The sequence below is a fragment of the Bidens hawaiensis genome, unplaced genomic scaffold (assembly GCF_021521415.1).
Source record: "Bidens hawaiensis isolate Kalapana, Puna unplaced genomic scaffold, B.hawaiensis_p1.1 tig00016287_1, whole genome shotgun sequence".
NCBI classification, from domain to species: domain Eukaryota; kingdom Viridiplantae; phylum Streptophyta; class Magnoliopsida; order Asterales; family Asteraceae; genus Bidens; species Bidens hawaiensis.
The window spans coordinates 410,451-482,539 of NW_027492493.1; the positions used below are offsets into that span (position 1 = coordinate 410,451).

The 72,089-nt window shown below is 39.7% G+C and overlaps 1 protein-coding gene across 1 annotated transcript; it reads right to left on the bottom strand.

Annotated features, from left to right (window-relative positions):
- Nucleotides 1-11,011: 11,011 nt before the first annotated feature.
- On the bottom strand, nt 11,012-45,611 carry LOC143551273 (protein TIC236, chloroplastic-like). The gene is given in 27 exon segments (XM_077041741.1): nt 11,012-11,271; nt 11,340-11,612; nt 17,931-18,122; nt 18,204-18,451; nt 18,551-18,798; nt 18,875-19,155; nt 20,267-21,073; nt 22,114-22,245; nt 22,351-22,416; nt 22,498-22,750; nt 27,003-27,124; nt 27,255-27,314; nt 30,117-30,338; nt 30,341-30,737; nt 30,817-30,974; nt 36,719-36,802; nt 36,878-37,114; nt 37,229-37,291; nt 37,485-37,625; nt 37,702-37,806; nt 37,894-37,953; nt 38,055-38,083; nt 38,086-38,252; nt 38,329-38,425; nt 38,428-38,589; nt 38,666-39,609; nt 45,607-45,611. Coding segments are annotated over 27 exon segments (5,700 nt in total). The 3' UTR covers nt 11,012-11,124.
- Nucleotides 45,612-72,089: the final 26,478 nt, after the last annotated feature.

Consider the following 72,089-nt stretch of genomic DNA (forward strand, 5'->3'; position numbering starts at 1 on the left):
TTGCACGGGAGTGAGTTATCCTAGGTCCCTCAGATTATTGTGATACAAGTTGTGTTCAAGTTAATTAAAAATACCCCCTTTATATTAATATATATTGTATCTGAAGAGGCCGGGAGGTGATTTGGGTTTTGGGGTACCATAGTATTATTAGGTAAGGTGAGACTGGGGGTGATCCAACCCTTTAACAATTGAGCTTCACATGTCATTAGAGTTCTAGGGTGTCGTTGGTGAGGCAGGGAGGCGATCTAGCGTATTTTAGTGGTCTTTAGTGTCATATTTTTTTAAGATATTGTTTTTCAACCAAGTCAAGTTCGTTAGCTATTAAGTTTAACTAGTAGGATTCCATTACCTAGGTAGTCGTTTCTCATGTTTGTTTCCAACCCGATTTTTATAAAGTTTTATTTTTAGTTAATTAATTAGTTAAGTTTTATTAGTTTAATTAATATAAAAGAATTCTAAAAAAATCAAAAGAAAGTCTAGATTAGTAATATTTTAGGTTTAATAGTTAGAGTTTACCCATAGTGTCCTAGGTTCGATATCCATTCTTACTTGCTAACTACATTGCGACCGGTACACTTGCCGATTATGTGTTTTTTAGGTGAATTCGGTAAAACTTGGTTTTTAATATTATATACGTTTTTCACACATCATTTCTTCACTAGCCTCTCATCTACCAACACTTCTGATTGCATTTTGGTAATTTCTTCAAATAGGCTTGAATTCATGATCAACTGGTAAGACTTTACTATTGCAAGGACTTCCTCATTCTTACGGCTTAGCGCGTCGGCAACCAAATTAGCTTTACCAGGGTAGTACTTAATATCGCAATCGTAATCCTTAATCAGCTCCAGCCATCTCCTCTGTCTCATGTTCAATTCCTTCTGCTTGAAGAAATACTTTAAACTTATGATCTGTGTAGATGGTACACTTAGTACCGTACAGATAATGTCTCCATATCTTAAGAGCATGCACTACAGCTGCTAGTTCTAAGTCATGCGTCGGATAAGTACTCTCGTGAACTTTCAACTGTCTAGACGCGTAAGCTATCACTTTTCCATGCTGCATCAGCACGCAACCTAACCCACGATGCGAAGCATCAGTACAAACAACCAAATCCTCGTCACCATCGGGTAAAGCAAGGATTGGAGCTTGCGTTAGTCTCTTCTTTAACTCCTGAAAAGCATCTTCTTGAAACTTACCCCAACTGAATACTATCGAATTTCGGGTCATACCAATCAGCGATGCGGCTATCTTGGAGAAACCTTCGATGAATCTCCTATAGTAGCCGGCTAACCCTAAGAAGCTTCGTATATCGGTCGGATTCTGTGGAGTCTTCCAGTTCGTTATCGCCTCAATCTTAGCTGGGTCCACGGTAATCCCTTCAGGATTTATCACGTGACCTAAGAATTGCACTTCTCGTAACCAGAATGCACATTTTGAAAACTTAGCGTACAACTTCTCTTTCTTCAGAATCTCCAATACCTCTCTCGGATGCTCAGCATGATCAGACTTTGGAATAAATCAATATATCATCGATGAAGAAGATAACTGACTTATCCAACATTGGCCGACACACCCTATTCAACATGTCCATAAATGCTACGGGAGCATTCGTTAGACCAAATGACATTACGAGCACTCGTAGTGTCCATACCACGTCCGAAATGCTGTTTTAGGGATGTCTGCCTCTTTCACCTTCAACTGATGATAGCCTGATCTGAGATCTATTCGTGAGAACCAACTTGAACCTCGCAGTTGGTCAAACAGATCATCAATCCTTGGCAAAGGATATCTATTCTTTACCGTAAGCTTGTTCAACTCGCGATAGTCTATGCACATTCTCATGCTTCCATCCTTCTTCTTTACGAACAACACTGGTGCGCCCCACGGGGAAACACTTGGTCTTATGAAACCTTTGTCGAGGAGTTCTTGCAGTTGGGACATCAGTTCTTTCATCTCGGACGGCGCTAGACAGTAAGTTGCTTTCGCGACGGGCTGAGCTCCTGGTACTAAATCTATCTGGAATTCTATCTCGCGCTCCGGTGGCAACCCCGGAAGATCCTCTAGGAATACTTCTGGGTAGTCGCACACGATAGAAACATTATTTCATTTATTTTGTCTCGGTCGTAGCGTTGATAACATACGCCAGGTAGGCAACGCACCCTCGCCTTAACAAACCCTCGGCTTTTATCATCGAAATGACATTAAGCCCATAACTTTCCTTATCACCATAAACCGTCACCGCACTACCATCCAAGGACTTTAACCTTATTATCCTACTCTTACACACTATCTGAGCTTCATACTCAGACAGCCAATCCATTCCCAAGACTACGTCGAACCCTCCTAAGGTAATAACACACAAGGTAACAGGGAACTCGTGTCCCTCTAACTGTATCTTAGCGTCCTTAACCATTTTCATTATTTTAATCGAAGTGTCACTAGCGGTTTCTACTATAAAAGTTTCAGACACTCGACAACTCTTCATTTTAGCTAATTTAGTAAATGGCGTGGCTACGAAACTTTTGTTCACACCTGAATCAAACAATACTGAAGCGGATATACCGTTTACTAGAAACGTACATGTGACAACATCTGGAATCTTCTTGGCTTGTTCCTGAGTCAGCATGTAGGCCCTGGTTCTTGGCCTAGCTTGTTCAGTATCCTTCTTCCCACTTCCTCCAGCTTCACCCTCAGTACATTCCTTTGCAAAGTGACCCGTCTTACCGCATTTGTAACATGCGGATTTTGCAGTGCAATCGGGAGCGTAATGCCCCACTTTTCCGCACTTGTAGCATGCATTCGTACCAAACTTGCATTCACCAGCATGACTCTTCCCACACTTATAACAAACATCCGAACCCTTACCCCACCTGCACTCACCACTGTGTGCTTTGCCACAAGTCTTGCACGACTTGTTCCCCAAAACTCTAGGCTGCTTGTTCTTAGGGTTCCACATTTGGGTACCGGGTCGTTTAACAGGAGCGACCCATTTCTTCTCTTTCTTCTCGTCTTCCACCACTACATCATCCGCAACCAGGTCTGCATAAACCATCTCTGCGAGTTCAACAGTAGAGTCAAAGGTAGCAGGTTTACTTGCCCGGACCAGTATGCGGACTTTCTGTGGCAACCCCCTCACATAGCACTTGATTCTCTTAGCTTCGGTGTTAACCATATCAGGTACCAACCTAGACATTCGATTGAACTTAGTGGTATACTCACGATGTGTCATCGTTCCAGCTTTCAAGTTCAGGAACTTCATCTTCGCCCTCTCAACTTCTGCGTCAGCATAGAACCTCTTTATAACCAGTTCATTCAGGTCCTCCCACCTCATAGCCTTGATTTCCTCTTGACTCCTTCTCTGCTCAATCGATTCCCACCAATACATCGCCTCATCTTCAAACGATTGGGTGGCGTAACCGACAGCTTGGTCAGGACGACACTCGTTGATTCGGATAATTTTATCCATGGCGGTTATCCATTGAAGAGTAGCGATTGCGTCACCCAACCCAGTCAGCTTCGGTGGGTCACACCCTTTGAAGGACTTATAGTTACACCCGCCTCGGCCTCTCTTCCTGCTATCAACCTTCACAAATCGAACTTCGCTCGAGTCACCCTTCTCTTCTTCATCATCCTTCTTACTCTTTTCTCCTGAATTCTCAGCAGACTTATCAGGATTCAGGTTCTTCACAGCAGTGGCTACAGCTTGAACAATAGTTGCTTGAATTGCGGGATCCATTTGAAACCCTTCGTTGTTGTTCGGGTCTCTTACAGTCGCGCTCCCTTCATATCCGGTGTTCGAAGCTGTTTCAACCGAAGGTTGTTGGTCACGACTAGGCCTGCCACGACGTCTAGTGGGGCCTTCAGTCCTCGCAATTACTCCAGCTCCTACATTGCCTCCCATTCCAGCCATCGTATTCTAAAGGGGAAACACAAACGTCATCACTCAAGGAACTATTTAGTACAAGGATAGTAAGGCTAACAGGTAATAACAGTGGCCAGTTGTGATTAGCTGATCACGTTACTTTCTGTGTCCTATACACTTCCTCTTATGAGTCTATTTGTGCTAGTCTATTTCTAACAGTTAGACAATCAAACAGTTTATATCACCATACACTCCTATCCCTAGCAATTAAGCTAGCATTCATACATTATTCTATTTTACACGTGAAATCAATCACATGCTTTACCTTCACTTAGCTTGCTTGAGCGACACATGGCATCCTTGGACTGGCATCTTCTTTCTTTTCTTACTTAAATCCCATTCTCTGTTCTAGTCTAAGCATGTAGGATGCTTAAATCTCTCGAACTTTGCTCTGATACCAACTTGTAAGGCCCCGTCACCGGTGCCTTACGTTTGGGCGTTGGATTTACTCATAAACATAGTTCTAAATATCATAGTTAATTAAAAACATATGCGGAACATAAAAACTTTCATAAATATTACATTAATCCATAACTTGTCTTAGAATAAACACCTTGTCTTTCAAAATAACATAATATTAAACATGAAGTCTTCCAATGCCAGCCTCTTATTCGATGCCACGTGTTCCCCTCAAGCGAGCTGTCTCATTCTACTCACATGCGTGCATACTAAAAGTCAGCTACGCTGAGTGAGTTCTAGTTAATAACATATCATACTTTACATACATACATACATACTTTCATTCATACTTTCATAATTCGTTTCTATCTTACTCTATTCTATTCTACCTCAGATATTATTAGGGTCCGGTCCCTTTTTCTGCCTTGGATATTATTAGGGTCCAGTCCCTTTTCTGCCTCGGAAGTCATCAGGGTCCGGTCCCATTTCTGCCCCGAGATTATTAAAGGGCTCGGTCCCTTTTCTGCCTTGGATATTATTAGGGTCCAGTCCCTTTTCTACCTTTCCATCTCTTACATTCATTCAAAAAAATACATACGTATCATTCATAGTCCATACATAACATTCATATCCATAATTATAACTTGGAAGTACGTGCAATATCCGAAGATCGTTCACGTACCGACAAGCTATCATTCATTCATTATACATAGCACTCATATCCATAATTATAACTTGGCAGTACGTGCAATATCCGAAGATCATTTACGTACCGACAAGCAATCATTCATACCGTTCACATATATCACATAAGGCATACATTTATCACTTAGGATAAGTGTATTAACAATCATATTAAGTATGCACACAGCCCCGAAAACATAACAAGGAAATGGGGCTAGAAACTCACCTGAATGCGGTTACGTTCACCGTTAATAGTTATTCCCTTCTTGAGCTGTGCACGGCTAACTGTATAATATTTACATGCATCAATTAACTATTACTACTCATATCGTATTTCTATCTTTATATAACCCACAACAAACGGGGGTCCGGGGGCAGCGCCCCTGGCAGCGGGATTCTAGGGTCGGCAGCCCCTAGCAGGGTCCAAGGGGCAGAGCCCCTGGCTGGGGTTAAGGTGCCAGGTCAGCTTGGAAAAATTTTATTTCTATTAACTGTCTTATCACATTTTCCATTAGCATTTTGAATCATTAACTAATTTTCTACTTAAAATTCCAAGGGCTTCTTTGTAATTAAATCATTCTTTTCTAAGTCCAGGGACCATTCTGTCATTCTGTTAAACTTCTAATTCGTTACATTTCTCTTAACGAACTGGTCATAGTAACGAACTGGACCCTCTAACGAATCAGTCCATATAGCGAACCAGTCCAAGTAGCGAACTGGACCTTCTAATTCGTTATCTCTGTTAACGAATGACTTTAACTAATCAAGGGTAATTCGTTATCTTAATCCCTTAACGAATTGGATACGAACTACAACTAGTTCGTTAATCTTTCCCTAGCGAATCAGCTGGCGAATTACCTCTAATTCGCTAGTTACTCCTTAGCGAACTAGGGTTAGGTCAGGGAATGTCAGAACATTCCCTGACATTCATACCTCGTATTAACTTTTCCGACGCCGCCGCCGGAAAACCGTGGATTCGCCGGAAAAACGAGTTCTAACTCGTTTTTCACCATTTTTCGTCCCGTTCGATCCAGATCTGAGCTAGAGTGACCCCTAAGCTCATCATAGGTTCGGTTTATACCCGATTCCACCCAGATCTCGTGACTTAAACGGTTTAACGGTGTCGGCTCCTCGTTTCATGATTATATCTAACGGGTTTAAGCTCAAACAATATCATACTATCATTACCTTGGATCGGGATCGGTTTCCTTGGTGATTTCGGCTATAGAGAGAGAGAGAGAGAGAGAGAGCTTAAGTGTGTGTTTTGGGAGGTGTATGGAATGTGTTAAATGAATGATTAATGGGCATTTATGACTTATATAATTATGGATCATGGGCTTAAGCCCATGGTCATTTCCTCTTTCTTTCATAGCAAGTCCATTACCCATATCCGTTTAGCTCAACACTAGCCCGACTCAATATAACTTTTATTTTCATTTATTAACCGAAACTATAAAACGGGATGTTACACCACTCTTCTAGTGTATATATATATATAGGGGAAGGTTAACATACAAATGAAATTAACGTGCTAACGCGAGAATCAAGTAGAGTGATTATATATACAAGTAGAGTTTTTATGTAATTACATCATAGAGTAATTATGTAATTACTCTATAATTACTCTATGATGTAATTACATATAAATAATTACTCTACTTGATTCTCACGTTTAGCATGTTAATTTCATTTGTATTTGATCCAAACTCTATTTTATATATATATATATATATATATATATATATATAGAGAGAGAGAGAGAGAGCAAGGTTAAAATAAGAAGTAAAATCATCCTAAGAGGAGTTTTTTACCCTTAAAAAAATAAAACACACCGAACTAACAAAATAAAACACACCGAACAAAAAACACACTAACAATATCCACCATCAGATGATCACATCCAACTCCCGATATTTCTTCTCACACTTCTTACAAATAACTCACTTCTTATTCTAACCACATCCTATATATATATATATATATATATATATATGTGTGTGTGTGTGTGTGTGTTTTACAGTGTATACTATATTATACCCGTGTAGTAATGGGTGACTAACCTATATATTAATAAATAAAAAATTTTGTGTCACTTTAAATCTACCATATTTGTGCTACCTGGCAAGTATTTGTTGTTGAATTATTAAAATAGTATTTTGTATTATTTTTCAAAATTTTGACTTCATCAACATCATCATCATCATCATTGTACTCAGTAAATCCCACCAATAGAGAGGCTGCTTGTGGTTAGACTCCCGACTAGATAGTAGTTTTGCATCAAGCCTTGGATATAAGGCACATAACAATCAACCATTTAGACATCTTCCGATTGGTGCATGTACTATTGTCTTTAGGCTATCAACGCCACCACATGATGTTGATTAATCTTCCGCCACTTTAACGTTATTTTTGCGAGATTAGTAAAATGATGTGAAATTTTAACTTGTATCAATTAATGCATTCTTTATTTACAATTTTCCATCCATGTAAATAAGATGTGAAAGATTTTAGATAATTTTGTTGAATTTTTTACTTCCATTTGATAACATGCATTTTTAAACAAGATTTTATTCTTTTAATTTATCAAATTATATACTCTTATCCTATAATTACACATGTTTGCAAGTGTAATCTCAACATTTCATTCCACACATCCAGTTTACAACCGAATTAAAGGTAACCATTTAAAATTGAGTTGACTACCACTGTTGACCGGTGATATACACATACTAATTCATAGCTTCTAACAACATTTTTTCATGCATGCTTAGAATGCAACCGTGTTGAAAGACCTAAATATTATGTTATCGTCTCAAAAACATATTACAACTTATGTTTTCCTTTCAAATTACATGTGTTTGTTAGACGATTTCTATATTCCTACTTGTGACGTACACGGGTTAATAACCTAGTTTATCTATCCATTCAACGATCTGAGACCATATTGAAATTATTTTAATGAGGTATATTTGAGATTCCTAATCACTTGGGTTGTCTTTTTTTTAAATCACAAATAGGGTATTAGTTTTTAGTAGCAGAGATTAAGAAATTTGGCATAGGTGTGTAAGATATTGGTCAGAGGCTTTTCAGGTCAGAAACTCTTAATTTTGTTTTATAATGGCGAATAAAGTTAATTTCGTTTGATAGTGATGAATAAGGGTGAACTCACTTGATCAAATACTATTAGCACTTAATATTGAAGAATAACCTTAATACCCATTGATATTGACGAATAAGACAAGCTGCAAACATACGTTTGGTTTATTAAATTAAAGTTGTTAGCTAAGATTAAATAAAGTTGTTGCAGTTCAATGAAGGCTATCGTAGAATAAAACCTGGGTTCACCTCCTAAAAATATAAAACAAATAATTTAATGTTCCATGTGTTTAATCTAAAGTTAACTTCATAAAAATAAGCCAATACACACTAATTGAGAGAGGGATTCGTTAAGCTCTCTAATAAATGAAGCTCTTCAAAATCAAATAAAGTGCGAAATTTGATTAGGCCATGATATCTATCTATTCTAATAACGTAAAATAATTGTAGACATGTGTCAGTGTTAGTATCAGTTTGTGGTTAATCATTACAATTTTTTCCCTTAAAAACTAATATATATCATATATCAGTAGTTATTCACTTTCCTTTTACACTCCATTTATATAATATCTATTACATGATTAAATTATTTACTTTTTTTAAACTCTATATATATTATATCTATACACTTTTTTAAAATTAAATATTTACATACTATACTACTATACATTGTTAGAATATATATTTCACAGCATACTTAGTGAAATCCAAAAATCAACAAAACGTGTTTGTTAAATATTGAAAAGAATATAATTTTATATGTTTTTAAATGTTATTATTAACATGTTATACTATGTATAATATTGAAGATTGTAAATGAAAAAACAAAAAAAACTCTAATATGCTTTCAATTTATGAAGTAGTTTTCTGAAAAATAAATTATAAATATATGTTTAAAAGTGTCTTGGATTTTTTTTAATCAAAGATTGCTTCTGGTTTTTGTGGAACTTAAATTTGATTGTTACAGGTTAAAAGTTGGCAAATAGATCGTTTGGTCCAGATTAACTATATTTGGCTCAAATTTGTTACATGAAAAAAAAAATAGGTAATCTGAATATTTTTAAAAGTTTGAGAATGCAAATTGAGTATTTTTCCCATGACTATTTAAATTTAAGAAAAAATGACAACACACTTCCGACATACCACCTCCAAACCTATCAATGTTTCTAACTTAAAAATTATCAAAATGTTGTATATAAAACATGTCGTACAAAATTATGCTCAAGTAAAGCAAAACATTCACAAGATTAAACGGGTTAACCTGCTATTTTTTTTATTTTTTTATTTTTTGTCAATTGGCATAGTCGAGAAGCCCCTCAAACTTATTAAAAAAATTATGGTGTAGCTCAAAACTATTATTATATGAGAAGTATTCTCCAAATTTGTTCATAATCAAATTTCTTTCAAATATACATATATGATACTGAGAATAAATTTTCAATAGATGGAGTGTTATTGGGGTATGTTTTTGCACGTGCATTTTTTTATTATGTTCATATCTTTTTTTTTGAAAAAAATATTCATTTTGTAATATAAATAAAATTAATTTATGTATAATGGATACAAGCATAAATGTAATACATTTTTCTATATACATTATGTATTGTTTTATTTGTAACTTAATTATAATTATTTAAACACCAAATTTATTTGACATTATACGACCAAAAAAGTTACCCCACGTCACCATTTATGCACGCATGGGAATAGCTTTTCATCAAACTTTAAGGTGGTGCGTACGGTTTATAATAGCTTTGAATAACAAGTTATTTTCTTAAATGATGAAGTGCGTACAGTTTAATAGCTTTGAATTTAATTTATTAATATAAAGAAAAAAATCTTAATAAAAATGAGTTAGATACCTTATTTAGATTCTATATAGATTGAAATATATTGAAGGGTTTGTTAGAATCACACTGATCAACACCTATCCAATTTTATAGTGCGACAGTTGGTTCACGGCCTAGTTTGCAACTCGAAAGTGGACGAACACTCAGCCCAGCGAGTGAACATGTCAGTCTCCAAACACCATCATATTTCAAAATAGCACGATCTAATTCTAAATCTTTTACATACAGCACGATCCATGAACAAACCAAAATCACAACAGACCCTTATTTTGCTTTTTGAAAGCATCAAGTAATCTCAATTTTGTTGTCTGACTTTACATTACAGGACCACCATACAAACACACCTCTGGCAATCACACACTCATGGTTTAAAAAGGCTTTCCGAAGCACGCCTCGAGGCTTACGCCTCGGCAGCCTTGGTGGAAAAACGCATAAGAGGCTTAGCCTCATTAGGGTTTACTGAAGCCTAAGCCTCGACCTTTGCAAGGCGGTGAGGCTTAAGCCTCACTAGAAATATGCCAAAAAAAAATTTATTTTCTGGACTTTTTTTGTTTAGCCATTTAGTTAGTACACTTAATTAGTCGGCTAGCCCAACCTTTACTGTTTGTGGACTTAGAAAACATCATCATTTCACTGTATAATGGTTAGGGTTTAATTTGTGTGACTCCTTTCACAACGACATAGACACAAACAAAAAACTACTTTATGATGTCTGTTTTGTATTAGATTAGCGATTGAACTTTTTTATGATGTTTGTTTTATTATTAAATAAGGCTTTATAATATTCATTATGTTTATTTTATGTTAAAGTGTGATTTTTATAGATTATATATATTTATTTAAAAAATTTTAATCATGTTTCGAGGCTTACGCCTTTGTCCGCCTTACGCCTCGAGAGTCTGACGGAAAACGCTTCGAGGCTCGTTTCCACCTTTTTAAACCTTGCACACACTTGGTGAGCATACATACCATAAGCAGAGAATCACAAAAATTCCTGGTTGTTCAAAGCATGCATATGTATTTGACTAGCATGAAAACCCTGTTTTTTCTAGTTAACCACGTTCTAACGACTAAAAACTACGACCTCCAACAGTCAAAACCAAAGAATAATCACATATGTACATAATAAACATGTGTTGGAGGAACAAAATAATGAAGGAAGTCTGTCGGTCAGTCTTGTGAGGTGGTGGAATATTCAAAAAGCATACGCTTGGATGGAGCCGACTGTAAAAGAAGGCGTAATCTGCTCGTAAGCTGGTAGATTAATGTCCACTGCATGGCCATCTCTGAATCCTTCATCTGTCTCACAACAGACGCCTGCAACAAACAAACACCAAATCAAATAATGCCTATTTTTTTAATAAAATAATATATCCTTAGCAAACCTGAAGACGTTTCCCCAACTGGACTTCAACTTCTGTACCAAATGAAATATTGCTGGCTAATGATTTAAGTGGATCAACGGTTGGATCAACCGAAAGCAGGCTAGGTATCTGTGGTGCATACACAAGCCTCCATCTAGCATGTCCAAATTCACCTTTCCCTTCTATTCTTGGCATTAGTGTCTCAAGTGTTGCGGTTGCAAGCTTTTTAAACGCCAGTTGACCGTCACCTTCTAATATAGATTCCGCCAATTGACTTTCAAATACCCTAGCGGCCTTCCAACCAAAAACAATTAATGTTCACATTTCCAACCAACATATCATATATACTCAACCAAAAGTAAAATACCATACATATATATAGGATTAGGATCATGTGAGAACCATTTTAAAATTGAAAACTTTGAAAACCATTTTGGACCACAAAAAAAAAACGCGAAAATAAAAAAACCAAAAATTTTTATTTTTCATTCCGTTTTCATAAAAAAAGTAAAAAAAAAATTAAAAAAATATCGGTTTAACAAAATTATACACATATGTATAATACTTATTCTATTAATTTTATACATGTTTTTTTATACACATATGTACAATTAAGATAAATGATAATATACATATGTGTGTGTACATTATGTAAATCGAGATCAAAGACAATGATACATATGTGTATAATTAGGGGGTTTTTTTATGAAATCGAGATGAAAAATAATTTTTTTTGGTTTTTTTTACTTTTTAAAATTTTTCATTTTTTTTCGTTTTATACTTTTTTTTATAATTTATAAGGTTTAAGGGGTTTTTTGTGGCCCAAAATGTTCCTCAAAGCAAAAAGTTTTCTTAGGTACCTCACCCTATATATATATATAGGAGAAGGTTAACGTAAAAATAAAATTAACGTGCTAAACGTAAGAATCAAGTAGAGTAATTATATATATGCAAGTAGAGTAATTATGTGATTATATCAGATTATATCATAGAGTAATTACATAATTATGTGATTAACATAATTACTCTATGATGTAATTACATAATTACTCTACTTGCATATATATAATTACTCTACTTGATTCTCACGTTTAGCACGTTAATTTCATTTGTATTTGATCCGAACCCTATATATATATTTTCTACCCCTTTACATTATGTGGTTTGTTTATACCCTAATCTATGTTATAGACGGAAATTGTTTTATTTGTATATAATGCATGTATGCTAAAACTAAAAGCAAGAAAGTTAATATAATATTTTGAGAAAACTATTTGTCCATGAGTAATAATAAAAAATTAAGACAAACTTGGTAAACGTATTTTGTATATTGTATGTCAATAACTGATTACAATAGGGATATAAATACTAAATACATTAATATAATACATGCATATAATAAACTTAATTGTCTAATATTCCCCCACAAGCTAAGGTCGGGGAGCGACCAATAGCTTGGACCGTAATAAGAGAAACCGTTGTGAAGATAGCGGCTTGGTGAACACATCTTCTATCTGATCATTAGTAGAGATAAACTGAACTAAAAGCTTCCGTTGGGCAACCTTCTCTCTGACAAAGTGAAGATCAACTTCTACATGTTTTGTAGGTGCATGAAATACATGATTCGCAGAAAGACACGAAGCACCTAGATTATCACATCATAAAGTACGACTTAATCGGAATTCAAAGCTCTTGTAGAAATATTTGAAGCCAGGTTAGCTCAGCAATCGTATCAGCCAAGGCCTCGCATTCCGACTCAGTGGACGACCGAGAGAGTCCTTTGTTTTCGTGCATACCATGAAACTAGGTTGGAACCTAGATAAGTAGCATATCCCTCGGTGGATCGACGATCGTCCGAACAACCAGCCCAATCAGCATCAGAGAAAGCACCTAGAGAATTAAAAGCTGACTCGGTATAGGCATGAAGGAGTGTGCCAGAAGCATGTCCGAGCTGTAAGCCATAATCAGCAGTGCCTTGCAGGCAGCGAAAAATTCTTTTAACTACGGACCACTGATTATCAGTGAGAGAGTGTATAAATTGGCAGACTTTGTTAACTGCAAAAGCGATATCTGAATGGGACCAGGTAACATACTGAAGGGCACCCACTATCTGACGATATTCGACCAGATTGTCGAATGATGGACTATCATCAAGGGTGAGATTAGCATTAGTGGCCATAGGTGACGAAACCGGCTTAGCATTAGAAAGACCTGCCCGTTGAAGAAGTTTAAGAATGTATTTCTTTTGTAATAGAATCACGTCATGACCATGGTGAATAATTTCAATTCCCAGAAAATATGACATGTTGCCCATGTCCTGGACTGCAAAGGCATGTCTAAAACTATTAACTACTAAATCAATAGCATTATGGTTGTTACCTGTCAATATTATGTCATCAACATAGACCAGCATGTATAATAATGTGCCCTTGTTTGAATAAATGAACAATGAGGGATCTGTTTTAGAGCCCTAAAGTCCAAGAGCATAAGAGCATGAAGGGCCTTGAATAATCGATAATCGATGTAACCAGGCTCTAGGAGCCTGCTTCAATCCATATAAAGATTTGTGAAGAAGGCAAACGTGATCTGATTTTGTCGAGTCAACAAAACCCGGTAGTTGTTGCAGACCACTGGACGATATTCGACCAGATTGTCGAATGATGGACTATCATCAAGGGTGAGATTAGCATTAGTGGCCATAGGTGACGAAACCGGCTTAGCATTAGAAAGACCTGCCCGTTGAAGAAGTTTAAGAATGTATTTCTTTTGTAATAGAATCACGTCATGACCATGGTGAATAATTTCAATTCCCAGAAAATATGACATGTTGCCCATGTCCTGGACTGCAAAGGCATGTCTAAAACTATTAACTACTAAATCAATAGCATTATGGTTGTTACCTGTCAATATTATGTCATCAACATAGACCAGCATGTATAATAATGTGCCCTTGTTTGAATAAATGAACAATGAGGGATCTGTTTTAGAGCCCTAAAGTCCAAGAGCATAAGAGCATGAAGGGCCTTGAATAATCGATAATCGATGTAACCAGGCTCTAGGAGCCTGCTTCAATCCATATAAAGATTTGTGAAGAAGGCAAACGTGATCTGATTTTGTCAAGTCAACAAAACCCGGTAGTTGTTGCAGATAAACAGTTTCATTTAGATCACCATGTAAGAAGGCATTATGCACATCGAGTTGCCTTAAAGGCCATTTTTGTGTTACAGCTAGTGATAGAACAACACTAATAGTCGTCACTCTTCTGATAATCAATCCCCGGTTGTTACCGAAAAACCCTCAGCAACGAGGCGTGCTTTGTAACATTTGATAGCCCCTGTTTGGTCCCTTTTTAGTTTGTAAACCCACTTGCAATCGACTACATTAGCAATGGATACTCGCAGAACCAAAGACCACGTACCATTTCTCATTAAGGCCGAATGGCTTTACGCCAAAGAGGATCTTTGTTGGCAACAGTAAAGGTGGAATGTTCAGTTTCTAAAGGAACAACAGTTGTATGAAAGGAAAATGAAGATGGGTTAAAATTTGTTTTCTTGGGGTTTTGGTGTAAATCAGGAGGTCAAGTTCTAGGTGGAATTTGGGTCGGGTTGGTTGGAAGTGAATTAGAGGTGGAGGCATATCTAGGTCGGCGTTGATAAGTTTGTAGAGGTGAGGATGATGGTTGCAGGGCTATAGGTGTTTGGGGAGGAGTATTGGATAGTGGTTCATTGTAGGTCCATTGTAGGCCATAATGGATGGTGGAGAGGTTGGGTCAACTTAGATGGTGCGGTTTGCGAAGGTGGGGGGTTAGGGTAGAATGAGACATACAAGTTAACAAACGGCGGGTTTGGAATAACTGCGGGCTAATTACGAAAGGGAAAGTATTCTTCATTGAACCGAACATGTCGGTCAATGTATATTCGTTTGGAAATTGGGTCAAAGCAACGATACCGGTGGTGCGAAATGTTATATCCAAAAAACACACAAGGTGTGGATCGGAAGTCCAATTTGTGTTTATAAGGACGGAGGTGTGGATAGACTAGCAGCCAAAAACTCGAAGGAACGAGAAATCGGGTTTGTGTTTGAATACTAGCTCAAAAGGAGATGTGTTGGAATTAGCCCGAGATGGCATACGATTGATTAAGTAAACCAATATGACAAACGCAAAGTTCCAGAACCGTTGTGGCACATTGGATTGAGATAGTAAAGTAAGACCGGTTTTGACCACATGAAGTTGACGTCTTTCAACGATACCATTTTGTTCACTTGTATGTGGGGACAAGATAAGCGATGAATGATGCCCAAGGAAGAGAAGAATGTGGATGACCAAGTCTTTGATGCCATGTAGTTGAAGAAGCGCGAGTGGTTGAGAAAGCGACTTTTGGTAATGACTGAATCTTGGGAAGACTTATGGAATAGAGTCCACCGTTACCTGGACCCGTGAGGAGGGTAATGCATGTAGAATTGTCCTTCACAGCAAAGAAAGTAGAGTAAAATTCAAAAAAAACATCATTATCAAGACAATTTTTGAACAAAAAATAGATTCTTTTTAATTTCAAGAATATGAAGAATATTTTGAAGAGAGAAGGTTTTATTTGGTGAATAAAAAAGTGTGAGGTACCAACGTGAACGTGAAGGATGGGTAAACCATTATTGTTAGATTGTCCTTACCATTGTATGGTTCATCAGTATAGAAAACTGAGAAATCTGGTGTAGCATGGTAGTTGGAACTTGTGTTAGGAAGCCATGAGGTAGACACTTGTGAGCGAGAATCAGCATAGTTGGCAGATGGTTGGTTCACCCGAAAGGTAGAGGGATCACGATTAGGACACAGTGATGGAATGTGACCAATACCACATATGTTGCACGTTCCATAAATGGTGTTTTGGTTTGAGGCCCAACTGAATTGACTTTTGTTTCCTCCTTGATTACGATTATTGTTGTAGTTACCACGTCCTCCACGACGGTTGTTTTGCCCCCGCCCACGAGTATTACTTGGCCGAGTTTAGTAAATGTTGAAGAGCTTGCATTGTTTCAGGTGGAGGAACTGTTAGACCGAAGGTAGCAGTTAAGCTATTGCTAGTTGTAACGGTTGTGAATGCTTGAACGGGTGCAATATCTGGAATATTCTTATTGACCGTGAAGTCAAGATCAAACAGTAGTCCCTGAAGTTCTAAAAAGATTGTGGGAAATTGTCTTGCAAGGATATTGGTTTTTAAACTGTTGCATTCGTCCCGAAGACCTGAGATGACAAGTATGACCAACTCTTTTCCTTTCATTGGTTCACCAATATTGGCTAGGTGCCCTAGCAAGATAGGCTGAGTTAGTCTCCTCATCACCCTTCATGGCAATCTTAAGGAGTTGTGTTTTTAGGGTAAACTCCCTTGAGGAAATGTTGGGTGCATAAGCATTCTTAAGAGAATGCCATAAAACTCAAGAAGTAGTACCTTGAGCGTGTTGAAATGAAGCTTCTGAGATGGTCGATATCAACAGTACCCGGACATGAGCATCATTTGCCACCCATCTTGTGTAGTTAGGGTTTAGTTGCGGCTCTGCAAAGGTGCCCTCCTTGGCTTTTTAAGTTATTTGCTGGATTGTTTTTGATGGACAAGGAATGGTTCCGTCTATATAGCCAAATAAATTATTTGTAACAAGAAAAGGCTAAATCATAGCCTTCCAATATCCATAGTTTGTAGGTGACAGGGTAAAACTGAATTTGTGGGAATTGTGTGAAGTTTTCTCGGTGATATTAAAGGCAGCAAGAAGAGCCATTGGATCGATTTGTGGGTGGTGGTTTGATTTCCACCAAAGAGGAGGGGTGGTGCGGCAATATTAGGGTTAGAACCTAGGAGGTTCTGATACCAAGATAAACTTGGTAAACATATTTTGTATATTGTATGTCAATAACTGATTGCAATAGGATATAGATACTGAATACATTTACACTCTAGCAGTCTAGCACCTCTAATATAATACATGCATACAATAAACTTAATTGCCTAATACAATTCTACCCCTTTACATTATGTGGTTTGTTTATACCCTAACCTATGTTATAAATGAAAATTGTTTTATTTGTATATAATGCATGTATGCTAAAACATAAAGCAAGAAAGTTAAATATAATATTTTGAGAAAACTATTGTCAATTAGTAATAATAAAAATATTAAGTTCAAAAAAATATTTAACCTAAGAGTGGGTAAATGAAAAAAAAAATCTAAGTTAAAGAAAAATAATTTTCGTCAGAACGGTCATCTATGGAACTGTTTTTAATGAATAGGGTATATATGATATTCCAATTACCATGTATAGATAAATAAATAAAAATTTTAAGTTTTGCATGGGTATACATGATAACTACCTTGTAAAGGTATATATGATCATGTTAGTTTTGCATGGGTATATGTGATATTTTTAACAACTTTGTAAGGGTATACATGATATTTTAGCTACTTTGTAAGGGTATGCGTGATGTTTTACCTACTCTGTAAGGGTATATGTGATATTTTAATTACTTAGTAAGGGTAAATATGATAATTTTAGTTTTGCATATATATGATATTTTCAATGTTTGCAAGAGTATATATGAAACTGCCCCATAATAATAATATTACCTCGGAGGGTGAAAGAACGTCCTGTTCAACTGAACGTGTCGACGTTACAACCAAACTGTCCTGCCATTTGGTTGCTCGGCTTTGAATCCTGAACTGCCACTCGGATCCAACCAAAGCTAAATCCAACATTGGATCTAAACCATTATCTGCTTCAAATTTGGCAGTATTCAAATGCTCTCGCTTCAACCTCACCTAATTAATTAACATATAACTGTATTAATTAACAAAAAGAAGCGCACATTAACTTCAAGCACAGTACAAGTAAAGTCTAACCTGTGTTGCAACAAGGTTGACATCACCATTCTCAAACATTAAAACACCTTTCGGTTTTAATAACTTGGGGTCCGCCACACCATTCAATTCAAGCTCACCACTCACAGCAAAATTGAGGATTAGAGGATAAACTATCCTCAACTCGGGACCAAGAACCAGCTTTAAGTCAGTCAGCTGTATATCTAACTTCGGTTTACTATTTACATGTCCCGTTCCCTTTTTTACAACTACCACTTCAGCCTCTTTATCTAAACAAAGAATCATTAAAGGTTTAGGTTTCTTTAGCGTTGTATTTTAACGGGTTACATAATAAAAAAGCTAAAAACATTTATGCATGGAAACAAGACCTGAAGGTTGCTGAAATGATGTGTTTGATATCGTGGGTTTCAAATTTAAGAAACGCGAAACGTATTTTGATGCAACCACTTGATTGTATCCTCCAGTTGGCATGCTTGAAGTATCCGATGCTTCTCGGTTCATAGCAGCGCCTTTTTCGTGAGGTAAATAAGCTTCTCCGTGGCTCAACTTGATGTTTCCAGATATATTAGGCTGCAATATAGAACCCGTTATCTGCAACTCGGTGTCCACTTGACCACTAAAAAACCAAGGAAATTAAGTCAATGTTAGGCATTCAACTTATTAAACAATGTGGAAAGCATATTGTTACATGCCTTAACATATTCTTTGCTCTAACTTCCAAAACTTCACATTTCAAGTCAATTTTATCAGCAAGTGATGCTTCAGTTGTCCTTAACGGTAGGTTACCTTTTACTAACAGTTTGCCTTTTCTGCTAACCCTACTTTCCAAAGATCTGATGCATAACCTATTGGAATCCATGAGTATGATGCCTCCAAAGTGTGTTAGTGGTTTCCTAAGTATAGGTGAAGATATTGTTGCCCTGTGAAAAGATGCAGATCCATCAACAATCGGTTGTTCAACCGTACCTCTCACCTGTTATTAAATATCCACAAAAACAAACAAATGCTCTCATTAAAGAATTATATTATAGATAAAACATGTAGATCAGGTCTTGAGAAATTGCACAAAATGGTCCCTATAGTTTGACCATATTGCAAGTTTGGTCCATAGTCACAGAATCGCTCAGTATGCCGTGAATTTCGTATTAGTACGAAATGTACCGGGTCGGAATTCATTATCGTTCCGATCGTCGATTCAATTCACGAACCAAGAACAGAAGTCGTTGATTCAATCAGAGTCGGTACGCCGTTCCAATTATTAATGAAATCGAGGTTTATAGAGTTTGGGTCGCTGTTCCAATTAAACCTAAATTCGATTTGGGTTTTTCTTTTGTTCCAAATTTGGCAGGCCAAAAAATTAAGCGGGATTTCTGGAAGGAGACGTTCCAATACATAGACTCTTTGATCCCATCCCTAATTAATAGCTGTCACACTAATCAATTAAGCGCATAATTAATTTCTTTGTTCTTGATTTCTAGCAATAACTTGTATAAATTGGTTTCAATGGCATATATCGAACCGGACTATGTGGTACACCGTACCGGTTCGTACCGAAATGAACTTACCCCCTCCGTACCGAATTCGTCTTGCCTAGCGAACCGCATACCCGTACCAAAGCGTACCGTGATTTATGTGACTATGGTTTGGTCCTTGGATTGTAAAAGTTACAAACTTAGTCCAAACATTAGTGAGAGGGTTGTATGTTTAGTCCTCACAGTTAGTTTTTAGCGGAAAGGTTGATGTCATGTGCCATTCCTGTGAGGATAATTGTGTCTTTACAAATTTGGAAGGTTCGGTGCATAATCGGGGGTGATGAAGTCAACATTAGGAGTTCTGGAGTTTGAAAAGGTATTTTATTAGGGTTACAAATTTGAAAAGACACAATTACCTTCACATGAATGCCACATGACAACATTTTTCTAACAAAATTCCAGCTGGGACTTACGTTGGGGACTAAATGTGCAATCCTCTCAGAAATGTTGAGAATAACTTTGCAACTTTTTAAATCTAGTGACCAAACTTGCAATATGGTCAAACCACAATCCTTTCGTGCAATTATGTTAGGTCTAAAAACAAGTAACAACCTGAAGCATAACTTCAGCACTCCCGTTGAGCCAGTTAGCATACGGAGACAAAGCGGTTAACAACATCATACCACCATCTTTAACATCAGCATCAACCCTAACTTCACCAACATCTAGCACGTTCCAGTGTAAACCTTTAAGCGACTCAGCCAACTTAGTATCCCAACCTTGTTCATTCCAAGATGCTGCTTTCTTGTCATCGTTTTTACCTTTAGCCCCCCATGGAGCCCAACTCGCTTCTTCATTTTTTTTATCATCTTTTTCAATACTTTCTTCATCTTGTACCATCAAAATATTAAGAGGCACGCTTCCTTGAACGTGCACATCACCGTTTTGTATAATGGGTTCAAACTTTGCATTAAACAGAAACCGACTAGTCGATGTCAAAGATGCAACAATTTCAGCCCGACCAAGATCAATGCCTCCAATGGCACCATCAAGGAGTCTTACTTGCACATCACATTCAGGTTTGTTAAGACTTCCTCTAAGATCACCTTCCATGTAAAGTATGCCTTTTATTGGTGCTAAAATTTGCCTCAATGAATGAACAGCGCCTTCGTTTGCAGATGATTCAAGAACCTGGACTAGAGTAGGCACTAGACTGACAGGAAAATTGAGAACCGCAAAATGCAAATTGGTTTTTGGGCCAAACAAAGTTCCATCAGCATGGATTGTAGCATTGTCTCTTAGAATGAACATTTTCTCGAGGCGTAAGCCGTCATCATTGCTGTACGCACCTGCTGCTAAGACGCGTTGAGTTTTATAAGCTCCCCACTCCCATTCCTCCCCTTGAAAATCAAATTCTGCCTGCACATTTCAAAGAAGATTATACATTTGCAGACAACCTAAAGTATATATCAGTGTTACTACTACTATAGTACTAAAGTGCTAACTGTGAGAATTAAGTAGTGTAATTATGTAAATACATAGTAGTGTAATTACACTACACTATAATTACACTATTTTGTATATAATTACACTACTTGATTCTCACAGTTAGCACGTTAATTTAATTTGTATTTGATCCAAACTCATTCTATATATAAATATACACACACACATACATATAGGGTAGAGTTATGCTATAAATCCAATTGTGACGAAAACGTGTGCCACGTACTCCAGGGGTGGGGGTAAGTGCATAAAACAAAACATGCCAGTGAAGCCACAATACTGATGCACTGCTGTTCGGACATAGTTAACCACACTTAAAAAAATAAATAAATAAATAAATAAGCACTTTATAATATTATAAGAGTACTATAGTCAGATTAAAGGTTAAAAAATGCTCGACGTATTGTAAAATTAAAAAAAAATGTCTAAGAAAATGGTGGGAAAAAATAAGTCATATTGGTGACTATCGCCCTTTTACCCATGCCAAAACTAAAGCATAGTGGTTGTCCATGTGACACTACTAATCTTGGCCATCAATTATCCTTGATTAATGGTAATCAATAAGCTTTCTAACAGAACCCAAAGCTATATTGCTGTATACACAGACACATAATAAATACAGACCAGCGGACAGCTTAAAGATATTATCTCAGTCCAACAGTTGCAAAGTATAAATTGGCAAACATTTAACTATTATGTGACTAATAATAAAAGTAAAGGAGTCTCAAGGATCAAAATCCATAATACAAATATTATATGGGAAATGCAAAATTGAAAGCATAGAAAATTGTTTTGGAACAACTGAAAAGGGTAATTGTGGCATTTGGAAGGGCAGGGTATACTATCTAGAGATAACCATGTAAGAACGAATCAATAAGCAAGAAGATATAAAAAGTTCTTTCTTGTAACATAACTAAGCATTATACATGAACATAAATACATGATATATGTACCATTGTGTCGCCATTGCCTCCACCACTTGCATCTAAAGATCCACCCCAACGACCTTTTAGCTCGGCTAACCCTGGCAGACTTAATTCTTCCAGAATAACTTCATCTGTTGGAGTTGAATGCCCACGGATTTCCTACAAGTGAAATCATATTTCATGTATTAATACTGTTCAAGAACAAAATGAATGCAATAAGAATTTGTGAATAGTAAATTACTAATTCTGGTTGCAAATAATTACCTCAAGAAGCTTCTGGAGACTTCCGGCCCCAACCCCAACTGCTTGTATGCTTTGCATAAACAGATCCTACCAATTGGTTGACAACAATAGAAGATAAATATCTAATAACAAAATATGGTTCAAATTCATTGATAAATTAGGGTTGACCCTTGATCTGTACTGAAGAGCTGGATCAGTAGTTCGAGAAACAAGCCTAGCAAGTGGAAGCATCTCAGCAATTTCAGCACGAGGGACCTCAAGCCTCATTCTCCAACAACCCATTGAAGATATCACACTCCCGAGATCACTCCCTCTTCTTCCTCTTTCTTTTTTCCCGTCTCGTGAACCAGGCAATACATATTCACCTTGAAGCTCGTATTGGCTATTGCTTTGTTTCAAAGCAGCCTTTTCAACAGTTATTTGCATAATTATCAACCAACTCAGTTTTTCATATTTCCATATACACAATTTTATCCATGAAATCAGCAACGTGGACTTTTAAGTAAGTTTCTATATGCTATTTTTATTTTCTTTATTTATATTTTTTCGTAAAGTCAGTTCTCAGAAGTTGGGCTGCTGATACATTAACCTCAGGTGATAAAAAGGGGTATTTAAAATTATCATATTTCTACCTTATTTGGGATTTCATCACCTAAATCTGGTCAACTATTATTATTCTTGTAACCACCGCAAGCACCACCACCGCAACCCTCTTGAGCTGCCGGTGCTGTCATTTGTTTTTCCGACGCGCCGCCGCCATTTTCGAAGAGCTGCAGCCACCGGAATTCATTTGTTTGCTGCTACCACTGGTGCGTGCTGCCACTCCTGTCCGCCGATCTCACAGCTTGCCGGATCTGCTGTCGCGCCGCCTCCTGCCGCTGCGTCACCACCCACGGCCGCCGTAAAAGTCGCCGGAATTGTTGGTTCACCTTGTTGGGTTGTCTAGCTCGATTCGTTATATCTCGGTGTTCTCCCGGTTGAGCTGTATCTGCCTTCATCATCTTCACGGTATACTCGTTCCTTTCTCACTATTATTATTATTATTAGTATTATTATTATTATCATTAGAACATACGTGATCCGGATCTTTAGAGTTTATTTTCATTTTAAGATCTCTTGACTATTATTGTTATTGCTACACACTATTATTATTATTATTAGTTTTTGTTACTATTATTATTATTATTATTGATTTGGTGTTCTATTGCTTGTGTTTGTGTGATTAGTTGCTACCATAGAGCGTAGGAACCATGACTATTACTTGAGACCATGTCCTGAAACGAGGGGTGTAGGAAAGAGTAAAGATAGGGAGCGTATATTGCGTTTGGCTTCTTGGAATGTAGGAACATTAAATGGTAAGTTGCTAGAATTGGTAGATGTGCTTAAAAGACGTAGGGTTCAGATAGCATGCCTCCAGGAGACTAAGTGGAAAGGACATAGAGGGGCTGAGTGTAATGGGTATAAGCTGTGGTACTCAGGGTCTGATGGAGCTAGGAATGGAGTGGGGTTTCTAGTGGCTAAGGAAATACACACTAGTGTGGTGGAGGTGATAAGACATAATAACAGGATTATGGTGTTGAAATTAGTACTAGGAGAGGAAGTAGTGGCAGTAGTCTCCGCCTACGCGCCTCATGTAGGCCTAGGGGATCAGGAAAAGAGAGAATTTTGGGATTGCCTAGACACAGTGGTAGGGGGCATACCTAGGGGGGAGAGGATTTGCATAGGAGGTGATTTTAATGGACACATTGGTAAGGCTAACGATGGTTTTCAAGCCGTTCATGGGGGTTTCGGTTTTGGTGATAGGAATGAGACCGGAACAGATCTGCTAGAGTTTGATGTGGCACATGACCTAGGTATTATAAATTCTTTTTTTACGAAACAAGATTCTCATTTAATCACTTTTAGCAGTGGCGGACGCGACACGCAAATTGACTACCTTTTGATGAGGCAAGGAGACCGACGGTGGTGGAAGGACTGCAAAGTCATACCTGGGGAGGCAGTTGTGACTCAACATCGACTACTAGTGACAGATATAGCCTTCAGAAATAAGATGACTGTTCGAGAGAAGAAAGGTACACCGAGAATTCGATGGGGAAATTTGAAGGATGAAAATCTCCTACTGTTTAAGGATAAACTCATGCTGCATACGCGGGTTCGACTAAATGGGGACTCAACTCATATATGAGAAGCTATGGAGACAAAGATCATCCAAGTAGCAAAGGAGACTCTCGGGGTCACAACAGGAAAGACAAGTGGGCATAAGGAGTCTTGGTGGTGGAATGACGCAGTGCAAGACAAGATAAGGGACAAACAAGGATGTTTTAGGGAGCTAATGAGGTGCACGAATGAGGAGGAGCGAGTGGAATTGAGGGACAACTACAAAACGGCCAAGATAGAGGCGAAGAAGGCAGTGGCGGAAGCAAAGAAGGCGGCCTTTAAACGGATGTATGAAAGTCTAGAAACAAAAGAGGGGGAACATGCTATGTTTAAGATTGCCAAAGCCAGGGAGCGTAGAAGGCAAGATCTATGACCGGTGAAGTTCATAAAGGATACAGATGGGCATGTACTGGTCAAGGAGCAGGACATCAAGCTAAGATGGCAAACCTACTTCCACAATCTTTTTAACAATGGGACAGCTTTCCAAGAAGAACATGACAACACAAACTTTCAACGACAACAATCGAATAACTGCTACTGCCGTCAGATCACACGGGAAGAGGTGAAGGATGCACTTAGGAGGATGGGAAGGTCTAAGGCGGTTGGCCCAGACAACATACCCATCGAGGTGTGGAAGTGTCTGGGGGAGGAAGGAGTCATGTGGTTAACTACTCTGTTCAATAGTATTCTCAAATCAGGTAAGATGCCAGACCAGTGGAGGAGCAGCGTTGTAGTTCCTATCTATAAGAACAAAGGAGACGCCCAATGTTGTGGTAACTACCGAGGAATCAAACTACTAAGTCATACTATGAAGCTATGGGAAAGAGTGATTGAGGGTAGACTTAGACGAGAAACTCAGGTTACGGTCAACCAATTTGGCTTCATGCCGGGGCGTTCCACCACAGAGGCAATACACCTTATAAGAAGATTAATGGAAAAGTATAGGGAGAAGAAGCGTGATCTACATATGGTGTTTATTGACCTAGAAAAGGCCTACGACAGTGTGCCACGACAGGTGCTCTGGGAGTGCTTGGAGGGTAGAAGAGTGCCCAGGAAATACATAGAGATAATTATGGATATGTATACCAGGAGTGAAACAAGTGTCCGTGCGCCAGTGGGGGATACGGATTTCTTTCCTGTAGAGGTAGGTCTTCACCAGGGGTCAGCGTTGAGCCCGTTTCTTTTTGCAGTAGTCTTGGATGAGTTGTCAAAGTCGATTCAGGGGACTCTCCCGTGGTGCATGATGTTCGCAGACGATATTGTGTTACTTGCTGAGAAAAAACAAGATCTAAACATGAGGCTTGAGGAGTGGCGAACAACCTTAGAGACAAAAGGTTTAAAGATTAGCCGATCTAAGACGGAGTACCTCCACTGTGATTTTGGTGGGATAAACGACAATGAAGACACACAGATCACAATTGAAGGGCAGGTAGTCCCGCAGGTAACGAAGTTCAAGTATTTAGGATCTTTTGTACAGAGCGATGGGGAATTAGACAGTGATGTGACCCACCGAGTTCAGGTAGGATGGTGTAGATGGAAAGCTGCCACAGGTATATTGTGCGACAAGAGTTTCCCGACTAAACTAAAGGGAAAATTCTATAGGGTGGCAGTTAGACCTGCAATGCTATATGGAACAGATTGTTGGGCCATCAAGAAGGCACAAGTGCGGAAGATGGAGGTAGCAGAAATGAGAATGCTACGTTGGATGTGTGGGCACACAAGGCTAGACCGAATAAGAAACGTTGTGTTTCGCGAGAGATTAGGGGTGGCAAACATAGCAGACAAGATAAGAGAGTGGAGATTGAGATGGTTTGGACATGTAAAGAGAAGACAGACGACGAATCCTGTTAGATCCGTAGAAAACATTACTATAGAGGGGAGGAGGGGTAGAGGACGACCGAAATTGACTTGGGATGAGAGGATTAGGCATGATTTGATAGACCTAAACCTCTCCGAGGACATGGTTGAGGATAGGAATTCGTGGAGAAGTAGAATTAAAGTTAAGGATTTTTAGAGAGAATTGAATACCTTAGGGCTTAGACTTAACTTATTTAGGCCACATACCATAATGGTATCTCCCTTACATATATTATTATTATTATTATAATTATTATTAGCTTTTATATAGCTGTTAAACTGTGATCTTATTATTAATATTATTATAATTAGTAGTAGTTTTTATATTACTGTTAAACTTTGATTTCCTTTATTTTGCTTTATTTTCCTTTATTTTGCTTCATACACATGTACTTAGAGCCGAGGGTCTCTCTGGAAGCCACCTCTTTATTCCTTTGGATAGAGGTACGGTGTGCCTACATCCCACCCTCCCCAGACCCTACCTATAGCTTTGCTGTCGGTGGGATTTTACTGGGCATGATTGATTGATTGATATTTTTTCGTATATATACGTACAGGATTGATAATATGCCCTAGTATTATTATTATATATACATATATATATACACACATGCAAGAAGTTGAAAGAATGAAAGAAATTATGAGGTTATGTACTAACAACGTCACCGCTCCATCTAGCAGCCATGTCTAGAGCTTCTCCCAACACACCGCTGAATTTTGGATGCAGAAGAGATAAGATTCCATGACCTCTTTGTTTTTGAAAATTAATTTGGATTTCTGCCTGCAACAAATACAACCATGTAAGAATTTGCTACATGCAAGTAATAAATACTTATTTTACATGTTTGTTGGTTTCCAACTATGTTAGCTAGTTTATTGAGTAAACATGAAAATGAACAAAACAAGCTTACCCTTTGTAACATTCCTCTGAGTGAAGCTAGCTCCAGTTCATCAAGTGGTAATTGCCGGACCTTATTGCAGACAAGTTATACATGTGAATGAAAACTTACATCAAAAGAATACAACAAAACCAAATTAAACTAGGCTTGTAAGTGAACCGAACGAACATGAACGGAGCCTGCTCATGTTCATTCATTTAGCTTTAACCGAACAAACGATTGAACACAAACAACTGAACAGTCATGGTTTCCTTGTTAGTGTTTGTTTATGTTAAATCGTTAGTTGTAGAAAAGAACAATTCACGAATGTAAACGAAGTAACGAACAAACATAGTACCATAGTAGATGAAAGAACATAAACGAACATAACTAAGCAAACACCAATTAGAATTATACTGAACATCTATCTACTGGGCCTAAAAAGTTGATAAAAATTTACTAAGCTGTAATGTGTGATATCTAAATTTCTTGAACTAAACTAAATTATAAAAGCTAGGTCTCTCCTAGGGCCTAGGCGCAAAGCGCAAAAAAAAACGAGGGCCTAAGAAAAAAAAGCGCACTTAAATGAAATAAATTAAAAATATCTTATGTATTAGAAAAATAATACTATTATTTATATATAAAAAGCAAAAGCTATTATTTAATACGCATAAAATTTAAAAATTAAACAATAAGTTCAATAACAAATAATTTTAAAATTAAACATTTATTTAAATTAACCTATAATTATTTATAAAAAAGTAATCTTAAGGTTACTGTAGCACACTAGCAGCAGGGCTGCAAACAGTGCACAACTACAGTCAGGGGCGGATACACAGCATTAGCAGGGTGGGCCAAGGCCCACCGTCCGTTTCTAAGTTATAGTGTAATATTTGCCTAAGTTTTATGTGTTTTACAAAATGCCCACCGTCTAATCCTAAACCAAAGCCCACCGTCCATTCCAAGGCCCAAATGATTGATTTCTGATTTTGAATTCACAATTGCATAGTGAGTCGTGAAGGGAACACCCCTTGACGCTCGACTTTCAACTTCTGTGCTTTAATCGTGTCGCCACACTGCCGCCGTTGCCCGCCGGTTGTTGCTGCCACTGACCGCTATTAGTCGCTACCTCCCCTGGCAGCTACTCCTGCTTCGAGTCATTTCAACTTCCATCCAGCAGGGCCATCCCATTCTTGAAGATTGTTCCAACTTTCATGTGCATGGTAATTAGTGAATACTTGTTTAGATTAGATAAAACCTAATTTTAATTTAATTTATAATTTATTCAAGATTAATTGTTTGCTTGTTTAGGGAATTGTTGATTTGATCGTCTATTTGTTGGTGAATTGATGATGTCTTCTTCACAAGTAAAACAAAAACAAGGTGTTTTTTTCACCCTCTTATATATAATACAGTTGTGTTTATTGTTTTGTATGTGTAAATTGACTTCATATTTGCTATTTATTTGGAACTCTTAACTAATTAGTATGATATAATTAGTCATTTTTTTGTGCTAGAGTGGCTTAACTGATCAATATAGATTTAATTAATAGCTTGATTCATGATGCCCTTCAACTATATGATGAAATGTAAATGAACTTGTTTTGGGAGTCACCTTCTTGATCGATTTATCTTGTTTGCCGATGATTTTATTGACAATTTGCGCCATCTTTATAAATAGTTTTCAAACCATATTAGTCATGATATATGTTTAACCGAGAAAACTATTCAACGAACATTAAGATATATCGAACTAATCGAAAGTAACTTAAGTTTAAGTTCATTTAGATGTAATGAGCTTATTGAAAATGCATATTATTTAAGATGAGAGATTTTGTGTGAGTATGAAGTATGCACATGATTTGTGAGAAAATAGACATAAAGTCTACAAGTTAAATTGAATTGACGGTTAGGTTTTTAAATGTATTTTTAATTAGACCAGGTCATGACTCTTGAAGCAAACATAATTAATATTGTGTGTGGATTAGGTGAATCAAACATAATTACAAGGAAAAGGGCCTTGTAATTTCATTCTGTTTTGGGCCTCTAGAAGGGTTGGATTGGCACTGCCTTTTTTGACCCGACCCATTTTTTATCCAATCTATTTTGTGCCCCCCGTAGCGAAAATTTATGGATCCGCCACTGACTACAGTACTACTTTATAATATAAAACAAAATGAACTTGTTGCAGCTTTTATATACTTTAAAGTTTAAACCCATGTACAGAAAATGAGAACACCACAAAGGCTCTCCTCCGCTTCCTTCCAGGTAATTCTCCTCCATTTCAAGCCGGAATTTCCAAATTTTAGCCGGAATCTGGCCAGAAATTTTAGATTTTAGCCGGAATCTGGCTGGAAGCGCGCCTCGACCGCCACCAGGCGCTTTACCTGCGCTGCGCCTTGAATTAGCGCCTAGGCATGCGCCCAGTGCGCTTTTAATAATTATGCTAAAAAGTAAGAGAATATATAAATAAACGTAAATGAACAAAACCAAATGCACGTTCATGAACATGTGGCTGTGTCCATGTTCGTTTATTTAACTAAATAAAGGAGAATATACAAATGAACAAACCCAAATGAACGTTCGCGAACATAAATGAACGAATGTGGCCTGTGCTCATGTTCGTTCATTTACCTAAATGAACAAAAAAGTTTACTCATGTTTGTTCATTTATGAAATAACCAAACATAAACGAACTTCCCACCAAACGGCTCACTAAATGTTCTGTTCGTTCACATGCCTATTTTAGCCATACTAATATACTTTTAATCATATTTAATATGCATGATATGTAAGGGCTATCTGTAATTTATTTCTTCAGAAATTATCAGAGGTAACTTGGAAGATAATCTAATTACCTTCATTGGTGATCTAGATATGAAAGTATGCAAGTACCTCTAGGTTGATAGACTGAAAAGGTTGATAGCAAGCATTGGCCCTTAACTGCCCCTTAAGAAGAGAAAATGACACCTTTGTCCCTATTATGTTGTCCTCAGCAATAGATTGCAGAGGTCCAATAACTTCAACTAAAAGACTTTCATCTGCTCTACCAGTTGCATCCAACTTAATGCATGCAGGTGAAATGTTGAGCTGTCCGGCTAACTGCGGAGCTAGCATAGCAACAACTGGTTTAACTTAAGGCCCATGATTGAAACATCACCAGCAAGAATCTTTGACTCCTCGGCAGCAGGATTAACAACTTTTCCTTGAAACTTGATTCTTCCAGTCGCTTTAAGGTGAATTGGACGTAATGAATCAAACGCGTACGAGGAAACCGAGTTGAAAATCTCAAAGCCGCGCATGCGTAAATTCAATTCCACCCCTTCGATAATCACTGCCAGCTCTTTTTTATCTAACCAGTTTTCATAAGGATATGAAGTTTCAACCTTTGTAAACAATTCAAAAGCAACAGATGATGAACTAATGGTGATGAAATCATGAGATATGATCATATCTCCTCGCGCATCTCCAAATGATCCTTCAGCTTTTGGTGCCGTCCACTTAATATCGAATCTCCTACAATGATGATGATAAGAACAATAATAATATAGAAATAATAACAATATTGCACAATAAAATGTTGTTGAGGCCTTACGGTTTGAGCAATGAGCCTGAGAGTTTTGTTTCTCCATTCAAATCCCCTAACTTAAAGGGTACTAGATGTTCATAACCAGGAACATACTGATCCATTATCTTATCAAAACATAAACTCCCAGAAAAATTCACATCCATAGCTGTGTCATCGACCTCGCCCTGAAAAGGCAGGAAATATCCAGGTAAGTTTCAAATTAAAAAGGTTAAATGTCCAAGTTTGGCTCTAAAATGTGTGCATTAGGAACGTATAATGTGCGATGCGCTGATGAGATTGCATCAAATAAAACAATGCGATGTGATTCCATGATGCGAGGATGATGGGCTCTAAATCGCATAATGCACAATGCGGTTTGATGCGCACATTTCTGATTTAAAGTGACTCCCTGCATAGGATACTTGTACCTTATGCATAGACTACTTGTACACGTTAAAAGACTTAATTTGGTTATACACTTATACATAAAACTTCTTTGGTGGTACTCTTAATTTTGAGTGTTTAAAAGTTAACAAGTTATAAGTATTATCTATAAATAATTTTTTAGTATATCTTTTTAATAACAAACGTGATACAATACCATTAAAAGTCTATTCAAGAAAACATAAACAGATCAAGCCAGCTGAGCATGAGATGGGTCTTAACTTTATCTTTGGAAATGTTCTAGATGACCCATTCAATCCCAAAATTAGTGGTCAATATATTTAATGGGATGGAACAATTTATGGCGGTCAAAATAATAAGTGGGGAAAGAATCAATCTGCGAGCAAGAAATCAGGAGGTCATGAATATCTTTCAGTATTATAAATAGCAGACTTTGTTTTACCATTTCATTCAGTTCAATATATGTATTTTGATTTTACCTTGGTTCTTTGTATTGGAGACTAGCCCCTCTCGAATCGGGCCAACTATCCTAGTTTCTTTAATAAATAAAAGTTTGCTTTTTCGGTTCCTATCATTTGGTTCCATTGCCGGGAATCGAATATGGTGCAGACTCGGGGGGGATCAGAAGCTGGCGGCGCTAATACCGATCCAATTGCCGCCCAATTGGCGGTGATCGCTGAAAGGTTGGAGTCTATGGAATCCATGAAGGACATTGCTACTCTCAAACGTCAACAAAACCAGAGAGAGAAATCCAGCAGTAGTGGATCCCGGCATGAGGAGGGGGACACCAGCCAGTCCCGCTTTAACCGCCGACCCTACCACAAAATTGAATTCCCAACTTACAGTGGGGAAGATCCAAGAGGCTGGGTGCTAAAGGCTGAAAAGTACTTCCGCTTCTATAATACGCTTGATGAAGAAAAAGTAGATGTAGCAGCAATGCATCTTGAAGGTGACGCCCTGGATCTTTACTCCTGGTTATCGGCAGAAACAGAAATGTTGTACTGGGAAGATCTTGTTCGAGAAATGCAGAGGCATTTTGGGCCGCCCGAATTCCAGAACCCAGATGAATGCTTGTGTAGCATCAAACAAACCGGGTCGGTCCAGGAATACCGACAAGAGTTTGCGCGGCGCTCATCCCGGGTTTCCAATTGGCCCGATCACTGTTTGCTTGGGGTTTTTTTAAATGGACTCAAGGAGGAGTTAAAGGCAGATGTTCGAATCCACAAACCCCGAACAGTTTACAAGGCGGTGAGCCTGGCTCTTGAGTTTGAATCCAAACTCAACCTTTCCCGTCCCGATAAGAAAATTACCTGGAGCTCTCAGTTAAAATCTGATTCAAAACCAGTTACCCCTTCCACCTACTCATCTGGCTCTAACATCACATCTAAATCTGATTCCAAACCCAACTATCGATTCACAGATCCTGAAAGACAGGCCCGACTCCTAAAAGGAGAATGCTTCAAGTGCGGGGACAAATATAGTCCTAGCCATCGGTGTAAAGTCGGTACTTTCAAGGTCCTTGAAGCTGTTGAAGGAATAGGTGAAGAGCCCGTAACAGAAACATACATGTTAGATGAAGTTCAGGAAGAAACAGCTGAGATCAGCCTTCATGCGATACTTGGAAAGCCACACCCCACTACTATGAAGATACTTGGTATGATCGGTTCAACTGAAATTCTTATTTTGATAGATGGGGGTCCACTCATAATTTTATCTCGGATGTGTTGGTAAATGAGTTAAAACTCACAAACCAACCCGTAGCACCATTCGGCGTCTAGATTGGGAATGGTGATGTTATTCGTTGTGGTCACATATGCAAGAACTTGACACTGCAGGTCAGTGATCTAAAAATTGTGCAGGATTTCTACCCCTTCTCAATTGGAGGGGCTGACTTGGTTTTAGGCATTCAGTGGTTAGCCACCCTGAATACTGTCCAAGCTAACTGGAAAGAGATGTTTATGATTTTTACAATCGACGATAAAAAGCAAAAAGATACAAGGTAAATCATCAGGTCCTCAAAAATCTTCCAGCTTCCAACATTTAGCCATTGAACCCACCACTGAACCTATTATCTCAGATCTCATACAAACTCTTATCACCCGTTTTACCAGCGTTTTCGAGGAACCCCAAACCTTACCACCATTTCGATCCCACATCCATTCCATTCCTTTAATTCCAAACTCCACCCCACCAAATATTCGCCTATACTGATACCCATATGCCCAAAAAACTGAAATCGAGAAACAGGTTGCTGAACTCCTAGCAAGTGGGTTCATACAACCCGGCCAACGCCCTTTTTCGAGTCCGGTCTTGCTGGTAAAAAAGAAAGACGACTCATGGCGGATGTGTGTGGATTACCGTGCCTTAAACAAGATCACCGTTGGGATAAATACCCAATTCCGAACATCGATGAGCTTTTGGATGAATTGTACGGGGCAAAGGTATTCTCTAAACTTGATTTGCGCTCAGGGTATTACCAGATCCGGGTTAATGTGCAAGACATATCAAAAACAGCCTTTCGAACCCATTCAGGGCACTACGAATTCAAGGTTATGCCTTTCGGCCTAACAAACGCCCCATCAACGTTTCAGGCTATAATGAATGACCTTTTTCGCCCCTATTTGCGTCGTTTCATTTTGGTCTTTTTTGATGACATTTTGGTTTACAGCAATAACATGGAACAACACCTTACTCATCTCGGACTCATCTCGGACAGGCCTGGAATTATCACATACTCATCAGTTTTTTGCCAAGAAATCTAAATGTTGCTTCGGGCAGTCCAGGGTGGTATTTTTAGGGCATGTGATTACCTCCGAAGGAGTTCAAGTTGAACCCGATAAAATCCAAGCCGTTCAATCCTGGCCCACACCGTCTACTGTGCGCGAAGTTCGCGGCTTTCTAGACCTAACCGGGTATTATCGACGATTTGTCAGGAACTATGAGTTGACAGTCAGACCACTTACCGCCCTTACTAAAAAAGATGGGTTTCTCTGGTCAGACGAAGCCACTAAGACTTTTGACAAGCTAAAACAGGCTCTCACCACCACTCATGTACTGCGTTTGCCAGATTTCACGAAAGCATTCACAGTAGAATGTGACGCTTCTTCCGAGGGTGTCAGTGCCATTTTGTCTCAAGACGACCATCCTGTGGCATATTTCAGCAAGGGTTTTTCCCCCTCAAATCGATTTAAGTCAGCATACGACCGTGAACTGTTGGCTTTGGTGTTGGCAGTGCAAAAATGGAGTCATTACTCATTACTGGTCGCCATTTTTTTATTCGCACCGATCACTACACCTTGAAATTCTTGCTGGAACAGAGAATCACGACTACGGAGCAGCAACGGTTATTACTTAAGCTCATGCCATACGATTTCTCAATCACCCATCGAGCTGGAAAGAAAAATTGGGGTGCTGATGCTCTTTCCCGCCGTCCACACTCCAGTGAGTTTTTTACTCTGGCTATCCCCATATTGTCCAGAAATTGTTAACATCCAAGATGGGTTGCGGTCTGATCCTTATACAGCTAATATCATAAATCTTCTGGCGTCAGAGCCCACTTCTTGCCCTGGTTAGTCAGTTGTTGTTTTATAAAAATCGGGTATTTATACCTGATGTTCCTGAGTTAAAACAAAAGATACTTTATAAGGCTCATGCAACACCCATGGCGGGTCATGGTGGATTTTTAAAAACCATGAAACGTATTTCTGCCCAATATTATCGGCCTAAGTTGAAACAAGATGTGCGTCTTTTTGTACAACAATGTCTAACGTGCCAGCAACAAAAGTATGAGACTTTGTCCCCAGCGGGATTGTTACAACCTCTGCCAATACCAACCCGAATATGGGAGGACATATCGATGGATTTTATAGTTGGGCTGCCAACTTCCAACCGATATGATACGATACTCGTGGAGGTGGATCGCTTAAGCAAGTATGGCCATTTTTACCCTTATCTCACCCGTTTACTGCCAAAGGGGTGGCCACCGTTTTCTGCCGAGAGATTATCCGTTTACATGGTCTTCCCCGATCAATTGTATCTGACCGGGATGTTATCTTTCTTAGCAACTTCTGGCAAGAGTTGTTTCATCTCTCCCACACCAAACTTAAACACAGCACCGGATATCACCCTCAAACGGATGGGCAAACTGAGGTGTTAAACCGCTGTTTGGAAGCCTATCTACGGTGTTTCGCCCATGAACAACCTACCAAATGGAGCTCTTACTTGGCTTGGGCAGAATACTTTTATAATACCGGTTACCACAGCTCCACAGACACCACCCCATTCTTTGTTGTTTATGGTCGTGAACCTCCCCCACTAGCCCCGTATGTTGCGGGGGAAACCAAAAATGCAGAATTGGAACAGCAGTTAATTGACAGGGACGATATGTTAAAGCTCATCAGAGCTAACTTGCAAAAAGCTCAAAATCGTATGCAAACTCAGGCCAATTCAAAACGTCGTGACGTATCTTTTCAGGTTGGTGACTTTGTGTTTCTCAAGATTCAACCTTATCGGCAGAAAAGCTTAGCTAAACGTCGATTTGAAAAGTTATCCCTAAGGTTTTTTGGGCCCTACCGTGTCACACGCAAAGTGGGACATGTTGCCTATGAGTTGGAATTACCACCAGAGGCCCGGATCCACCCTGTTTTCCACGTCTCTATGTTGAAACCCGCTCGTGGTTCTTTTACTTCTACTCCCATTGCTCCAATACCTCTCACTCGGGATTGGGAGCTTGATCTTCAACCACAATCTGTAGTTGGCCACCGCTGGGTCTATGAGGGAGGTCGCCAAGTCTTAGAGCTTCTGGTTTCATGGCATGGGCAACCAATGGAGGAAGCCACATGGGAGAACTATGATCTTTTAACTACCCAATTCCCCACTTTTCGCCTTGAGGACAAGGCGTTTTACCCGGCGGGTAGTAATGATACAATACCATTAAAAGTCTATTCAAGAAAACATAAACAGATCAAGCCAGCTGAGCATGAGATGGGTCTTAACTTTATCTTTGGAAATGTTCTAGATGACCCATTCAATCCCAAAATTAGTGGTCAATATATTTAATGGGATGGAACAATTTATGGTGGTCAAAATAATAAGTGGGGAAAGAATCAATCTGCGAGCAAGAAATCAGGAGGTCATGAATATCTTTCAGTATTATAAATAGCAGACTTTGTTTTACCTTTTCATTCAGTTCAATATATGTATTTTGATTTTACCTTGGTTCTTTGTATTGGAGACTAGCCCCTCTCGAATCGGGCCAACTATCCTAGTTTCTTTAATAAATTAAAGTTTGCTTTTTCGGTTCCTATCAAAACGCCTTGCATACGTGATGTGTGCGTATCATGCATTGCACTTTGGCTTTTTGGATCGAACACATCGTGTATTTTAAAACCAAGCATAATAGTGGAAATAGTAACCAAGTATAAGATAACAATGATGAAGACCCATTGATGTTACGTTTCACAAAAAGATACCATGTGATTCGTCTTTTGTTGAAATAGTAACCTCGTGAATCGAGTGTAAGTACCTCTGGACAGATCCACGCGTTCCCAGCTCCACGAATCTCGCCACCATCAACAAGAGTTGCTCTGATTCCATATAAATCTGCAATCTGAAATAAATATATGTTGTGCTAATTAAAGAATGTTTGGACTTAAACATGTATATGCAAGAGAGAGAGACTTACACAGTTATCAGTATTGAAAGTGAAATTAGCTGACACGTAAGACAAGGGAACCCTGTCAAATGCTGCCACTGCACCCGCCTCTTTATTTTTCATGATCGCCTCGTAAGCGGCTGAGGTAGGCACATCATCAGCAGAAACCCAACTAGACATTTTCCTTGACACCAACCCACTTCCCACAAACACAGGTGCATCCAAAGGTCCTTGACAGTTAAAAACAGCTGTCACACACCCTGCCAGCTGTCATGCCAACAACACACATTGTAAGTAAATCTTATTCTACTTTAACACACAAACTAGTTTAATAAATGAATTGACTAAAGTAAATAAAAAAAAGTAAAGAAAACCAAATACAGGAAACAGTAGAGGTTTCATTTTGAAAGTCTTCATGAGGTCATTCACTTCCACAGAAGGAACCTGGATACGAATGAATAGTCAGTCGCATTAGGCATAAAAGACATGTAAATACACTTATAGTCGACTTTGTACTTGTCTTATATCAACTTTCATTGCTAAATGTTATATCATTTGAGCCTAAATAGAAAACTTGACACTTAGAATCATGAACAACTAATGTTGAGTGTTTTAAGTGAAGTGAGAAGTAACTGACCTGACACATAAGGTGAAACTCTCCTTCCTCTGGTTCGATTCCAAAATCTCCAGAAGCTTCTAACGGAACCTTACCAAACCAACCACTCGCGTTGTGTAAGAATATGCGTTGAGCCTGGAAACATAAGCTAGCAGATATGTCCTACAAAGGGTGAATGATCTCCATTTGTCAAAGCTGAAAATGATTTGATAACTAAAAGTGAAGTAAAGTTACATACAGAAAACGAAGATGGTGCATCGGATATTTGAAAAGCCAAACCAGTCACATCAAGCTGCCCATGAAGATTTGGGAAAGTTTCTCCTTCTGACATGCAGATGTGCACCTGCAACATCAACACGCAACCAATTAAAAATTGAACGGAAAAGAAATGTAAAATGAACATATGGAAACAGAGTGTGAAGTGAATCACCTCACCACTAGCTCTTCCTTCAAAGAATGCAATGGGAATTTCTAAAATCCTTTCAAAAAGCTGCACATGACAAACAGAAAAACCTTAAAACTTGATTGAACTAAACATAAAAGAATTATTGCGTAATTTTCCTAGCAAGCATAAACTAATATATACCTTACCGGAACAAAGAGATTGACAACTTTAAGATCGCATGCCACTTCTGTTCCAATATGTCCACAAAAACATCTGTAGATAACCAACCACCGTCTTCAGATGTTACATCAGATCTCCACATCTTACAACCACCACTCAACTGCACATGCACACGATTGTAATTATCTTGGAACTTCACATGCCCACTTGCATTCTCCATTTCTCTGTAAATATTAGAAAAACCGCATAAACACTATAATATCATAATAAAGATTGTCATCAAACAGAAGTGAAATCAACCTTGGCTCATTGTCACCATACGCAAGTAACATCAACGTTCCACCGTTAAAAGAAACAGAATCAAGAATAACAGGACCAATTTTTTCAATTCCAACTGTTTTTCCCCGTTGGCACCTTCAGCAATGCCTTCAACTTTTGGGACAAGAAGTGACTAAATCTTTTGTATGGGACCTACTACTAAGAATGACCACAGCCTGTCGTTTGAGTAAGTTGATCCTTGCAAAGGCGGGCCCAATTGCTGCTTGGTTTCCATGTCTTCATCTACATTATAAACCAGTTCATTGCTTTTAAACATCATATAGAAGAATGTAAATAACACAAACAAGCAGTTAGTCACCTTCGAGAAAAGATTCCCCAATCTGGTTCTCATCATTTTTGTCTACTAGACTCGGATCCATAAAGTATGCAAGTGCAGCCGACGCACTGTTCACCAAAATCCTTTTTTTGGCAGTTATGTCAACACCCATCCCATTGACCGCTTTCTTTCTCTTATGCTTTAATCGTCCACCTGGCGACCAGAACTTCACATTTGCAGTAGGTATATTCACACCAAACAATTTCTCTAAATCTGCATGTTTCATATCATACTCCACACCAGCATCCATACAGTGGTGATCCTGCCAACGAAGCTTCTCATCCATCAATAAAGCATTTTTCTTCACTGCACCTTCACCTTCACCTTCACTTTGTATTATTATTTCATTACTTGAAACAACATATCCTGTTTTAGCAGCCTCTAAAGCAGTCTCGTCTCGCTCTTTATCCATCCGGACTGCGGTTTCCTCTCTAGCAATTCTTCTAATTTTTGTACGGTTGTCAATACCTTGTTCGGTTGACAAATGCTTCTGCAAAACCGCCCCATCGGTAAAGGGTATCCCCAACCAGGAATAGTTTCTTTTCTGTGCAACTAACACCATAGGGTTACACAAAACAGCATCAATTACGATCTTGCCCTTCCTCAAACTTGAAAAGGGCTGAAGGCGTAGCTTAAGGGTGGAGACCATGGCGCATGAGAGCTCTTCCTTATGAGGTCCCACCGAGCAGGAGTCTAGCGTAACGCTTAACGGTGAAATGCTTGTGACTTTACCAAAACGAATGTCGCGTTGGGCGTAAGCGCTTAGCGTCGAGCAGACGGAAGGTAAGAGGTTTGATTCCAGCAAAATCTTGGCTTTTAAGTGGCCATACCATAGCAGCAAAGAAACTGCGGATACGAGAGCACAAAAGACCGAAGACCTAAAGAGAAAGAGACCCTCGGGGGTTCTTAATCCTATCGTCTTGTTTCTGTTTCTAGGAAAGGGGCCGTTGAAGGGGGTTCTTAATCCTCCTCCTCCTCCTCCTCCTCCTATATTATTATTATTATTATTATTATTATTCCATAAAAAGGGAATCGTGTTTCTTGGCGCGTGGGAAAGATGCCTTTCTGGGTGGTGGTTTGGATTTGGATTTGGATTTGATAGCGTGTTTATGTTTGAAAGTGAACAAGGGGAATCGCCCAGCAAGAAACGGGTTGTCAAGTGTATTGCTCATGAGTTGTTAATCAATATCAATTGCAATACATTGAATAACGAACACCTGTTTGAATCAGCAACAAAATAGAATAGAATGAATATGAATAGGTTAGTTAGGTTTTCATTACAGGTGAAGGTGATGATGATGATGATGATGATGATGATGATGATGATGGTGTACGCCACCAGATAAATAATACACACTTGTTTCCTTCTTTCACAACCCACCCAAAGTCCCAAACAACGTGGGTGGGTTGGTTTTTTTATTTTGTCCCCGGTGGTGTTCTCGTATTTTTTTAATTTTTTCGATGATGTTTTTCATTCGTTCAGGTTCAGTCATATTATGACGTCTATCAATACTCTTTACTGTTACTAATGACAAGTTACGCTGTTACGAATACCATTCAATATTCATTCTCATTCTCTCTATATCATCGTCACAAAACCATGATGTTATAAGAACGGCATAAGACCACTCTTGAAGTTTATAATCTATGATATGTTATAGGCTCTGTTTTTCTGTAACGATTCCGGCAAATTCAGGTATACCCTAGCCGGAATATACTATTTACGTGTTATTCAATACTGAATATATGAATTATAATGTGTTTATACGAGTATATAAGATTCACAGTACGAATTATACTCGAATGAACAGTTAGTCGTATTAGAATTACGATTAACCGATGAACGGTTATTGAAACCCGAACGAATCGGGGATTACGTCATAGATGAAATATATGATGTTTAGTAAGGTTTACGAAGTATTAAGGCTTCGGGATAAGTGAATTATAGCACAGAAAAAGGATTTCGATTTATTAGTACGTCGGTACGATAAACGAAACCTTTAACATCAAACCAAGCAAGAGACGATCGATCAAGCCGAAAAAGATGCACAATTACCGACAATATGATGTGTTAAGTCAATAAACGTCATGGTTTAAGTTTTTAAAGTTTTTAAATCAGTTTTATATAAATTTCATTTTTAAGCCGAAAAACGACCGTTTTGGCCTCGTTTTAAGCCGAATTAAGTGTTTAACCGAAAAACGAACTGAACCAGATTATCCACAACATTATCCGGATTACACAATCCGAATGTGTGGCCAATATTTGAGATGTGGGCCCCACCCCACACCCTATCTAGGACCGATCGGTCCCCCTTGTTCCCATAAACATTTCATTTTCATTTTTTCTATCACCATATTCTCAAAACTCTCTCAACCCTTCACCCATTCAAACAAAAACCTTGGATTTTTAAGAAGATTCATAAGGTATAAACATATTGTTATGGTTTAATCTTGGTTTTTACTTCCATAATCTTGAGAAAATGAGGTTTCAAATGAAAAATGGGTGAAAACCCGAGATGAAACCGATTCTTGGAGGATCAAGTGATGTATACAAGTTATACAAAGGATCTTGGTCCAAGAAAGTAGTTAAAAGAGTCAAAAACGAATTTTTACGGTCAAAATCTTTGTTTTGATGTTTTAATCGAAACCATGAAAGAAATGGCTTGATTGTGGGTATAACTTGCTTGGTGTGGTGTTGTTGTGCTTGTAAGTGTTGTATCTAGTGGCTAGCAAATGCTAGAAACCAAGATCTTTGCGATCTAACGCTAGAAAACACAAAGTAGTTCGGTTTTCGTATGATTTGTGTGATTTGGACAGATTGTGGTAGGCTTAAAGTTAGGTCATGAAATTTCACAGAGATGATCTACACATGAAAATATGAGATCTGTGAAATTTTGGTAATTTTTGGATAAAGGATGAATATTTGGTGAATTTAATGCTCGGTTTTGGCTAAAAATGGTGAAAAATAGCTAAACATCATGAAAAATTCTGGAAAATTTAAGATAAGCTTTTTATAACATATAAAAGTCACACACAAAATTTCAGGTTCATTGGAGAAGTCTAAGTAGGCTTTTCGGTAAAACGAGTTCTAGGAATTTCTAGCTCGGTTTTGGTAAAAATGGCATGAAAAGTGAGTTTTTGGTTCTGGAAAAATCACAGAAAACTATGTGGGTGACAGGGATCATCCCAGAAAAATTTGGGATTTTTCGAAGGTCGTTTAGTATTTTCGACATATTTGGTGTTTAAATGACGTTTAAAAATGGTTAAATAAATCTTAGATATAAAAAAATTAATTCTGGAAAATATTTATAAAATTCCTTACTGTCAAAATATGGTTTGTACAAAATTTCAAGGTCCGAGACTAAACGGATATTTATTTGTGCAAAATGGAACTTAAAAACAAACTTTTAAAGCTTAAAACGTGTAAACCGGCAAAGTTCGCCTAAGCGAGCTGACTGGTGCATAAAAACCTTAAAAATGGACTATTTTCATGAAACTAAGTTAATCAAGTAAAAATAAATCATCCGAAAATAATTCGGATGATTTGGGTAATTTTACCCGATTTAACCGTTTCCGGTGTATTAAAGACGGAAACGGGCCCCGCGGCCAACGGGGTGTCTAACCGAGCTCTAATTTCACCACTTTAATGAAAATATCAATAACAACTATTTTCGGGTCGTGTGTGGTCAAACTCATTTTTGAAAACATAAAGACGAATAACCGTGCTAGGCACGCAAAACGAGAAAACAAACTATCGGTAGTTTTGACTAAAAGAACTCTAAGTGATATCACAATCTAAGTCCTGAAAAGTATTTCGGGGTTAATATTGTCCCCGGATCGTGTACGGTACTGGGTTAACAGTGTCCCCAGACGTACCGGTTAACACGAATTTAAGTTATATTGTTAGAAATTGTGTAGTAACGATTTGGGGATCGTATTACAGATCTGTACCAGTAGCCGTGCACCGTAGTACATCTTGCTCACAAGAAGGTGAGTTTTCATGAGCCCCTTTTACTGAACTGTTTTAAATATTTTCCCGGGGCGGAAAGCATGTTTCTATCAAAGTGTTTAAGTACATGCTAATCGCATGGAAACGAATGTATTTATATAATGTTTATTGTACGGAAATCGTACGGTAATGTATTAAAATGGTAATTAACTGAGTTGCTAATATTGTAAGGCCCGAAACAGTGTTCTGGGTTAACAGTGTCCCCAGAGGTTATTAAATGTATTTCTGGGTTAACAGTGTCCCCAGAGGATATTGGAAATGTTCTGGGTTAACAGTGCCCCCAGAGGTTATTAAATATGTTTCTGGGTTAACAGTGTCCCCAGAGGTTATTAGATATGTTTTTGGGTTAACAGTGTCCCCAGGGGTAATTTGATGTGTTTCGGGGTTAATAGAGTTTTCACTTGTGAACTCAGTATAATTACATCGCTTATTTATGATTTTTATAATGATTTGTCATGGTTAATTTAAATTAGTGAAACTCACCAACTATTCGTAGTTGACCCGTTTTCTTTACATGCTTTCTAGGTACACTCAAATTGGAATGAGTAATATGTGTTCGATGCTGTGTGCTATTTTGTGGAAGTCTAGAGATCTATATTTTTCATTAAATATGTTAATGTACTAACGGTAACACTTATGTGATAACGCTTAGATGATTATGAAACTCAGAACAATGTAATACGTTTAAATTAATGTAGTGGTGCTTTCTTTATAAACAATGCTGTTGATATCAGATGTGTCTGTTGCATCCCGTGTACGTTTCCGCTGCGGTTACGGGGTGTTACATTTTCACTGTTTAAATCAGGCCACTCATGGAGTTTAGCTATAGGACGACATCACAACACAGTTTTTCTGACAGGCAAATGTTTCTGAATTGGGGACCCTTGCATGTTTCTGTTTTCAAATAATCAATTATGATGATTGTGAGCAACGTGCCAATTATTTTTTATTGGCTCCTTTTATATTTCATAAAAACATCCAAACGATTTACAATGAAGTGGTAGGTAAGCGGGCAACAAGCTGCGCCGCAACCCCCTTTTGGATAGCAAACCCAATCCGACTAAAAACAAAGTTTTGATTCTTATGGGCTGATACGTTAGTATACACAACTTTCTGAACCCTATTCAAAAGGTCCACGGCATCCGGAACTAAGAAACCAAAAGTGTCAAAGGCGAAGGGGATAAACACGTGTTGATTCTCCAAACAAGCTCAGTCGTGTTTAGCAACCTTGCCCGATGCCGCCTTCAATGCTGCATGGCCTGCTACAAATCCAGTGTCCCTAATCCCAACAAGAGGGGACACTCCTGTGAGGTCGACACAAGCGTGTTTTCCCCCTACCCACCCAAAAACAAGTATATCGGCAGGTCGTAATGTAGATCTTCCTTCTTGAGGATCCGTAAGAAAGTTTACGGGGCTTCCTTTTTAACCGAAATTCCGGCTCGTTTAAGAACATCGCATGGAACGTGCCAATTAATGGGCAAATAGTTTAATGATAGGGTTTGTGACAGGTTTTTTTTTAAATTAAGCTAATTTTTTATAGTTTTTATTTTAATTAGGCAATGTTTCTGAATTGGGAACCCTGCATGTTTCTTTTTAATATTAATCTTTTCAAATAATCATTATAAATTTCTTAATTTATAATGCGTTATTAACTATTAACTTTTTAAACACCGTCTCACGATTACTGACGTGTTGACTTTTATTATATAGGCTAGATGGAAATTTCTTATTCATGTTGATTTGAGCTCAAATTCTGTTCATGATCGGTTTATTCAAGTTTTAGAACCAATTTCGCTTGTGTTAAATATCATGGTTGGAATACCCCTCTTTTAATCTGACAACATCTGAATTTTCATATATGTTGATAGTTTTTCATTTCTTTGTTTCTAATTATCATATGTTAGTTGAAACTTACTTTTTTGCCTCCTGGTTTTATCTGTTAATGAAGACCTCATCAAGTGACCAAAAGCATAGATGAAGTATGGAAAACAAACATACAACATACTTTGAGTGTATGTTATTTATTTTTTTAATCATATTATTTAAATTTATATGCCTTAACTTAATTAATTGTTAAAAGACTCAAAACTGCTATTCGTTTAAACTTGTTTCAATTCACTTTATGTTTTCCAATTTTTTTTCTTTTCATCAGATGATCACACAAGTAAAGGAAGTGGTTGGCTCACTTCTCCGCTTCCTTGTCGTGTTGTCTTTGGTTATTCAAGGGATATGTTTGAAAAGGACACGATAAAATAAATAAATTAAAAGTACATTTTTCTCTCATTATTTCATATCAAATGTTGATCAATTCACATATTATTTCATATCAAATGTTGATCAATTCACATAACCTTTGAATATGTATTTTTTATAATTTTTTTATTAAAGTTGTGGCATAAGGGATGTGAACAACATGAAGTCAAATTTGGGTTCACTTGGAGCTTCTTTCGGGAACAAAGATCTTTGACCTAACACATTGGAGCTTATTTATGATAAGAGGCCTAATCGGATCAATTCATAAACAGTATGTATTTTCTTAATTTCGTGTCTTAACAAACAATGTTTAAAGTAAACAATGGTAACACAGAAGAGTCTCATTCATCGTTTACATATGAAGTTGCCATGGAAGCACTTTCATCTCTAATAACATGTAAACAGACGTGACCATAATTTAAATGATACGATCCAGTTGTTATTTCCTTTTATTTGTTATGTTTCCTTAGTTACGTTTGCATGTGTGAAGGACCATTATGACCTTAGTCGTATTTTCCAGGGGGTCTTTTGTAACTTTGAAGTTTGATTGTTTATTTAGTGATGCATGTACGCTAATTCTAATTCATTCAGAAATTAGCCTCCTTAATTCTCTCTTATTAGTTTCTCTAACCCTATCAAGGGTATCAGAGCCAACCGATACCTCATCGGAGCTCTTCCGCCGCCGCCATGACGAACACCCGTAACAACGAGATTGATAACACACTGAAGTCCCACGATAAGGCCATCAACGAGATCCAGACGGCGTTATCGGCTTTGGTGAAACAGCAGGAGCAGGCTTCGAAACAGCAGGAGGAAATCCTCAAGGCTGTGCGGGACAGATCCCAGTCGTCCGGCAGTTCTTTTGGATCCTTCTCCGGTCCAGAAAACGATTCCAGGGGTTCTAAATCCTTTCGGATCGGAAAAATCGAGTTTCCCAAGTTCTCCAGTGACGATGTGGAAGGCTGGGTCTACCGTTGCGAGCACTTCTTCGCAATGGACGACACCACAGAAAATTCAAAACTCAGGTGTGCTGCTGTCCATTTGGAAGGTGATGCCCTACAATGGCACCGAGCGTATATGAAGACCCGAAACGCGACTGTTGTGGAGGTTCCCTGGGCGAAATACGTCCGCTCTATCTCTGCGCGTGTCTCCGACGCGTTGTTTGAAGACCCACTAGAAGAGATGGCTTCGCTACAACAAACTGGTACGTTACAGGAATTGAACACTGCTTTTGATTCGTTGTTAAACAAGGTGACGTTGAGTGAAACACAGGCCGTGAGTTTGTATATCAAAGCCCTCAAGCCAGACATCCGGGGCCCAGTTAAAATGTTCAAGCCACGTACTTTGCACGAAGCGTATGGGTTGGCGAAAACACAGGTTCTTAACAATGAAACTCTAGAAGAGAAGTTTATGAGGGGAAAATGGAACGGAGGTACCAAACTCACTGCTACAAAAATTATTGTAGGTTCCCGTACGGATCTTACACGGGATATCGCTATCTACGTAGGTGCGGAATCCCTGCGTAGGTAGTTACGAGCGTAGAATACGTAAAACAATCACACGCGATACAAACGAACACGTTATATATTATAACTTGAAACACGTCTATTACAGACTCTCGGCACGTTCACTGAACTCAACTACTGATTCCTCTCTCGTTCTTTAAACAATCCGTCGGCTACAGTATATATAGACACGACAACTTCGCCCGATATGTTCAGGCGAAGTTGTCCATAACTTCGCTCGTTCAACAAGTTCGCCTAGGCGAACTTGTCGACAACTTCGCTTGTTCAACAAGTTCACCTAAGCGAACTTGTTGACAACTTCGCTTACATACATAAACATAAACTTAAACATAATTACATTACAGACTCGATTACAAACGCTAGACTATGAACTACTGACATTTATGTACCAACAGAGTCCCCCTTGGCAGTAGCTTCATATCTTGATCTTCAAAGCTTGTGTCTTGTAATCTCTCGTCTTCTCTCTTCATCTCTTCAAGCATGCACTCCCTGTCTAACACATACAGAAACCAACTTCTGGTACTTCTTAGCTTCCTCTTTCCAAGCAGGAATGTAGAAAATCTTCTTAGCATGTAGTACCTGCAAGTCAGCTTGAGACAGATTGACTAAGTGCATAGGATCATACACTCTCAAGATCTCTTGCTCATCTTCATCCTCCATGACCGCTTCAGCAGTTTCACAATCCACGTACCACCACTTCAAGTCTTTCAAGACGTTCTTGGGCATCACCTTCATCGGCACTTCTTTTAAATGACGGACTGGTTTATACTTCATAACCATCCATGGTTTGCCGTCTGCCCTCATCCCTCTATCTTTGTCTTCTACTAACTTCCCTTTCTGAGGCTTCAGAAGTTCAAACTTTTTATCTTTAATGGCCTCCTTCCAAACAATTTTCCCAATTACTCTCGCCATGTTATCATCACTTCTGTTTATCAGCCCCAGTCTTGCTAAGTCTTTCACCTCACACTCCGGTAAGGTATTCAGGGATCTTAACATCTTCTTGAAGTACTGAATGCCGTCGTAACGTTTGATCACAAATAGTTTCAACTCTTCATCGTACAACCAGCATATGATTCCCTTCTTTGATTCTGCATATCCCTTTATATTATACGACTTTTTGAACATCGTCGGTACTGCTGGCTTCTTCGTCTTTACAAACCACTGAGCGCAGCCTTCCTTCCAGTTTGGCTGATCTTCCCACTCAGTGTTGTCAACCGCAGCATCTTCACATATAGTCGACTGTTCAACCACAGGGATCTCATGCTCTACATTTTCTTCAACAATCTCTCCTTCTTCTATCACATTCTCAACCACAATTTCTGCACCAATCTTTTCGATCTCATCGATTGGCAGAACATCATCTTCATTTATCAACTCATCATCCTCTAACATATCGTCTATCTCTTTCAGCTCATCAATCATATCATCAACAATCTCAACATCTTCAACCACATCCACATCATCACCAACAGCAACCACATCATCACCAGCGGCAGACTCCCCCCAGCTGTGGAAGCCCTAAGAGCTATAGTAGTTCTTGGCAACTCACCACCTGCACCTTCCGGTGCATTGGGATCATCGTCTTGATCATTTCTTCTTTTCGTCCTCAGCTCGTCGCCTCTACAGCTCATCTCCCCCTGAGATGCCAAGAACACCTTCAAGGCATCTATAACTTTCCCGTGCTCAACCAGGAGGGATGCCTGCAGTTGATTTGCTTCCACTAGGCGTTGAATAGTCTTGGACTGCTCAGCAACGATCCGCTCTAGTGAAGCTATTCGTTCCGAGTCTGAAGTGGGCGTAACCGCAGGTGGTACACTTGGTAACCCTGCAGTGGTAGCAACAACTGTCGACTCTTTGAATTGTGCAACAACCTCCGACGTAGTGAGCGTTGGAGGCGGCAACGATACGATCTCCGGAGCCGAGAGTTGTGCTGTGGTGGATGGGATGCTAACAGATGCAGTAGTTGCCACCACAGGAACAACTGTAGCGCTTAAGCTTGTAGTCTGTGCTGTAGAAGGGACCAAAAACATACCAGACAAGGCAGGTGGAGCAAAACGTACCAACCGTGAAGTCTCTCCAGCTCCTACACCCATACCTGTCCTTTCCCTTCGTGAACGCTTTCTCACCAGCTGCACAGCTTCTTCTTCATCATCTTCCTCGTCGTCGTCGTCAACAGTTCTCTTTTGTTTCCCAACTGTTCTCTCATGCGTTACCATCATTCGTCTAGCCTCTTCCATCACATCATCAAAGTCATCCTGTGGACCCGAGACTTGAATATTCTCTTGAGGATCAACTCGGTCCATATCAAACATTCCTTGGCCTCCCAACATGGCATCAAGGTCAATCTCTGTAGCTAACACAGCAGCAGATACAGCAGGCGCAGCTGATACAGCCTGGGGTGCTGCCGCCTGTTGTGGTCTTGGGTCTCTGAACTCGTCCCCTGCCGCAGGCACATACTCCGGGTTTATAAGGTACCCAAAGAGCGGAGTATGCCTGGGTCGCAGCTCAGGCTTGCTTCATGCGCTGGAAGTGCGACACTGTGCAAAGATACGTTTTGTCACACTTTCCATGTATCGAATAGGGCGTCGTTGAGGCAGCGTCGGAGCCACATGATTTAAAATCATCTGTAGGAATCGTGGATACATTATAAACCGCTCACGCGCCACAGCCCTTCGTTGCCTATCGATCTCGTAAAAGATCATCTGGCTGAAAGAATATCCTTTATTATAAGTCAACGCCGTCATAGCAGACTGCATTGTCGCACCCATACCATCAGTGCCTGCCTTCCGTCCTGACATACATACGATCATGACGTGCATAAGGAAGCGCCACTGATCTAAAAGGAATCCCTTCCTCCGTTGTGTGTCCCCTAAGGGACCAGAATACCCCATCCTGAGGAACGCCCCATCACGGAATGGCGCAACAAACTCCGTTGGGTCATCCCTTGTCTCTTCACCAAACCGCAACGCCACCCGTATTTGTTCAGAAGAAAACTGAACAACTTGACCGTTTAAGGTTGCTCGCATAACCGGGGGCTCAACCCGGCAATCGTACTCTACCGTCTGCCAAAAGTCTTCAATATTCGGTAGGGAAATAGGCAGGGTAGTTGTTATTGCGTGATATATCCGTGAGCGCAGGAGAAAAGTAATTATCTCCCTATAGTCCTCCACGCCATTTGCATCTGGGTCAAGTGTTATGAACTGGTTATGAGCTGGGAAGAATTGTCTGTGATCATCACCGTCATCACCTGCACCTCCTGCACTTCCAACAGCAGCCATATCTGCACTAAACGAACCAAGTTAGATAAACGTTAAAGTGTTACACAAGTTCGCTTGATTACCAGGAGCGAAGTTGTGATCAAACCTGTATAGGCGAAGTTAAAGGTGAGGCGAAGTTGGGAACAACTTCGCTTCATCTTTAAGTTCGTCTAATTAATTTTAAGTAAAAAGGTCTAGGCGAAGTTAAAGTTAACTTCGCCTCATCACAACATCGCCTCAGGCGAAGATAAGGGTTAGGCGAAATTAAGCCTCAGGCGAAGTTGCGGATAACTTCGCCTCAGGCGAAATTAATCGTCAGGCGAAGTTGCGGATAACTTCGCCAAAACCCTAACTTCGCCTGAACTGAATCGGCGACTGTTAGCATTCCAAACATCCGGAAATCCGATGTTTCGGTAAAATTGACGATGAAGAACTCAATAACACTTGGTATTAAGGTTATGTGGACGAAAAGTTTGTCCATGAACACGTTAAACACAAGTTATAAAAGTCGGTTTTGAGTCCGACGGACCAAGATCTCGAAGCGGTCGAAATAAAGTTTGATAAACAAGAAGAAACAGCTAACACGATGTACCGATAACACATACCGTGAAACGATAACTGAAACTGAGAACAAAGAAAGAAATCGAAATCGAAAAGATCAAGTTCGCTGATATTGTAAGTTCGCGGAAATATCGGAGCTCAAGTTCGCTGTATATTGTAAATAATGAAAATTTTACTGTTTGAAATCCTTATATAGGGTCAGAGTTGGTCAGGCGAAGTTACGGATAACTTCGCCTAGGTGAAGTTATCCACAAGTTCGCCTGATTCAACAACTTCGCCTATATTTTCATAACCAAACCTTATAATTTTGAACAATTTGAATTAGCTCTTTAAAACTTCCCTTTAAGAAATAAACGACATGATCAATTCTAAGTAACCAGTTAAAAATTAATACAACTACAAAACTAAGAAAAACTTATAAAAATTTAACGAATTAGGGATCAAATTTCAGTCTAGTCAGGGACCACCATGTTTTAGAAAAGATCCTAACAGGAATCATACTAACTCCGTGACTGTCACATAGATCCGTGTTTAGCTGTATTATGACATAGAGAAACAGGTTGTACACATGTAAATAACTTAAAATGGTTTTCATCGTTTCTGTGATACGAGTTAAGTTCAATTAATCTCAAAAAATAAGTGGGCAACAACTCAGAGATTAAGATTCCTCCTATCTATTCTCAAAGCGTATTTGGCTTTCCCCAAGTCACCCCGAATTGACTTCGACCCATAGTGTCTGATTAACTTGTAAGTATTCTTTGTCTGCTTCCCGTACTCTTTCTTACTCCATGATTGAGAAGTCTTGATATCTTGAACTCTCGAAGGTTACAATAACTCATAAGTACTAATTTTTTTTTTTCAACAAACATACTTATAGACTTCATAGTAATAAACAATTGCAAGTCCCGAATCTGGATCACTGCAGTGTCTTGAAACGCTTTCTTCACGGGAATCAGAACACTTACGGGCTCGTGTATGACTGGGTAAACGCTTTTCTGCCTATCATTCGGAAAGATATGTATGAAGACATACAAAACTCTTAAGGAGTTTCCACGTAAAATTGAGTAGATTAGGTTAGTATCACATCTACTTTTACGCACCATAAAAAGTTACCATGACATACAATGACTGTTCTAAGGCCTTTTAAGCCTAATAACTTCACTAGTTAAGCACACACAATCAGTATATATATATTATTTTCCAAGGTTGGATCAATTTTCTGTGAACATAGCAAAGGTACTTCATACGAAGTAGTAGACTTGAAAAGTAATTTCATTTCCCTAAAAAAAAAATTTTGACTTCAATCGCCCCGATAACGTCAAAGTCTTCAGGTAAACGGCAATCCTGAAGATCCAATGGATCAACTGGACCGACCACATACAAGTATGTGTCCTTCTAACTAAGTATGAACGACTAATTTTCAGCGACAGAAAGAAAACACATCATAACCGCCCCGGTCACTTTCAGTCATCTGGTTAATGGCGACCCTCATTCTCTACAAGTAGAAACGAGGACCAAAACATATCCGAGGATATGTCCATCAAACTGAGGTAACCGACTAATTTTAAGCAATAGTGACGTTTTTTTTTTAAATAAACACAAAAAAACATGGTTACTCGGGATTGATCATCCCGTTCAGCTCAATTAGGTTTTGAAATCTGGATTTATCAAACGCTTTTGTAAATAAATCAGCGAAATTTTCTAGCGTATCGACCTTTTCGACCTTAATCAGTTTATTCTCAGCACAATCCCGTATGAAATGATGACGAATGTCAATATGTTTAGTTTTACTATGTTTCACGGGATTGTTAATTACTGAGATGGCAGCAGTGTTATCAATAAAAATAGGAGTGAGTAAGAAATTCAGACCATAGTCGCGCAATTGTTGCTGAATCCACAAAACCTGAGAGCAGCAGTTTGATGCTGCCATATATTCAGCTTCGCACGTTGAGATTGCGACTGATGTCTGTTTCTTGCACTGCCAGGAAACTAATCTTCCACCGAGAAACTGACATCCTCCTGTTGTCGACTTCCGACTCTGATTGCACCCTCCATAATCAGAATCTGTATAAGCAACCAGTTCCACGTCTCCTCCCTTCGGGTACCACAACCCTAGCTTCGGCTTGCCTTTGAGATACCGCAAAATCCTCTTCACGCTCTTCATGTGAGATTCCTTTGGGTTAGCCTGAAAACGAGCACAAAGACAAACAGCAAACATTATATCAGGCCTAGAAGCAGTCAAATACATCAAAGAACCTATTATAGCCCGATACTGAGTTGGGTCCACATCTGCGTCACCGTCTATTTCAGCTCCCAACTTGTGGTTGACGCAAATTGGAGTGTCAAATGGAGAACAGTCCTCCATCTTGAAGCGCTTGAGGACATCATGAACATATTTTGTTTGATGAATGTACATCTCATCCTTCTTTTGATCAACCTGCAATCCTAAAAAGAACGTTAGTTCACCCATAGCACTCATCTCAAATCTTTTCTTCATGACGGCCTCAAATTCCTGACACATGGAGACTCTTGATGCAGCAAATATGATGTCATCCACGTAGACTTGAACTAGCAGGAAGTCACTTCCATCTCTCTTCACAAACAGTGTGCTGTCAATCAAACCCCTTTCAAAACCATTCTCTTGCAAGTAGTCCGATAACGTTGAATACCAGGCACGAGGTGCCTGATGTAATCCATACAGCGCCTTGCTCAACTTGTATACGTGATCAGGAAAGTCTGGGTCAGGAAAACCCGGAGGTTGCTCAACATACACAACCTCATCAACTTTCCCATTGAGGAACGCACTCTTCACGTCCAACTGAAACACTTTCATCTTCTTAAAAGCAGCAAACGCCAAAAACAATCTTAACGCTTCCAACCTGGCCACCGGAGCGAACACTTCATTATAATCTATCCCCTCTTGCTGATTAAAACCTTTAACGACCAGCCTCGCCTTGTTTCTTATAATAATCCCCTTTTCATCTCTCTTGCACTTAAACACCCATTTTGTGCCTATCGCATGCACATTCCTTGGTTTTTCAACCAAAGTCCAAACTTCCATCTTCTTAAATTGAGCCAACTCTTCTTGCATGGCCTCGAGCCACGAGCTGTCCTTAAGAGCCATTTGATAATTTTTCGGTTCAATCTGGCTAATAAAGCAGGAGTACAAACATTCGTTCATTATACCCGTTTCCTTAATGCTTGTATAAACACAGGTGTGCTCATTCAAGCTACTTCTGGTTTGTACACCGGAGGACACATCACCTATAACATTCTCCAAAGGGTGATCTATGTGAATTCTCGTGGTCGGAACAGCACTGACATGCAAATTATCTTCTAAATTAGAAGAGAGCTCATCAATGGTTGTTTCTGGCTGAGAGTGAAATGGATTGATAAAATCTTCTTCAGGAGAGACGGCAGGGGAACCGATAGAATTTGATAAGGAAGGTTGACAATCATCAAATAGCTGTCTATGTACCAAATTTTCCTCCTCATCTAGAATCATCTTCGTAGCAACACGTTCTTCTTCTTCTGTACAAAACAAATCAGGTATGTTAAAAGACTTGAAGAGCCTATCATAGTCGAAAATCCCAGGAGGTCCGATGCTCGGTCTTGGTGATCTGTAACTCGTAATGTCGGTGTTACATACCACCTCAACCTTGCCGTTCGTTGTATTAAAGACACGCCTGTTGGGAGTCCCAACTTCATAGCCGACTAAGATTCCTTCATCGGCTGCTTCACCAAACTTTGAATGTGCCTTTAAAATTGAACACGGGGACCCGAAAGCTTCAAGTCCACACAAATTGGGCTTTCTCCCATGCATAAGCTCGTAGCATGTTTTATTAAGTCTTTTTACCGTTAAAACTCTATTCAGTACATGGCAAGCTGTAGAAACAGCTTCAGCCCAGAACACCACCGGAAGCTTCGAATCAGCCAGCATAGTTCTGGCTCCTTCAATTAAAGTTCTATTCTTCCTTTCAGCCACTCCATTCTGTTGCGGAGTATACGGAGCGCTGAATTGGTGTTCAATCCCTCTTGACAGACAGAAGATCTCCATTTCAAAATTTTTAAACTCGGAACCATTGTCACTTCTGATGAACTTCACTCGTTTATTCATAATGTTCTCAACTTTGGTAATCAGATTCTTCACCATTTGAGCCGTTTCGTCTTTTGATTTCAGGAAGTATACCCACGAGTATCGTGAGTAGTCATCAGTGATCACCAAGCAATAAGTTGTACCACCTAGACTTCTTACATTCACAGGACCGAAGAGATCCATGTGAAGCAGCTCTAGTGTACTGGCAATTGAATTTACTTTCTTGGTGAGATGGGACTTCTTGTGCTGCTTTCCCTTTTTGCACGCAAGACATTTGTCTTCAAAATTGAAACTTTTTAAGGGAACACCCAACACAAGCCCATGTCTGACAATATGGTTCATCTTCCGAAGATGAATGTGCCCCATTCTCCTGTGCCACAGTTCAGACTCCGATTCGCTTGCTTTCGTCAAAAGGCACGATTCTTCCGTTGACATTTCAGTTGAACTTAGATCCATCATATACGTATTTCTATCACGTGGAGCCTTCATTACTATCCACTCCTCTGGTATTTGAAAACCAGGCTTCAACACAATCGCATCATTCTTCGTGAAGTGTACGGTATAATCTTTATCACAAATCTGCGACACACTCAGCAGATTGTGCTTCAGTTCTTCAACAAAGTTCACATTTTCTAACGTCATCTTCCCGTTAGTTACCGTACCCCTTCCTGTTATTTTACCTCCACTCTCACCGGCAAAACTGACTCTCGCTCCTTGAACAGGTTTTAAATCTTGTAACAAATCCTTGTTACCAGTCATGTGCCGGGAACAGCCGCTGTCCACAACCCAAAGATTATTGGAAGCTCTGTTCAACTGTTCCTACACAAACAAAAGAGATTATTAAAATTTGGGGACCCAAGACCTCTTGGTCTTGGGTCGATTAACCTTCTTAACAGAACTCACACACCTTGGCTGACCAAAGTTAGCATTAGAAAAATTTCCACGAGTCCTAACAGGATACCTCCTTGGAGACTGATAGTGAGGCCAACCAAACCGACGTACATTAAGAGAATCAAAAGAATTATAGCATTTGGTTTGGTTATTAGTAGTGTAAAAACGAGATGTGTTTCTTTGAAAACCTGTATTATCTCTCAAATTTGAATGGTTTTCATTTTTAACATTTAAACGATTACCAAAAACCTTAGTCTCAGTTTTCGAGGGCCTCACCTCTCTGAAACGCTGCTTCAGAGGGCAATCAGCAACAAGGTGCCCTGTTTGATTACATCTAAAACAACACCTATGATCAGCTTTCTTTTCAGCAGATGTTTTAGATGTGGAGGCAGTATTACCAACCGTACGTCTCACATAAGGTGGGACATATGGGTTGAGTGGAGTACTCCTTTTAGTTGATTTAACTTTTTCTCCACTAGTGGGTAATACTTCCTTCTCTTTTGTCTTACCCGACTTGGATGACTTATCTGAATCAGATGAGACTGGACTTGAAATAGAAATTTTAACTTTTGAGACAGGCGAACTTGTTTCGCCTTTACTAACTTCCGGTACTTTACCAGTTTCCTTAGCAGGACCTGTCTGATCAGCTACAAAATTAACAGATTCATGAACACTAGGATTGAAAGTATAATTATGGTTATAAGGTGGTAGAACCTCATGGTAACCAATTCCTCCCCTCTTAGGTGAGGAACCTTGATCACTAACAAGGTGATCAAGAATAGCAGAGGAATTCCGGAATTGCTCCAGTTTCCTATTTAGTTCCACCACTTTTACCTGGTGATCAGCAATCTGTTTTTCTTTCTCAGCGATTAACTTGGTTTTCTCTTCTAAAACCTCGTAGCTTAGATCGATCACATCAATTTTCTCAGCTAATTTTGTTTTCAAACTTTTAACGTCTTTTTCACAAGCTTTAATTTTTATTTTATAATTATTTTCTCTTGTCTTTGTGAAGTGATGATCTTCTTTCAAGGTTTTAAATTCGGCATCCAACTTAACATACTGATCAGTAATTGTAGCAAGCTGTTCAGACAAGTTCTCACATTTAGTACAGATAGGTTTAGTATATACCTCGGAGTTCTGGTCATCAGCCATGAAAGCTTTTTCATTTTCAGCAGCTTTCATACATTCTTCAGCTGCAACCTTCGCCATGTGTGCCTGCTCAAAGAGTTCTCCAGAGAACATGTTCCAGTTGTATTCACCAGCATCAGACATCATGGCATTATTCCCATTGTTATTTCCACTTTGCTGTGTAGTCCTCCCCTGACTACGTTCTACACGTGCATTAGTGCACTCCTTTGCAAAGTGTCCATTTTGTTGACAATTGTAACACCTCACCCTTGACTTATCAAATCCTGGCTTTCCACCTACGAACTTTCTGCCAGTCTTCTTCATGAAACGCTTCACTCTTCTGACTATCATCGCCATCTGCCACTGCAGATCCATCTCCTCCAGATCATCAGGATCGATCTGGTCATAGTCTTCTTCCAAAGCAGCAGGGTCCACAATCTTCCCTTGTATGTAGTTCTCATAAGAAGCAATAAAAGATGCATAGAGTGCAAGCTGCTCTTCAGCAGATTTGACACTCATTGGCATCTTAGAGTAGTTATTGCTTGAAGCACTGGGAGAGAAACTACTCTTGGATGCTTGAGGTTTCAAAGCACTTGATCCTCCAGCAACAAAGCAAATATCACCGTTCATGTTTACTGACACATTTCCTTCATGAGAAGAGTTAGAACCTGACTCTCCTTTGGAGTAGTAAGCAGCAGATTCAGACTTCGAACTTGAGCCTGAGATAACTTTGGCACCATACATACCAGGGTCTTGAACCTGATCCGTTGGTGTCTCTTTACGAACCATATTAAGCTCAAAGGTTCTGAGCTTGTTTACTGCTGTCTCCAAGTCATAATCAGGAAAGTCTTTGTCTTCCCTCATTAGAACAGTGTACATTTCCCACTTCGGTGGGAGAGCATCGGGAAGCTTCTCAACTATTTCCTCCTCTCTGTAAGCAATAGAATAGTTGTTCAGCTCTGTCATTAGATGATAATATCGGGTGATAATATCATCGAGCGATTCGTTCTTCAAATACTTGAAGACAGAGAACTGGGTCTTTAATAGCTTAATCTTCGAGGCACGAATACCCACGTTCCCTTCGAATCTATTCTCAAGAGCATCCCAAAGCTCTCGTGCAGAAGTGTACTTCCTGAATGTATGGAGAATCTCTTGAGGAAGAGCCATAGTAATTACAGCATGGGCCTTGCTCTCGGCCTCATACATCTTTTTCTCTTCTTCCTCCATCTTGCTGTACTTCTTTACCACATCCCGACCTTCGTATTCCATTGTCGGTGGAATATATCCATCCTGGATGCACACCCACATCTTTGCATCCTGGTATTTAATATACTGAATGAACCTATCCTTCCACGCCACAAAGTCGGTTCCTTTCATCAACCTTGGGGCCTTAGTAGCCGACCCCGCTTCAACTTCCATTTTGACTAACTCTGAGATGTTAATCGGCGACATCTTCTCGAAAACAAGAAAAACCCGAAAAAAAAAACAAAAATTCTTCCAAACAGTACTATAGGCGAAGTTAAGGATAACTTCGCTTAAGTGTTAACTTCGCTGGAAAATCCTTAAATTCGCGTGACTTGGCGAAGTTGAGAATAACTTCGCTTAAGGTAAGCGAACTTAGGAGGTAAGCGAAGTTGAGGATAACTTCGCTTAGGCGAACTTATGAGGTAGGCGAAGTTGTGGTTAACTTCGCTCAACCTTATATCTTCGCCAAAACCCTACTTCCAGCGTCGGCAACTTCGCCTGAAGAACAACAACTTCGCCCGAAGAACACTGAAAATATTCAGATCTGTTTTCGACGATTTAGCAGTTTCCGGTCGGTGTGACGGCTTGAATATGACGGTATAAGGTGAGTATAACACAATATCAACGAAAACGCGTCCCGCGAATAGGTCAAATGAGACGTTTTCTACACCCGTGTGAAATCCCGAACCACACAATCGAGCCAATGCTCTGATACCAATTGTAGGTTCCCGTATGGATCTTACACGGGATATCGCTATCTACGTAGGTGCGGAATCCCTGCGTAGGTAGTTACGAGCGTAGAATACGTAAAACAATCACACGCGATACAAACGAACACGTTATATATTATAACTTGAAACACGTCTATTACAGACTCTCGGCACGTTCACTGAACTCAACTACTGATTCCTCTCTCGTTCTTTAAACAATCCGTCGGCTACAGTATATATAGACACGACAACTTCGCCCGATATGTTCAGGCGAAGTTGTCCATAACTTCGCTCGTTCAACAAGTTCGCCTAGGCGAACTTGTCGACAACTTCGCTTGTTCAACAAGTTCGCCTAAGCGAACTTGTTGACAACTTCGCTTACATACATAAACATAAACTTAAACATAATTACATTACAAACTCGATTACAAACGCTAGACTATGAACTACTGACATTTATATACCAACAATTACCCCACCCACAAATGCAGCGAGACTCCCACTTTTACCGACCCCCAACCCAACCGCTACGGCTAAGCCTCGGTTGGCCAACAACCAACGTCGTTTGAGCAGTAAAGAATTGGAACAGAAACGAGCGAAAGAGGAATGCTTTTGGTGCACGGAAAAGTTTGTTCCGGGTCATAAATGTGCACAGCCACGCGGTCAAGTTTTTGTTATTGAGATGGAGGATGAAGACGAGGTTGAAGTAGAGGCAACCAAGGATGATGAACAGGAACACCAGATATCGATCCACGCTCTTACCAGTATGCCATCGTATTCCACCATGAGGGTCCACGGGTCAATGGGAAACCGACAGTTACACATTCTCATCGACTCTGGGTCAACTCATAATTCACTAACACCCGTGTAGCAAAAAAAATTGCAGTGTGAAATTCGGGACATTAAACCTATCAACGTAGGGGTGGCTGACGGAAAGGAGTTGGAGTGTAAACAATTTTGTCCGGAGTTCCAATGGGCGATGCAAGGGTATTGGTTCAAAACAGAGCTACTACTCCTAACGCTGGAGCACTATGACATGATTTTAGGGGTTCAGTGGCTACTTCCATTACAAGATATTTTCTGGAACTTCCAAAAAATGACCATGCGGTTCGAGTTAGAAGGCAAACAATGTGAGTTGAAGGGGTTACAAAACAACAAGGTATTTGTGTGTTCAATGGAAAAGATGGACGGGATACTGGCGAAACATGCAAAGGAGGGTAAGTTGCAACTATTTAGCCTACAGTTAGCAAATAGAGGGACCGAGACTTCGAACCAGTCAAAGGTACTATGCGACCTAAACGTTACAGCCGAGAATAGCCCTTGGAAACAATTGATACGTGAGTTTGATGTGGTCTTCCGGCTACCGAGAGGTCTGCCACCCCCTCGGTCGTACGACCACCGTATTGTTCTCCAAGAAGGGACGCCACCGATAAGAATACGACCTTATAGATACCCTCCGGTACAAAAGGACGTCATAGAAAGAACAACTCGGGAACTGTTAGAGGCGGGGGTCATCCAAAACAGCCAAAGCTTCTTCGCGGAACCGGTAATTTGGTGAAGAAAAAAGATGGCCAGTGGCGTATGTGTATGGACTATCGTCGCCTCAATGAAGTAACCGTTAAGGACAAGTTCCCTATTCCGTTGATCGAAGAATTGTTAGACGAGTTGGGGGGAGCTACTGTGTTCTCAAAGTTAGATCTACGTGATGGGTATCACCAGGTGCGCCTGGAACCCGAAGACGTCCAAAAAACCGCATTTCGAACACACTAAGGGCACTACGAATTCCTCGTTATGTCGTTCGGTCTCACAAACGCCCCGGCGACGTTCCAAGCCCTTATGAACCACGTGTTTCGTACCATGTTACTGTGACAATCGTCAATTTCAGGTTAACTCCGTTAACTCAATTCCGTCAATTCAAACTTTAGATCACTGAATCTATAACGCACACCTCATTACATTTAAACTAGGGTTTAAATGACGCTTGACACTTACTACATGTGTAGTCTTTCGGGAATTGCACCGAAACGCAAACGAGTTGACGCAAACGATTGGTGAATAAACGAGAAACGTCAAAACAATAATTATGTGATAATTATGTGTTAGGATTATGTGTTATGTGATAACATGTTATATAATGTTAACTCAATGTGCAAAACTAAGTTAATTACGCTAGAGATGTAACATTTGGAAGTTTAGTGACTAAAGTGTAACATGTTATTATTATATAATATTATCAAACCCTAGCTCCCTCTCCCACTTCTCCAAAACCCGACGGCAACTCTAGACCCCCCCCCCTTGCGATCGGCCTCATATACACACATACAATCAATTATTCAAGCTTTTGATTGGAGATTAAGGTGCTAGGAAGGTATAAATGACTATCCCTTGCATCCTTTATACTTAATTTCGATTTTTAATGGGTTAATTGAAAACCCTAGGGGCCGATTTTTGTATGTATGGTGTTCATATGATTGTTGTTGATTTGATGATGTATTGATGATGATTTGATAACTAGTTTTGATATTATTGCATGTTAATTGTTGTGTCTTTGAGTTTGAGATCAAATAAAACCCTAACTATGTATGTATGGTGTAATTGTTATCATGGATAGTAGTTATGGTATCTAGAATGTTATATGAATGATTTGTGGTCCATAGATAGTTAAATTGTTGAGTTTGGATGCAAACAGTTTCTGGACAGATTGTGTTGTTGATGTTTGATTGACTGTAACGGGGTGTAAAAGTGAAAACTGATTGAGATAATTGATACTACAGTAAACTAGGTTGAGTCTAGTTTCTAAAGAATGTAAATTTGCAATTTTTGGACGTGTAAAAGTTAACCTTTATGATTTTACAAAAACGTTGTGCAAAGCTGAGTTGTTAGACCTGCTGTTGGGTTGTTTTGTAAATGTTATATCTCATGAACTACGAGACCAATTGGGTTGGTTCCACTTCTGGAAGTTGACTTATTGAGTTAGGAACCTAACCCAAGTGGTCTTGCATTTATTGGATTTTTCTTTTAACGGGAATTTCAAATAACATTCTGTTGCGCATGAATTTGACTGTTATGAGTTTGCTGTAATGATTTGATTATTGTGAGAAACCTATGTGGAATAAAAATATGTTCTGGAAACCTAAGACATATATGCTTTAGTGATGATTTTTAGTAAATTAATTGAGATGCTATGATCGGTGGAATAGTACAATCTTTCAAGTAGAATTTCTGTCTCGATGAAACTAGTTGCTGAATTTTGTGAAAGTTGCATGAAACAACGTGATTTCTAATTTATTATCGTGTTTTGACCAAATTGCCCTTGCGGGAATAATTGCTAATTGATTATCATGATTTGACCAAATTGCCCTCGTGGGGAATAATTGCTAGTTAATTGTTATGTGTGATCAAATTGCCCTTACGGGGAGTAATTGCTAGTGATGTACATTATTAATACATGACACGTAAATAATTGCTCACACACGTATCGTATCACAAATGTACTTGTTAAGGTCACACACGATTCACAAACGAAACACAAAACATGCTGTGTGCATAGGTATTATGTGCCGGGTCTAGAGACTCGATAATATTCCGACACTTAGAAAAGTCTCTTTGTTGTTTTAGAACGCTAGAGAGAGTTTTTCTGTGACGCGCATCTTGGTGATTTATTTTGGGAATACTTCGCAAACAGTGAGTTCACTTACCCATTTTAAACTGTTTTCAAACGCTTTTCTCTTGGGGGAGATAACATACTCCGAAAACGCATTTAAGATTTTGTTAATATAGATTATATATCACTTGTAAAGACTAAGTGGCAAACGCGTTAACTAAAGTCCTTCGTTCACATCGAACCGTTTAATATTGGATAATAGCGAGTCATTGTTGAGTAGTACTACTGGGTTTGACAAACCCCACCCAACGCTAAACTCGACTGGAGGTCGAGTGGGTGTAATCTTGGCTAAACACATATCATGGTCGGGATAGACCTGGTGGCAAGGCAAATGATAAACAGTCAGCTTCGGTGTCGAACACTTAGTAATACTTGTTTTATAGGCTAGCTACCTATAGATATATAATTGACATAACACTATCTGGTAACGCAAAACGCTGAACGCAAAACGCTGAACGCAAAACGCTGAACGCAAACGCTAACGCTTTATTTTATTTGAACTCGTGAACTCACCAACCCTGTGTTGACACTTTTAGTATGTTATTCTCAGGTAGCCGAGGCGGGGCGCGCGGTTTAGGATCATGCATTGCTTGAAACACTTTTAATTATGCAAACTTATTTTAAACTGTTATCATTGGGTTTTAAGTTGTCCTGCGTGACGCAACATTGGTTTCTATGGTTTTACGCTTCCACATTTAATTACTCGTAAACGTTTTCATGGTTTTAAAACTTTGTTTTATGGTTTGATTATAACTAATGATTCCGATCCTGTTAGTTCACACCCTCTGACGGTAAAACTCTGTTAGTGGATTTTGAGGGTGTTACAGATTGGTATCAAAGCCATTGGTTATAGCGAACTAAAAGCTGCATGCATACTAGACTATAACCGTGACGACCCATTAGTTATAATGATACGCATTGCATATGTTTGTGTAGTCTTTGTAATCTTATCTCTTTACCTCTTTCACTCATACGCGCGCATACACGGCTTACCTGTAGGGATGTCGACGCCATCCTCATCATCATCCGATCCGATGACTCATGCTCACGGGAAGGAACTGCATTTACCTACCGCATCGCCACCCCGAGTAGTCCCGGAACTCGAAGCTCCCGCACCGAAGAGGTATCGCTTATCCGGAGGCATGTACGAAAACGAAGTTAGCTGGGATTGGTACCCTAATATGATCAGACGTATGATCTATCGTGAACAAGTTCCCCCATTACCACCCCCGAACCATACTGCTTACCCCAACACCCTACCACCCAAAACCGAACCTGTAGAGCGAGTTCTCGCAGCTGTTGTTTCATGCTTGGAGCGTGACGTGGGTTACATGCGCTATACGAGAGCGAACTTTTCCGGACTGTTAAAAGACGGAACCGAGACTAAGGAGGAAATTGCCCGCATGGCAGCGACCATGACGGAAATGCAGGAGGCTAGTGATCACCAGATGAAGATTATGAGAAAGATGCAAGCCGAAATAATAGACTTGCAAGAGCAACTCCAAGTAGTAAGGACCCGAACCGAGATAGCTCTAGAGCGTTGTGATGTCTTACAAATGCAGATTGCTCAGAACGCAGCCGAGCCTGAGGCAGAGCCTGAAGAGGAACCTGAAGAAGATCCCGAAGAGGAACGTGAGGAGGATCCCGAGGAGGAACCTGAAGAAGAACCGGAGGAAGAACCGGCTGAGGAGGAGGCACACTCAGAGGTGTCCTCAGATGATGACATCTAGTGATGATAACACCTAGATGGAGGGGTTGTCTCCATCCAAACTATTATTTTTCTATGATATTAAGGATTGGTTTTAAATACTTTGTAGCGAATACAATGGTTTTAATCATGAATTATTATTTGGATAAATATATGGTTGTGATGTGATGTTTGCTTCTTATTTCTTTCTTACCTATCTTTTTATTACGTGTATGGTGTGTTGCATATGAAAGAAAAATTCATGTTTAACATTTTATACTGTGATTCTAGGAAATGGCAGGAAGAAACGCTGGACACGGACGTGGTAACATCAACCTGACTGCAGCAGAACTCCAAACTCTGCTGAACGACCATGCGGCGGCCGCTCTAGCCGCACATGTACAGAACCAGGCTGGAGGTCCAATTGGAACGTGTACCTTCAAGAATTACCTTGACTGCAAGCCCAGTACGTTTAAGGGCACTGAGGGAGCTATAGGCTTCCTGCGTTGGGCTGAGAAGGCCGAGTCGGCATTTGAGATGTGTAATTGTCCCCCTGCCAGTAGGGTCAAATTTGCTGCTGGAACACTTGAAGATTCTACCCTCACTTGGTGGAATTCGAACGTACAAATCCTTGGATTGGAACTGGCTAACGCGATGAACTGGGAGGAGTTCAAAAACATGATGCGAGAGGAGTACTGTCCAAGAGAGGAGATTGCAAAGTTGGAGTCAGAATTTTGGTCATTGAAGATGGTGGGTACGGAAATCGAAGCCTACACTACCCGTTCTCACGAGTTAGCTATGATGTGTCCGCGGATGGTAGACCCGCCGAGTCAGAGGATTGAAATGTATATTGATGGGTTAGCACCGCAAATTCAGGGCATGGTGACGTCTTCCAGACCAACCACGATTCAACAAGCGATCTGGTTAGCTCACAAACTGACGGATCAAGCAATGACCCAAGGTGCCTTACCACCTAGGGGTTCGACCACTAAAGCCCGTGACAACCCGAGCACTGACAACAACAACAACAGCAACCCGAGCAGTGGCAAGAGAAAGTTTGACAATACCAGATCCTCATCCTCGAATCCCCCACAGCAACAACAACACTACCGCAACCCGAATTCACTCGAAGCTTCAACAATCAGGGTCACAACAACAATAACAACGGTAACGGGCAGGGTTCAAGCGGATATGCTGGGAAATATCCGATGTGCAACAGGTGCAACTACCATCATGCTGGCCCGTGTGACCGTGTCAAGTGTCTGAGATGCGGAAAGATGGGTCACCAGGCAAAGGAATGTAGAGGGGACCTTGCGGCAAAGGGTGCTCCTAAACCACCCATGACAACCAAAGGATGTTTTGAGTGTGGAAAAGAGGGACATTTTAAGAAGGACTGCCCTAAGCTGAAACAGAACGACAACAATGGAGGTAATGGAAGTGGCAGTGGTGGTGGAAGCAATGGTAAAGGAAGAGCTTTTGTTATTGGGTCGGGTCAAGCCCGCAATGATCCGTACGTGGTGAACTGGTAAGTTCCCTGTGAACGATTGTTTTGCTTCTGTATTGTTTGACACTGGAGCTGATAGGAGTTTTGTGTCGAAAGCCTTTAGCCAACTCTTAGACTTAACCCCAACCCCGTTAGATGCTAAGTTTCCTGTTGAATTAGCTAACGGTAAGACTATAGTAACGACTCATGTACTTACGGGATGTAAGTTAAAACTGTCAGGTCATGTCTTTGATATCGACCTTATTCCTTTTACGCTTAGTAGTTTCGATGTCGTGGTCGGCATGGACTGGTTATCTAAGAACCGAGCGGAGATTATATGTCACGACAAGATAGTCCACATTACTAACCCTTCCGGCGAGATCGTTTCGATCCGGGGCGAGAGAAGCGGCATGACCACCAGCGTCATTACCCTCATGAAGGCGCAGAAGTATCTACGAAAGGGTCATCCGGCAATTTTGGCGCATATTGTTGAGAAACCCGCGGAGGAGAAGCGAATTGAAGATATACCGATTGTGCGAGATTTTCTGGAAGTTTTCCCGGAGGATTTGCCTGGACTCCCTCCTATTCGTCAAGTCGAATTCCAAATCGAGTTGACACCCGGTGCAGCACCCATAGCACGAGCCCGTATCGGCTCGCACCGGCGGAGCTTCAGGAACTGTCCACTCAGTTGCAAGATTTGTTGGATAAGGGTTTTATCCGACCTAGCACATCGCCATGGGGAGCCCCTGTCTTATTTGTCAGAAAGAAGGACGGGACTTTCTGAATGTGTATCGACTACCGGGAGTTGAACAAGGTGACGGTCAAGAACCGTTATCCTTTACCCCGAATTGATGATCTGTTTGACCAGCTTCAAGGATCAAGTTATTACTCGAAGATCGATCTGCGATCCGGTTACCATCAGCTTAGAGTGCGCGAGGAAGATATTTCAAAGACGGCTTTCAGAACACGATATGGTCACTTTGAGTTTTCGGTTATGCCTTTTGGTCTAACCAATGCACCAGCCGTATTTATGGATCTCATGAATCGAGTATGCAAGGCGTACCTCGACAAGTTTGTGATTGTGTTTATTGATGATATCCTCGTCTACTCCAAGGACAAGGCTGACCATGAGGAACACTTAAGGGTAATTCTGGAATTATTGAAGAAGGAACAACTGTACGCAAAACTCTCTAAATGTGAGTTTTGGCTTCGCGAGGTTCACTTTTTAGGACATGTAATCAACGAGAATGGTATCCATGTCGATCCCGGTAAGGTAGAGGCCATCAAAAACTGGGAAGCGCCTAAGACTCCGACTGAGGTGCGGCAATTCCTAGGACTGGCCGGCTACTACCGGCACTTCATCGAGGGATTTTCAAAGATTGCTCAACCCCTCACCGCTTTGACTCACAAAGGTACTAAGTACAATTGGGGTGACGCGCAAGAATCTGCTTTTCAACTGTTGAAAACCAAACTCTGTAGCGCCCCTATTCTAGCCCTACCTGAGGGAACGAAGAATTTTGAGGTACACTGTGACGCATCGATACAAGGTCTCGGTTGTGTGCTGATGCAACTCGAGAAGGTTATAGCTTATGCCTCTCGAAAACTACGGGTTCACGAGAAGAACTACACGACCCATGATTTGGAACTCGGAGCTGTGGTGTTTGCCCTTAAGATATGGAGGCATTACTTGTACGGTACCAAGTTTACCATTTACACCGACCACAAGAGTCTCCAACATATCTACGATCAGAAGGAGCTGAACATGCGACAGCGTCGTTGGGTCGAGCTGCTTAAGGATTATGATTGTGCCATCAAGTACCATCCTGCAAGGCCAATGTAGTGGCCGACGCTCTCAGCAGGAAAGAAACTGATAAACCCAGGCGAGTGCGAGCATTGCAACTCACGATTCATGCCAACTTACCCGATCAAATTCGTGAGGCGCAACTCGAAGCTTTGAAAGATGATAATCTTCCATCAGAACTCATGCGGGGCATGAACAAGCAACTTGAAACCAAATCGGACGGGGTCCGATATTTTGAGAACCGGATTTGGGTTCCACGATACGGAGAGTTGAGAAATCTAGTGATGGACGAAGCACACAAGTCCCGATATTCTATCCACCCCTGGCTCAGATAAGATGTACCATGACTTAAAGGCACTTTACTGGTGGCCGAACATGAAAGCCGACATTGCCACCTACGTGAGCAAATGCTTGACTTGCGCCCGAGTCAAAATAGAATACCAGAAACCATCTGGCCTACTACAACAACCGGAACTTCCAATGTGGAAATGGGAACACATTTCAATGGACTTCATCACGGGATTACCTAAGACACCGACGGGATGCGATACCATCTGGGTGATCGTTGACCGGGTGACTAAGTCGGCACACTTTTTAGCGATTAAGGAATTGGACAAAATGGAAAGACTGACTCGCGTCTACATGAAAGAAGTGGTGTCTAGACACGGAGTGCCTGTCTCAATCATTTCCGGTCTAGATTCTCGTTTCACTTCGCACTTTTGGAAGTCACTACAGAGCGCACTAGGCACCCGTCTTGATATGAGCACAGCATACCATCCTCAGACGGATGGGCAAAGTGAACGAACTATTCAGACCTTAGAGGACATGCTGCGTGCCTGTGTGTTGGATTTCGGAAAAAGTTGGGAACCTCACTTACCTTTGGTAGAGTTTTCGTATAATAACAGCTACCACGCAAGTATTAAAGCAGCGCCGTTTGAAGCGTTGTACGGACGGAAGTGTCGATCACCACTCTGCTGGGCAGAGGTGGTGACAGCCAAATCACTGGTCCAGAACTGGTACTCGAAACTTCAAAAAAGATTGTTCAAATCCGAAATCACATGGCAGCAGCACGAGATCGCCAAAAGAGTTACGCCGACAAGCGCCGAAAACCTCTCGAATTTCAAGTGAACGATCGAGTGTTACTCAAAGTCTCACCTTGGAAAGGTGTGGTTCGCTTTGGAAAGCGAAACAAACTCAACCCACGATATGTTGGTCCTTACCGGATAACGGAACGCGTTGGTCCAGTGGCGTACCGGCTGGACTTACCAGCGGAACTCAGCAGTGTACACAATGTTTTTCACGTATCGAATTTAAAGAAATGCCCATCCGATGAAACTCAAGTAGTCCCTTTGGATGAACTGCAAGTTGATGAACAGTTACGCTTCATTGAAGAACCAGTTGAGGTTTTGGATGGGGAAACCAAAACGCTCAAGCAGCAAAATTCCAATTGTTAAGGTTCGTTGGAACTCGAGACGTGGACTGGAGTTCACGTGGGAACGCGAGGATCAAATGATGAAAAAGTATCCTCACCTTTTTGAAGGGCTGACCAAACACAGAAAACCGCGAAACCCGGCAAACCGTCAGAAATCACCGGAGGTATGAATTAAATTTCGGGACGAAATTTCTTTCTACTAGGGGATGATATGACAAACTGAAAATTTTTCTTACTTTTTCAGACACTCATCACGACTTGACTCAAATTTTCGGGACGAAAATTCTTTAACATGGGAATGATGTGACAATCGTCAATTTCAGGTTAACTCCGTTAACTCAACTCCGTCAATTCAAACTTTATATCACTGAATCTATAACGCACACCTCATTACATTTAAACTAGGGTTTAAATGACGCTTGACACTTACTACATGTGTGGTCTTTCGGGAATTGCACCGAAACGCAAACGAGTTGACGCAAACGATTGGTGAATAAACGAGAAACGTCAAAACAATAATTATGATAATTATGTGTTAGGATTATGTGTTATGTGATAACATGTTATATAATGTTAACTCAATGTGCAAAACTAAGTTAATTAAGCTAGAGATATAACATTTGGAAGTTTAGGGACTAAAGTGTAACATGTTATTATTATATAATATTATCAAACCCTAGCTCCCTCTCCCACTTCTCCCAAACCCGACGGCAACTCTAGACCCCCCCCCCCTTGCGATCGGCCTCATATACACACATACAATATATTATTCAAGCTTTTGATTGGAGATTAAGGTGCTAGGAAGGTATAAACGATTATCCCTTGCATCCTTTATACTTAATTTCGATTTTTAATGGGTTAATTGAAAACCCTAGGGGCCGATTTTTGTATGTATGGTGTTCATATGATTGTTGTTGATTTGATGATGTATTGATGATGATTTGATAACTAGTTTTGATATTATTGCATGTTAATTGTTGTGTCTTTGAGTTTGAGATCAAATAAAACCCTAACTATGTATGTATGGTGTAATTGATATCATGGATAGTAGTTATGGTATCTAGAATGTTATATGAATGATTTGTGGTCCATGGATAGTTAAATTGTTGAGTTTGGATGCAAACAGTTTCTGGACAGATTGTGTTGTTGATGTTTGATTGACTGTAACGGGGTGTAAAAGTGAAAACTGATTGAGATAATTGATACTACAGTAAACTAGGTTGAGTCTAGTTTCTAAAGAATGTAAATTTGCAATTTTTGGACGTGTAAAAGTTAACCTTTATGATTTTACAAAAACGTTGTGCAAAGCTGAGTTGTTAGACCTGCTGTTGGGTTGTTTTGTAAATGTTATATCTCATGAACTACGAGACCAATTGGGTTGGTTCCACTTCTGGAAGTTGACTTATTGAGTTAGGAACCTAACCCAAGTGGTCTTGCATTTATTGGATTTTTCGTTTAACGGGAATTTCAAATAACATTCTGTTGCGCATGAATTTGACTGTTATGAGTTTGCTGTAATGATTTGATTATTGTGAGAAACCTATGTGGAATAAAAATATGTTCTGGAAACCTAAGACATATATGCTTTAGTGATGATTTTTAGTAAATTAATTGAGATGCTATGATCGGTGGAATAGTACAATCTTTCAAGTAGAATTTCTGTCTCGATGAAACTAGTTGCTGAATTTTGTGAAAGTTGCATGAAACAACGTGATTTCTAATTTATTATCGTGTTTTGACCAAATTGCCCTTGCGGGGAATAATTGCTAATTGATTATCATGATTTGACCAAATTGCCCTCGTGGGGAATAATTGCTAGTTAATTGTTATGTGTGATCAAATTGCCCTTACGGGGAGTAATTGCTAGTGATGTACATTATTAATACATGACAAGTAAATAATTGCTCACACACGTATCGTATCACAAATGTACTTGTTAAGGTCACACACGATTCACAAACGAAACACGAAACATGCTGTGTGCATAGGTATTATGTGCCGGGTCTAGAGACTCGATAATATTCCGACACTTAGAAAAGTCTCTTTGTTGTTTTAGAACGCTAGAGAGAGTTTTTCTGTGACGCGCATCTTGGTGATTTATTTTGGGAATACTTCGCAAACAGTGAGTTCACTTACCCATTTTAAACTGTTTTCAAACGCTTTTCTCTTGGGGGAGATAACATACTCCGAAAACGCATTTAAGATTTTGTTAATATAGATTATATATCACTTGTAAAGACTAAGTGGCAAACGCGTTAACTAAAGTCCTTCATTCACATCGAACCGTTTAATATTGGATAATGGCGAGTCATTGTTGAGTAGTACTACTGGGTTTGACAAACCCCACCCAACGCTAAACTCGACTGGAGGTCGAGTGGGTGTAATCTTGGCTAAACACATATCATGGTCGGGATAGACCTGGTGGCAAGGCAAATGATAAACAGTCAGCTTCGGTGTCGAACACTTAGTAATACTTGTTTTATAGGCTAGCTACCTATAGATATATAATTGACATAACACTATCTGGTAACGCAAAACGCTGAACGCAAAACGCTGAACGCAAAACGCTGAACGCAAAACGCTGAACGCAAACGCTAACGCTTTATTTTATTTGAACTCGTTAACTCACCAACCCTGTGTTGACACTTTTAGTATGTTATTCTCAGGTAGCCGAGGCGGGCGCGCGGTTTAGGATCATGCATTGCTTGAAACACTTTTAATTATGCAAACTTATTTTAAACTGTTATCATTGGGTTTTAAGTCGTCCTGCGTGACGCAACATTGGTTTCTATGGTTTTACGCTTCCGCATTTAATTACTCGTAAACGTTTTCATGGTTTTAAAACTTTGTTTTATGGTTTGATTATAACTAATGATTCTGATCCTGTTAGTTCACACCCTCTGACGGTAAAACTCCGTTAGTGGATTTTGAGGGTGTGACAGTTACGGAGGGGAGTGTTGGTATTTTTCGATGACATTTTGATTTAGTACGGATGAACAACAACACGCGAAACATTTAAGGCAGGTCTTATCCATCATGAAGGAAAACAAACTGTTCGCAAAGGAATCTAAATGTGTGTTCTGGGGCCGAGCAGTGGAGTATTTGGGTCATATTATCTCCGGGGAAGGAGTAAAAACGGACCCGACAAAGATTGAAGCGATACAACAATGGCCCGTACCAAAAACGATTAAACAACTTTGAGGGTTTTTAGGTCTCGCAGGGTGTTACCGGCGCTTTATACGGTCCTTCGGGATGATTGCGAAACCGCTCACAAACTTGCTGAAGAAAGGCGCATTCAAGTGGGGTAGCGAGGCTCAGGATGCCTTCGAATGCCTCAAATCGGCCTTGTCATCGGCGCCAGTCTTGGCGTTGCCGGACCCGAAGAAGACATTCGTAATCGAGACAGATGCATCGACAGGGGGTATTGGGGCGGTCCTTATGCAAGAAAATCATCCAGTTTCGTTTTTGAGTCGAGCTCTATCACCCAAACAAGATGCGTTGTCGGTCTATGAAAAAGAACTGTTAGCGATCATGGTGGCAGTTAAACAATGGCATTGCTACCTTATTACCGGTCCCTTCGTTATCCGCACCGATCAAAGGAGTCTAAAGCATCTTTTAACTCAAAAGGTTACCACACCGCTGCAGCATAAATGGTTGGCAAAA